The sequence below is a fragment of the Danio aesculapii genome, chromosome 9 (assembly GCF_903798145.1).
Source record: "Danio aesculapii chromosome 9, fDanAes4.1, whole genome shotgun sequence".
In the NCBI taxonomy this organism is placed as follows: Eukaryota; Metazoa; Chordata; class Actinopteri; order Cypriniformes; family Danionidae; genus Danio; species Danio aesculapii.
This window is the reverse complement of record NC_079443.1, coordinates 15,120,954-15,193,042: the sequence shown is the minus strand read 5'-3', so window position 1 is coordinate 15,193,042 and position 72,089 is coordinate 15,120,954. Positions and strand designations below refer to the sequence as shown.

The 72,089-nt window shown below is 38.1% G+C and overlaps 1 protein-coding gene across 1 annotated transcript; it reads right to left on the bottom strand.

The window, feature by feature from the left end:
* Window positions 1-43,028: 43,028 nt before the first annotated feature.
* On the bottom strand, window positions 43,029-66,398 carry tnfsf11 (TNF superfamily member 11). The gene is made up of 4 exons (XM_056464885.1): window positions 66,184-66,398; window positions 61,610-61,645; window positions 48,347-48,470; window positions 43,029-45,788 (listed from the first exon to the last, which is right to left on the bottom strand). Exons 1-4 carry the CDS (start codon window positions 66,367-66,369, stop codon window positions 45,367-45,369), a joined length of 768 nt encoding a protein of 255 aa, XP_056320860.1. The 5' UTR covers window positions 66,370-66,398; the 3' UTR covers window positions 43,029-45,366.
* Between the last annotated feature and the right edge of the window lie 5,691 nt (window positions 66,399-72,089).

The window sequence follows — 72,089 nt, the reverse complement described above, 5'->3', positions numbered from 1 at the left end:
TAATAACATTATACAAATGCAAATTGTCATGAATACATTTTTAAAAAGCACCCCGGGGAGAGGCATGGAGGCAGTGGTTTTTATATTTAGGTAGAAAATAATGATTTTTGTAATATTTTAATCCTTTTTTCTGCTGAAGATAGTAAGATAGTGAGGCATGGAGGCAGTGGTTTTTATATTTAGGTAGAAAATAATGATTTTTGTAATATTTTAATCCTTTTTTCTGCTGAAGATAGTAAGATCTTATACTATAAATATCTTATATACTATCTAGTAAAATATAAGTAAAGATATGTGTGTATTGCTGTACATCCTGTGTGTATTAAGCAATGTGTAAGCGTTTGGACCTGCATAGGCATGGACATACCTGCATGGACTTTGGTAATTGGTCATCGCTCTATTTCAATTCCTCAAATTAGCAATGCGCCAACAATACGCCTTAACACACCTCCTTTTTAGACTGGAACACCCATGAGTCCACAATGTGGCGCAAATAGATTTGCTATTTAAACAACATGGCGCAAAATATGAAATTACTGTTGCGCTAGTCAGAAAATAGCAACAAATCGCACCATACACGTCTTGCCCCTTATTGCGCCGGGTGTATAATAGGGCCCTAAAAGTTCAACTGTTTTCTGACATACTTTACAAAACTTACATTTTTTACAGTGTAGTGTACAAATGCAGGGCTTACACTCACACCATGGTAATTAGAATTGTTTTAGCAAAGAACTCTGGCAACTTTCTGGGCAGTTTTCATGTTTTTTTACTTAATTAGACAAAACAACTGCATTGTAAAACGTGTTAACCAATGTCCACTGAAGCCTGAATGTTTGAATGGTGCACAAATGTTGTTTATCAATAGAGAAGCAATCTGTGTAATCAATGTTTTGAACAATGTTTATTAGGCGATGGAAATGCTGTTTTAATATGCATACGGTCTTGTAAAACAACAAGATATTCCCAGGGGAAATTATATAATTACGTCCACACTCAGTGGTCAAAAAGACTAATTCCTGCCCTGACGTTCCATAATAAACAAGCTGCTGGGAGGAGAGGGATGTTCATTACGCATACACAGATGTTTTACTTTAATTCATAAAACATTCATTATTCATCTGTTGTGCTGAAGAGCTGTCTGGTATTTAGACGTCTGCTTAATGACAGTGTAACATGTCTGTAAACAGTCCCATAACATCTGAATTACAGCTGTCTATCACTCATTTTGAATTATAGGCAGAAGAGCATTCAGTTAACCTGAGACTTAAGAGAGCCAATCACTCCCACAGTGGAAAGAATGACGGCTGGGTTGAAAGACACATGGTTAAATGAATACCTCCTTCAAGCGTGAGTGTGTGTGTGTGTCTGAGCATTAGTGGATGTGGGTGGAGGTGGTTTGATAGGTGGAATTATGAACATTCCCATGACCTTACCGTTCCGAGCATCCTGTAGAGTTTGCTCTAGGATTTCAAGGGCTGTGCTGTGGGCTGCGTGTGTAAAATCCCTGAGGAAACTTGGCAGGCTTTGAAGTGGCTTTGCTATACTTCCTCTGTTTGATGTCAGGTGAGAAAATGCTAATTAGCTGTCATAAATTGCATTTGCAATACCTGCAGATGTTCTCTGGCATGTTTCATGTTGATTACTGGACATATTTTTTAGTACGAACTGCCCTTGAGACAAAGTGAATGGCATGGGTCTAGAAGTATCTGCCATCTGCTTTTCCATTTTGAAAGGGAGGGTTTAAAATGTGTTTCATTGTTATATTAGTTTTGCGATTCCTTTTTGTTCGGTGAGTGGCTCAGAAATTACACACTTCATATCTTTGATCCAGGAAAGTTTGATGTTTTATGTGATATGCCCTACTTTCACCTATATCATGCATTATTTTCTCACCACATTTAAACTGCAACCTTTCTCATTTGGGATTGTGTGATTTTGCATCAATGTATAGACCAGTTCACTGCATATACACTCACCAGCCACTTTATTAGGTAAACCTGTTGTAACTACTTGTTAATGCAAATTTCTAATTAGCCTTCTATAGGCATGTAGATGTGGTTAAGACGATCTGCTGCAGTTCAAACCGAACATCAGAATGGGAAAGAAAGATGATTTACCGGACTTTAATTGTGGCATGGTTGTTGGTGCCAGACGGGCTGGTCTGAGTATTTCAGCAACTGCTGATCTACAGAAATTTACATGCACAACCATCACTAGGGTGTACAGAGAATTGTCCAAAAAACAGAAAATATCCAGTGAGCGGCAGGTCTGTGGACACAAATACCTTGTTGATTCCAGAGGTCAGAGAAGAATGGCCAGACTGGTTCCAGCTGATAGAAAGGTAACAGTAACTCAAATAACCACGTGTTAAAACTGAGGGATGCAGAAGAGCATCTCTGAACAAACAACATGTTGAACCTTGAGGCGGATGGGCTACAGCAGCAGAAGACCACACCGGGGCCACTCCTGTCAGCTAAGAACAGGAAACTGAGGCTTGATTTCTGCTGTGACATTCAGATGGTAGGGTCAGAATTTGGCATCATCAACATGAAAGCATGGATCCATCCTGCCTTGTATCAACGGTTCAGGCTGGTAGTGGTGGTGTAATGGTGTGGGAGATATTTTCTTGGCACACTTTGGGACCATTAGTACCAACTGAACATTGTGTCAACGCCACAGCCTACCTGAGTATTGTTGTTGACCTCGTTGATGCCCTTATGACCACAGCGTAGCCACTTCTGATGGCTACTTCCAGCAGGATAACGCGCAATAAATCGTAAAGTAAAGTAAAGTAAAGTAAAACTTTCGTGGAAGTCTCTCACTTAACCAACTACTCTGACAATGCACTCTGCCTATTAAAATATGCGAGCCTACAAAGTGTAGTCATTCAGGCATGCTCCTAGGTAGAATTTTGCAGCATTTGTGGACTGGGTGCTGGTGAACAACAAATCTCCATTTACAGTCAGACCAGCTAAAAACACCAGTCCCACTCCAGACCCAAAGATCTTACCGCCAGCATCCTGCTGTGTGGAGAATTAACCTGTGCCTATCACAGATGGAGCCACCAGCTACAATGAAATAGCCATCACCATCACTAGTGACAGAACAGATCATGGTAGGAGCTCTATCAGACCAGGTGCATGAGCCAGCAAAGATAATTGTAGAGGGAGTTTTAGAGATGATTAAGGTATTTACTGGAGGCCCTGCCCACTTTTTTGAAGTTGAGCGTGAGCTTACAATGGACTCTGAGGGCTCATTTAATATTTTGGACTCTGTGAGTGAGGAGAATTATTGATTTCTCCCATGCCTGCTGGTTCCATCCAATTCAGACTCTCCATTGCATCTACTAGTTCCATCCAGCTCAAACTCACTTTCTGCTTTGGAGTTAACAATTGTAGAAAGGTCGTTTAAGTCGTTAAAGTGCTCTTGTACTATGGGATTTATATACTGAAGATCTTCGCCACCTCCCAAGAGTTTAGCCTTGAGGACCATTTCTTCAGGAGATGCAGACCACATTTTCTACTAATACCATCCAAAAAAGCATGAAGGTGAAGGCTCTTGCAGGAAAATCTTGCAATTTAAAGGTTTTCATCGACACTAGACTGGCAGAGCTCACTATGAATTCACTAACCTTATCTTTGAAGATCAGAATCCAGCTCATTTTACAAGAGTGAAAACCTCAAAGGAGCTTGTTCAGCACAACAGATATGGTCAAGGGCCTCCATTATTGCTTTTCTTACCAGAGTGCTGGCCAGCAAATCCCACCGCCCATCCAGAGCCATTTTTTTTAGAATTGATGCAAACTGTATAAAACATTTCAGAATTCAAAGATTAGATGTTTACTAAGATACTTCTATTATCTATTGAAATCCACAACCAGGTTACATTTGAATAGGAATATTTAAATATAAATATGAATGCCGCTTTCATGTCACTACGAAACCTGTGTATTTCTTATTCCATTGGCTGAGGCTGGACAGTACATTTTTGATCAGGATTAACTACATAGGGACTAGATTAGTGTGGTAATTTTGAGGTTAATGGGTTCAAAAGTCTGAAAAGTCATTTGTAACTTTAAAGAACATCACTACCAAAACTATTTTATCTGCATTTAAGCAAATTGTTTGGGTGTTATTCCAAAAAATATATATTTTGGTACAGCTGTTTAAAATTTGTTTGAATAGTATAATTTTCAAAAGTAAATTGTCACTGTGGTGAATTGTTTCGGTGTTGACAAAAGTGTACATTTAATTATTTATTTGGGGAGACTAGGAGTGTTGTGCAATATATATTGTGTGCAATATTATAATTGTTGTTTTAGTGATATTGTTGAGAAGTTTTGGGTCCCTAAGCTGCAACCTCAAGGTAATGTCACAGCCCTGCTCAGTTTATTGTTCACTTCAATCTCCGCCCACTCAATCTCAGGCTAATCAGCACTGCCTCAGAGGCTTTATTGATGGCACCTGTGCCCACAGCTTGCCTTTTCTCACTACACACTGCTGAGATATGCAGAGGACTGTATGGTTCCTTTTGTTGTTTTTAATGCAATTAAGGCAATACTCTAATTAAGAGTTAACCATGTAAACAGTGATTTTTGATTAATTTAATCAGATTAAGGTCACAATCGAATTTAAGAGAAATCAAATTAAGACATGTGGAGTATGACGATTTTACTTGCATTATTGAAGTGCAGTACAGGCATGTAAACACCTTAATGTAATTATTACCGTCATGTAGGACTTTTTGCTGGGTTTTTTGAAAGGATAGTCCACACACACGCGGCTGTTTGACACTCTTAGCACCTACCCAGTCAGTGCAGACCACAGACACCTGCATCGTGAACTGCAGAGGTTTTTTTTCTTCCATTCAGCATGCAGTATGAGCTTCCATTAAAACAACTCTTCCAGCAGTTCATAGTTGCATCCAGTATCTCGTTTGTCATGGAGGGCGTGCATGAATTATTTGTGAATGAAAGTGAAAGTGCCAAACTACCGTTAAAGTCGAAAAATTAAAAATGAAACACCCGAAATTTCGTGAAACTCTGGAGAAAATGCAGATGTGCTGCAATGACGTTCATCGAATTATGTGCTAAAACATGTAAAACTGGATCATGAAAGTAACACTCAAAAAGCAACTCATGTAAACACCTTAGTCTTATTATTCTCTTAATTAAATTAAAGCAAATAATTCAATTACTGATGTCCAGATAAACGTAGTCACTGAGGTACTGGAGGTACCTGACCAGTACCTTTAACAACCTGTCACACACCCCCACATCATCGCAGAAGGTTCCCAACACAAAGGGCAGACCGCATTTCTGTACCCACGTGACTCGCCTGAGTGCACGTTTCTTATTTTCGAGCAAATTAAACTCAGTTTAAAGTTTGCATCTCGCATATTTGCATCACAAACTTCACACAAATGACAAAGGGCTTAAAAGACTTCATCTTTCAAGCATCAAAGAAAGATCACAACACCAGAAAGAAAAACGCACTAAATACAAGTATAGTCATGTGTTTTACGCTGTGCCCTTTTAAGATGTTCACATACTTGGTGGTTCTTAATAGTTGTGTGGGACTGAACTAGATTTCCCTTTGTTTTATCAATTTTTTTTATTTCCTCGCTTTCTTTTCTGTGTTTTTGTTGTTTGTTTTTTATGTTTGTTTGTTTGTTAAATGTTAGACTAGTCAATACATCACGCTATAACCATGTTGGATTGTCTTTGTCTGCCTCACAGAAAAAGTCACTTAAACGTTGAAGATTCTTGCTTCATGCTTATTAAAGTTTGATAAAACTTCTAAACTATTCATCTACTTCACAAGAAGTAGATTCCCTTGCTAAATAAATAAATAATTACAGTCCGCTCAAAGTCATTGTTATATTTATTTTGTTAAATTAACTTTGTTGATTCTGAACATTCATAATTAATAATAACTTACTATAATTAATAATTAATATTCATAAATTTAGCAAATTTTGCTACATCAGTCTGATGACCCCGTAGAGCTGCGTAAGTCCAGTTTCTATGGTGCTGTATCTCTCAGTCCATACCCCTCTGTCCCTGACCCCAATCAATTTGCCCCTTTCCAAGACCTCCTTGATTGCACAGCTACCTCTCTTCAGAGGGCAGCAAATCCTGCATAAGCAGAAAACTACCGTGATGCAGAGACTGCCATCCTGAGACAAGACCAGATGGAATTATTTAAGGATAATTTGGCCTGCCTTCAAAACCATAAGCCCCTTCTAGCTGTTTACTCTCTTTTGCCCCAGAGTTAGATCCTACATTAGAACTTATTTGAGTAGGCAGAAGGCTAAGTCAGAGAAGTGATCTACTTCCTGATGGCATTCACCCAATTGTCCTGAATCCTGCACAACCTATTACAAAACTTATAATTAAAGATTATGATGACCACCTACACCATCCTTGGGCAGAGAGACATTTTGCTGAATTAAGGAGAAGGTTCTGGATTTTGAGGGGTCGTGAGATGGTCCAAAAACTTCAACTTAAGTGCCTTAAATGCCAGCAGTTCCATGCTCATCCTATTATTCCTAGAATGGCTGATCTCCCTCCAGTCGACCTATGCCATTGCAAACATCCATTTCATTCCACTTGAGTAGATTGCTTTGGGCCTTACACAGTAAAAATTGGCAGGCGAGCTGAGAAAAGGAGAGGAATCATTTTCAAATGCCTGACAACTACATGTATACACCTTGATCTACTGTCACATGAACACAGATTCCTTCTTGAGGGCACTCAGGCGCTTTGTTGCTCGTAGAGGGAAACTAGCCAAGCTGCTTTCTCACAGTGGAACAAACTTTATTGGAGGCAGTAAAGAGTTATTGAAAGCCTACCATCTGTAACCACTGACCTTCAGGCAGCCCTGGCCAAACAGAGAATTAACCTCAAATTCAATCCTCCACATGCACCCTACTTTGCTGCAGAGCTACTTGGGCTCCAATGTGGGGGAGCTTGAGCTCCAGCTCCTCCTCCAACAAACTGTTTAATGCGTACACCTACCTCGCCCCTAACCCCAACCCCCAGTGACATCGCTCCTGCAGCAAGAAGGAGCTGGAGCTCAAGCTCCCTCTTGCTGGAGCTCTGCTCTGCCCAAGTGGCTCTGCAGTGAGTACCACTTGACTTTGGTGGAACTTGGGTGTATGAAATACACTCCATCAAAATTGCCCTGGAAACCTACCTAGGTGCTCAAAGAGGTATTATGCACAGTCAACTATTATGCCCTTAGCTTATGTGTCATCTGACATTACTGATCCTGACCCTGTGACCCCCTAATTTGCTCCTGATGAGACAGCACGATGCTTCCCTTCCTCTCGTAACACACCTAGACTCTAACACACCTAGACTGTGCAGTCGCCTTCAGTGGCATCTTTGTCAAATCCTTTCTGATTATTTTTGGACCCCTTTCCTCAGGAATTACCTCCCCTCTCTTCAGTCCAGACAGAAGGGGCACACAGACAATCCTAACTTACAACGTAGCACTGTTGCTAAAGTTTTGTGTCCCTAAGCTGCAACCTCAAGGTAGCTCATTGTTCACTCACTTTCATCCGCGCACTCAAGCTCAGGCTAATCAGGACTGCCTCAGAGGCTTTATTAACGACACCTGTGTTTATTAATGACCCACAGTTTGCCTTTTCTAACTGCACACTGCTGAGCTGTGCAGAGGACTGTATCTGGTTCCTTTTGTTGTTTTCCTGTGGGTGCGTATCTGACCATGTAAGTGTCTTTTTTATTTTTTAAATTGACTTGAAGTGCTCATATGTTTCATGTTTGCCATGTTTTCTGTTTAGTTGTGTGCTTTGTTTGTTGGTGGACTAAAGCATTGTATTTCTGTTATTTCCTTGCTGAAACCACACACGCAGATGTACACACCTTTCCTACTGAGCAAAATCTTGTTGACTGTTAATAAATACAACTAAACGGAGTGACTAGATTGGACCTCTGTTGAAAAAACCAGTCACCGGTTCATCAGTTCAAAAAACATAGTAGACTGGATATGGAAATGCTTTGGAATTCCCTTTTACAGAATAAAATGTGTGTAACAATCAGGAAGAATCAGGAACTGGTGTGTGAGTGCAAAGACTTCTAGGAGTTATATTTAATTTAGTGGCAGTTCTCCGGCAATCTGCACAGGCTAGATCACTTGTGGTGATAGGTGATTTTTCAAGCCCACTCGTCTATATGGAGTAAACTAGGACTACACAATATATGCCCAGGGTGTGTGCAATGTGCATAAATGTCCAAGAGTGGGCCTATATGCCCTTATGCACTTTCTGGCTTTGATTTGGCACTGTTTGTTAGATTGAGTGCAGGTCAGAGAGCTTGTTGTGGATGGTGTACACAACTGACAGCACAACCCTCTGTAGGACTCATCTGTCCTACATGGTGCTGTTTCCAAACCAGGTTAGGATGTTTCCCATCAGGATGCTCTCTATATTACAGTAGTAAAGATGCTAAGCACCCTGAGGGGCAGAGACGCTGTTGGGCCTTTTACACCACAGTTTTGATGTAACAGGACCATGACAGGTCCTGCTTGATGTGAACACCCAGGTATCGAAAGCTGTCCACTCTTTTCACTGGGTTCTTATTGATGACGGACGGGGGCCTGGTAGATTTTCTCCTGCTTCCAACTGAAATCCACTATCAACTCTTAAGGCGCCGTTCACACTGATGCATAAAACGGCGTTTTAGAATGAAAACGATCAGCGTCCACACTAGCATTTCACCCAGCGTTTCTAAACATCTCTCCGTCTACACCAAACCACTGAAAACGCACATCACGTGACCATAAACACACACACACTCTGGCATGCACTACAGCATATCTAGCCAGATGAGAGCTGTGCTCGTCGGACTGTTCATCAGGGATTTACCGCTATATCCAATCTCTCAATATTAGTTAAGCGTATTATTTAATTCATCTTGTTGTCTATATCTAACAACATAGTCCCCGACTTTGGTCTTTTGAATCTATTACTTGTTCTCAGGTAAGGTGTTTTGGCTGAGCGCAAATATAAGTTAATAATTAATGTAACCACGTACATTCTGTATATTGACTGATTGTTTGCCTTTATTTTCTTTATTATATAAACTTATTGTATGTTATACTGTTATATTGATTATTACAACTGATATTCAGCAAAAGAGAGGGTATGTTTCGTATTTTCAATGAAAATGAAGGAAGGAGGCAGTAATGTACGCTCGAAAACTCCGGCGTAGTGTGGACGGATGGCGTAACCGTAGCAAAACGCATTAGTGTAAACGGGGCCTTAGTCTTAGGTTGTTTTTTGACACCATTCAGATTTCCAATCTTCTCCAGATAGGTTGTTCTGATTCTTGATCCCCAACTTCCCCGATCTCAGTGGCAAGTGGGAAAGGTCATCTTTCTCCATCCCAGCAAGGATGGTCATTATAGGATTGCTAATGTCCAGGTAAAGGACAGGATCTACACAAGGTCCATTGCCCACCTGGTTCCTCTCCCAGCCTTACCTTATCCACCATAAACAGTCAAATTTGCATTACAAATTTGGGGGTGGCTTGGTTGTTGAGAAATTTTGTGTCCCTTAGCTGCAACCTCAAGGTAGTTCATCGTTTACTCCAATCTCTGCCCACTAAATCTCAGGTTAATCAGCACTGCCTTGGTGTGGATGGCCAAGAAGCGATGATGACCAGCTGCTTAAAGCAATTTATCAATATTGAAGTCAGGGCTACAGAGTGACAGTCATTGGGGGAAGCAGGATAGGGTTTGTTTGAGATTAGAACATTGATGGATTGTTTAAAGCATGTAGGGATTACCGACTGTGATAAGGAGAGGTTGAAATCTGTGAACACAAGAGCTAGTGATGTTTTGGTAAAAGTTGGTTGCTGTGCATTTGAGGTTGGTGCTATTAAAGTCCACCACAACAATAAGTACAGCATCTGGATGTTGTGTTTGGTGCTTTGTAAGAGCCTCATGCAGTTCGCAAAAGACAGTGTCAGTGTCCACCTAATATGGACTATAAACGGCACTGATTATGACCTATGTTGAATTGCCACTGTGTATGAAATGTGCTATATAAATAAACTTGCCTTGCCTTGCCTTGCCTTGCCTATGTAAACTCCGAAGGGAAGATAAAAAGGATGGAATTTTATGGCTAGTAACTCTAAATTAGGTGTGCAGGAGCATGTGAGAGGAACAATGCTCATGCTATTAAACTATTTTCTGTTCACCATCAAACACACACCACCTCCCTTTGACTTGCCCAAATTCTGTGTCCTGTTCATGCAGTGGACTGAGAAGAACTTGGCCGGCTGTATGGCATGGTCTGGCACTGTTGGGTTTAGCCATGTCTCAGCAGAGGAGATTGCAGTCTTGAATATCTCTCTGAACCTTTACCCTGGCTCTGAGGTCATCAAACTTGTTTTCCAGTGACTGGATGTTGGTGAGTAGGATGCTAGGCAGAGATGTGTAGTGTGCACATGCTCACAGCCTGTTCCTGACACTAGCTCATTTCCCTCGGGCTGCTTTTTACCTGGAAAACCTTTTTACCCTCGGGACTCAATTTTAATGTGTTTGCCAGATTTAGGTTGCTGTAAATTAACTTTTAAAAAACACATAAAAAGAAGTCGGAGCAGTCATGATGGCAGCCAACCTAGTGCTATTTTCGATTGAACTCTAGTCTGATTCAGTTGTGGCACACTAAGACCTGATACCAATTCTACAACTTCGACTTGCCCTTACCCCTCAGTTCACACATTCACATGAAGAGGTAGAGGTGAGGGATCCCCAACCATTTTAACCCATAATGCCATTCTTACAAAGGAAGCTTGAAAACCAGTAATGGCATTTTGTAGCAGATAAACATGAGATAAATACATGCAGAAATACATGAGAGAAATACACGCAGGGCCTGGAACTGACCCTCAGTGTTAAGACTCGACTTCTTCGTTGACATCATAGGTGAGTCACTTTTTCTCCATCGATGGTTGAAGAGGGTGCCACTTATTCCTATCACACTCCATCACCTACCTTCATCACGTCAAGGAAAGTGTTGTCTTGGAGTCTGTCTTGCCAAGTCAAGTCAAGTTGGCTTTTATTGTCATTTCAACAATATACAGTGCAGTATACAGTGAAACGAAACAATGTTCCTTCAGGACCAAGGTGCTACATCAAACAGCATAAATTGACAACATGACACGGGACTGTGTGCTACTATAAAAAATCTAGAGAATGAAATAAAACAAGATAAGATAAACAAAAATAAAAATAAATAAAATAAGTACAACACTGCGCAAAGTGCAGTTTTTGCAACATTTAGTGCAAATAAGACAGGACAGACAGGACAGGACAATCCAGTTTCTTCATGTGAGAAGAACTGCTTCTGTATCTATATGGAAGAGCGACTCCATTGATCTTCTCAGCCATCCTCACTATCCGCAATAATGTCTTGCGATCCAATACGGTGCAGTTCCCAAACCAGAAAGTGATGCAGCTGCTCAAGATTCTCTTGATGGTTCCTCTGTAGAAGGTTGTAAGGATGTGTGGTGAAAGATGTGCTTTTCTCAGCTTCCTCAGAAAGTAGAGACGCTGCTGGGCCTTCTTTGTTATAGAGCCAGTGTTGAGGGATCAAGTGAGGTTCTCCGCCAGGTAAACACCAAGGAATTTAGTGCTCTCCACAATCTCTACTGAAGCACCAATGAAGTTCAGTGGAGAGCGGTGGTGATGTTTCCTTCTGAAGTCAACAACCATCTCTTTTATTTTGTCAACATTCAGATACAGGTTGTTTTCTTTACACCAGTTCATCAACTTTTCCACATCCTCTCTGTTTCCTGTCTCATCGTTCCTTCTTATGAGACCCACCACAGCCGTGTCGTCAGCGAATTTGATGATGTGGTTCGAGCTGTGTATTGCTACACAGTCGTGGGTCAGCAGGGTGAACAGCAGGAGACTAAGCACACAGTCCTGAGGAGCCCCAGTGCTCAGTGTGATGTTGTTGGAGGTGCTGTTTGTGATCCGAGCCTTCTGAGGTCTTCCAGTCAAAAAGTACAGGATCCAGTTGGAGGTACAGAGGGAGGTGTTCAGGCCCAACTTGATAAGCTTCCCAATCAGGTGATGTGGAATGATGGTGTTGAATGCTGAACTAAAGTCCAGCCTCTTAAAGCACTTCATGATGATAGGAGTGAGTGCAATGGGGTGGTAGTCATTTAGTCTTGAAGCACCTTGGGATGACAGTGGTGCTCAGAGAGATGTTGAAGATGTTGGTGAAAACATCTGCCAGTTAGTCTGCACATCCTCTGAGCACTCTGCCAGAAATATTGTCTGGTCCTGCAGCTTTTAGTAGGTTGACTCTGCTTAGAGCTTTCCTCACGTCAGTTGTGGTGAGACAAAGTACCTGGTCATTGGAAGGAGGTGTGACAAATGTGGCTATGATATTCACCCTGAGAATCTGACATTTCTGTATTTGATAGGGCTGTCTTGGTTAACATGCCTCTAAAACATTGCATGGAGGTCGGGGACAGTGCCTCTGGACTGGGCAACAAGGGTGTTTTTCCCATTTTTAAGTTTATGCCAGGGTACTAGAGAGGAGCCAATATTAAAACCTAGGATTCAGGAGAAACAATGTGGTTTATTTCCAAGCCATGGAACACTGGATTAGCTCTATACCCTCTCTAAAGTACTCAAGGGACAGGAGTTTCACATTGTCGACAATAAGTCAGACTTATTTGCAATGCTGACTCAGCCTTGGCCCAGATGGGGTCTGGTATCAGGGACCACAGGATTTCATCTGTGCTATTTAGAGATGATGTTGTCCTGTTGGCTCCATTGGACCTTGACCTTCAGCGTGCATTAAGATGGTTTGCTGCCACATCTGACATGGCAGGGATGAAAATCTGCACCACAAACCAAGGCCATGGTGTTTAACCTGAAAAAGGTGGCTTGCCAACTCAAGGTTGGAGGAAAGTGCTTGCCCCAGGTGGAAGAACCAAGTATCTTGAGGTTTTGTTCACAAGTAAGAGAAAGGTGGAATGTGAGATTGACCGATGCATTTGTTCAGCAGCAACAGCAATGCAGTCAATGTACAAGTCTGTTGTGGTGATGAAGGAACTGAGACAAAGCATTTACCAGTCACCCATGATCATGAGCTTTGGTTCGTGACCAAAGAATAAGAATAAGAATCTTTCACTTGGGAGAATGTTGGAGTAGAGCAACTGCGTCTTTGCATCAAGAGAAGCCGGGTGAGGTGGCTTGGGCACCAGTTTAGGGTGGCTCCTGAATCTTGTGAGGTGTTCCGGACTTGTCCCACTGGAAGAAGACCCATGAGAAAACTCAGGACATGCTAGAGCAGGGGTGGGCAAACTCGGTCCTGGAGGGCCGATGTCCTGCATAGTTTAGCTCCAACTCTAATCAAAAACACCTGAACATGCCAATCAGTGTCTTCAAGATCACTAGAAATCTATGAGCAAGAGTGTTTGATTAGAGTTGGAGCTAAACTGTGCAGGACACCGACCCTCCAGGACCGAGTTTGCCCACCCTTGTGCTAGAGGGACTATGTCTCTCTGCTTGACTCGGAAAGCCTATGGATCCCCTCAGAGTAGCTGGGGGAAGTGTCTGGGAAGAGGAAAGTCTGGGGTTCTCTCCTGAGACTGTTGCCCCCACAACCCAGCCCTAGATGATTTGAAGAAAATGGATGGGTGGATGGATGGAAATATACATGAACATATTCACTTACTGTCGAAATGATTCATAATATCTGGATGAGCCAATGTCATTTGATTAATTGGTTGTTATTGGGGGATAGTATACCTTAAAATGTCTTAAATGACCAATCAATTATTCCAAAGATCCCTGTAATAATAAGGTTAAAAGCATATAATAGCAACTATCCCACAGGCAAAATGGCTTTTATGGTGACTGTGCTATGGAACATGCCATGGGTGTTATTCATCTTGTGCTAGGGCTTTTTAAATGAGGGTCAGATAATTCATGTAAATAACACAATAATGTTCAGACATGGATTGTTATTTCAAGTTCCCTACTGTAACTTTAAAGAACTTACATTTTGCTATTGTTCTTGAAGTTTTTGAAATTATAATTGTATTACATTGTTGTTTTAAAATAGAAAATAATTTATTTAAAACATTAAAATTAGTCATGCCTAATTCGGTTATTTGTAATATATTAAAATATATAATACTTGTAGTAACGTTGTCAGAGTACTACATTTATAGATTAACTACTATAACTCTCAAGAAGCTTATTATTGCCCAATGGTATAATGTTTATATAGTTTGAGTTTCATGTGTTTTATAACTATGTATTCTCTTTCTCTTCTCTTCTCTTTATACTCTTTAAAAACAGTATCGGTATTTTATGTCTCTTTGTTTGCAAATAACCTTGATACAAGAACTTCGAATCACCCGGTCATGTTTTTTATTTATTAATGACCATCTGGCTGTACACTATTATCTTTTCAAAATGTAAAATCTGAGTTGAAGTTGCACACATAGGATGGTCTCTCCATTAGATTATCAACTCAACACTAATATTAATACGTCAGACCAGCAAAAGTGAAGTGAAGACAAAACATTGAGCGGAAACCGATCAACTATCAGGATGACCCTCATACAACATGAATGAAGTATTGCGTCTTGTGGTTTAGTTGAACGAAAAACTCAAAACAAGTCATAATATCTCCAAAACAATAACCCTCCCATTACATCATGACTTCATTACCATCAAACCCAAACCTAATTTTCAATCCTTCCTGCTTGAACTCATAAGTTCCATTTTCATAGAGAAGTACATTTACATTCACATTGCCATGAAGTGTTACAACACCACACGTTGTGCAAATTGAGTGAGTGGGCAGCCCGAGTGTTTGCATGTTTGGATCTTGCATGAGTACGGCTTCTGTCATGGAGTTCATTATCCAATCTGAGTAATGACAAACAGATGCTTCTGTTCGTTGCTTTGTTGCATGCATTATAATGATACCAAATCAATATTACTCCAGCTAACCACAGAGACATATTCCCAACTTCCTCTCAGAGACTTGAATTCTCCTGTTGCAATGTCTGCAGGCAAACTCATCTGGTGCAAGATTGTTTTAATAGCACAATAAACCTGAGTTCATTTAAAGATTTTACCAAGAACTCTTCTGACATATTTTTCCAGAGTTTCGAATATATGCTGCCTCTCACTTATACACAAACATGTCTGTGTTTTTTTTAAAAGGAAATATTTATATGTGGTCCAGCTGAATGCTCATCATTTGCGAGTTTAACCACTATGATGAGGGAAAATGTTAGGGGAAGTTGTTTTTCCCAGTTTTTCCCCTGTTCATGAACAGTTTACCAAAACGAATATTTTATTTTGCAGCCAAGTGTCTATAAACAAATTTTGACTTACTGTGATTTTAGCATTGTAAATATGAATATAAGTTTTGGATTGAATCTCCTCAGATCATTCCACACTATGAAAATTTAAACATCAAGATTCAGATATAAAAGCTGACTCTAACATATGGTTATGGGACACAACTACTGTAAACCCTTGAAGGGAAAGAGGATAAGTATCGTTTTCCTTCACTGGAGCAAAGAATTATTCTATTGTTTAGAACATATTGAATTAATCTGCCACTTAGACTAAAAAACATGTTCTCTGAGATGGATGACAGTTTTACAGTCATCACTCTGCTGTTTTCTGTGCATTTGAACACTGAGAAGAGCAACTCTCTGAGAAAAAAAAACTGTACATAAGTAGGTCTACTTATTCTGTATTGAATGGTTACTGCCAATACCATTGTGGCATCATCAGGTTTCCCCTCCCATAGTATTGCTTTTTGGAAATGTTTTATTTTCTCTTTCATGATCCTACATTGGTGATTTTACAAGTTACATGTTTCTTACACAGTGTCCTAACTACATGTGACACTGTGTCCTAACTACACACAACATTATGTTGCAGCACACAATAAAAGTAGTTTTTGGAAGGAGATTTTGTCCTAACCATCTTTGATGGCAATGCACAAAATTTCTGTTTTAGAAATGTTATAGGAGAACTTCAGTAAGAACTTTCAATGACAACGATCACCTAAGGTTTTGATTTTGTGCTATGTTTAGTCATAAATGCTACTCTTATGAGGTTAAACACTATTTGATGTGACATTTAATGCCATACTGAAAGCGGCAGCATATTTACATCAGATCTTAAAAATAAAATAACCAGTAAACTAATATGGTTTAAAAAAAAGAAAGTGATTAAAACCAATAAAACCAACAACATCAGTCACATAGTAGCCTATGTACTTTTAATAATGTTAAACAGATATAAAATGTATTAATGTTATTATTGCCCTTACAATTTCTTTGAGAGTGCAGTGGATGGTGTTTAAACGAATGGCTGGTATGTCTTTTTAAAAAATAATTATGTCATGTCGTGTTGCATTTAGTGCAAACAGTCAAATTCCTTGCCGTTGAAATTGTATTGCATTGCATTAAGTTTGGAAACGGTGTGACACTGCAATGCAACATAATAAAAGATATCCATGATCGCAAAGTTTCAGATTGGGAACTCCAACACCGTGTCGAAACGACACTTCAAGAGTTCACACTTAGCTGATGATTAATTATAAGCTTGTTTGGCATGCTGTCCCGGGAGAGAGCCCTGAGCTCATAAGATCCTCGAGCCCGGGGCTCCCTCCCGTTGCAAGGCGAGAAGGGAGTTTGAGCTCAGGTAGATCTCGAGAACTCCCCCGCTGTAATAACCAATGAACAGCCAGTGATTGCTCTTGAGAGATAACCATTTACTAGGAGCATGTCTATAGTGCCGGTTTGGATTAGTCAATTAACTTATGTTGCATGTTTTTTGGACGGTGGGAGGACACCGGGAAACCCGGGGGAAACCCACGTGAGCACGGGGAGAAAATGCAAACTCCGCACAGAAATGTCTGCTGGTTTGGTAAAGCCTAGAACCAGAGACATTCTTGCTGTGAGGCAACAGTGCTAAGCACTGGGCCACCGTGTCACCCATCTAGGAAGAAGGAGGAGTAGGGGTGGATGGGGGGATTCTTCAAAACGAAGATAGCGGTGGTACGTAACCCAGGGTATTTGTAGTAGCTTAGGAGTCGTCTGATTGGTGCATTGAGAATTGGATAATGCGGATCCAGCCGCTAGCAATCATAAGCACGTGATCCTCTCGAAACTTGTTTATAACTAAACTTCACTTCAAGAGTTCACACTTAGCTGATGATTAATTATAAGCTTGTTTGGCATGCTGTCCCGGGAGAGAGCCCTGAGCTCATAAGATCCTCGAGCCCGGGGCTCCCTCCCATTGCAAGGCGAGAAGGGAGTTTGAGCTCAGGTAGATCTCGAGAACTCCCCAAAATGCCATATATAGCTCGGGACAGCAGCCGCGTATTTAAGAACCCCCCAAAATGCAGATGTAACAATGCCATATCCGGCTGCTGGATATATTGATATTTTAGGAAGAGAGGCTCCTGCGGGAGCAGAGGAAAGTAGACTCCTGCGTGAGTCCAAGCGGAGGCGTGGGAAGGGCTGGATTGACTCCTGAGGGAGTCAAACTTGGATACACTCCTGCGGGAGTGAGAGCTGGGGTGGGCAGGCTCCTGCGGGAGTGGGGAAAGGTATTGGGCGGTGAAGACTCCTGCATGAGATGGTGTGTGGTGGGCCAGGGGGGGCATGAACTCCAGCGGGAGTTGAAGCTCGTTTTAGTCACTCCTGCGGGAGTTAGAGCTGGGGATTGAGGACCTAAGCGGAAGTAAAAAGTAGCGGAATCAATGCTGAAAGAAAACAGTTAGCGGAGAAAATTTGCCGCAGGAAGGAGGAAATTATTGGGGGAATTGACAGATAAGGAGATAAGGGAGGAGATAAAAGAAGCGGTAGAAAGGTAGCAAAAGCACTCAACGCTGTAAGGAAGTAGAGAAAGGGCAAATAATTGCCAGGCGGAGGATCTCGACGCCGGAAAGAAGAAAAGGAGAGTATAAATGTAAAATATATATACATATACATATATATATATATATATAAAAATCGATAAGTAAGGGCCAGGGAGGGGCAGTGAATGACTCCTGCGGGAGTCGAAGCTCGGGGCGACCCCTGCGGGGGTCAGAGCTGATGTGGGCATTTCTCCTGCTGTAGTCTAGGGAGGGAGGGGGCGGTGGAGACTACTGTAGGAGGTGGCCGGGGCGAGACTCCTGCGGGAGTCGAAGCTCGTTTTAGTGACTCCTGCGGGAGTTAGAGCTGAGGATTGAGGGCCTATGGGAAGAGAAAGAGTAGCGAAGTAATTCGCTGAAAAGAGATGGATAAAAAGAGGGTGGCGGAGGATCTCGACGCCGGAAGGAAGCAAAGGAGAAGGGATATACCTGCATGCGTGCACATGCACGCACACACATTCGCACACACACACGCACGCAAATGCACACACATATACCTGCTCGTACGTGTGTGCATACCATTCCTAAAGGCTGGGGGGCGGTGATGACTCCTGCGGGAGTCGAAGCTCGGAGCAACCCCTGCGGGGGTTAGAGCCATAGGGGGGGTGGGGTTCCAGTAAGAGTGGGGAGAAAGGAGGGGGCAGGGATGCTCCTACTGGAGGTGTGACTGTGAAGGGGTGGCCAGGGATGGGCTTGAAGTGACTCCTGCGGGAGTCGAAGCTCGGGTTAGACCCCTGCGGGGGTCAGAGCTGTTGGGTGGGATGGCAAAGCATAGCAAAGCTTGGAAACAGAAAGGTAGGTATGTACATACAGGTACATATGCACATGCACATCACATGCATGCGTGCATACACGACACACACAAATGCACATGCACATGCGTGCATACCGTGCATACATGACACACACATGCACATACACAAGTACGCGCATGAATACACGCATACATAACACATACATACACATACGCAAACCCATACATGTATACATAAGCACACACACACACGTACACATATATATGTACGCACATATGCATGCATATACATATATACACACGCGTACATACACATATATACATACATACCCACACGCACATACACATAGATCCATGTACACACATACGCACGCATACAGAGGGTCATGCTCGAGCCCTTGTTCTGGAGTATTGTGTTAGCTGGTTAGGGCCAGCTGGGTTTCCTTGAGGTGTGAGCTCAGGCAGAGCGTCACTGCTGCGGCAGTGGAGCAGAGGGAAAAAGAAGTTCAGCGGGGCTTCTCTGCTGTTGCAGAGGTGCAGTGGAAGTCGGTATTGGAAGGCAAGTACTCTTCCGTGGAGACAATTTAAGTGCTGTGGCAGTGCTGGGGAGTGTGTCAGTAGTGGTATGTTAGATGCAGGTGTATGTGAGCTCAGGCAGAGCGTCACTGCTGCGGCAGTGGTGAGGAGGGGAAAGGAAGCTCTGCGGAGCTTCTCTGCTGTTGCAAATGTGTCGTGGAAGTCAAAATTGGAAGGCAAGTGCACTTCCACAGAGGCGTTTTAACTGATGTTGTAGCGCTGGGGAGTGTATTGGTAGTGAATGGCTAAATGGAGATGTGTGTGAGCTCAGGTGGAGCGTCACTGCTGCAACAGTGGTGGAGAAGGAGAATAAGGCTCGGCAGAGCGTCTCCTCTGTTGCGGGGGTGCAGTGGTATTCAATATTGAAGTGTTATGAGTGCTCCTGCAGGAATGTTAAATGCTGTCAATAGTGATGTGTACAGATGAGAGTAAATAGGGGTTCAGCTAGAGCTAGAGTGTAGCTCAGCGGGGTGCCTCTGCGGTTGCAGAGGTGCAGTGGTGGCCAGTATTGGAGTTAGGAGTGTTCCTACTGGAATGTAAATACTGTCCGTAGTGATATGCAGAGATGAAGGAAAATAAGGGCTTAGCTAGAGCTTCACTACAGTTGCGGTGGTGCTATGGGTAAGTGCAGCTCGGCAGAGCATCTATGCTACTGAAGAGGTGCAGTGGGTCAATATGGAGGTAATGTGCGCACCCGTAGAAGCATTGCTGCTGTATGAGTACGTGGGAGTGTCACGATAGTGGTATTGGAAATTAAGGTGTATGTGAGCTTGTTTAGAGCGTCTCTGCTGCAGCAATTGAAACTCTGGGTGCTCCCAAAATGGGTGTGAGCTGTGGTGAATGGGAGTGAATAGGAGTATGGAATAGCTCAAGTTTGGAGGGAAAGTTAAAGGAAGTAAAAAGTGGGAAGGGCAGTGAAGGAGCGCCTATGTTAGTAGGAGGGAATAGGGGGAAAAGGCATAGTCGTGCTTATACCTAGAAATGCGTGTGGGTGGAAATCGGCTGGAGAGGATCAGCTGGGCTTCCCTGAGGGGGTATTGCTCTACTGTTGTGTAAGAATGCTTGGAGGGTTTGGAATGGGTGTGTGGGGGAGGGGATATCGAGGAAGTATCCAGAACGTCCTTTATGAAATTGAGCTATTTGCTTTGCTTAAAGAAACATGGAGTTTCTTCTTCCAGCAAAGTTAGATCAGATGTGGTGAGGTGGATTTTGGGATTGACATTTGATGTTAGTTCAGAACATCTTAAAACTAAAAGGGGCAAGTGGGAATATGGCATCATGGTGTGGGCTGGGTTAGTGAAAATGTATCCTTTGCATGGAATGTGAATGTATTTGGAATGGATGTGGATTGTAATAGGTTGGATGAGGGTCAGCTTCTAGGGCCGGCAGTCATGATCTCTGAAACGAGAAACCAAAGAGAATCAGAAATGAAATCTTTACAACATGATACATGTACGTCAGACATAATAATTTGTTTTAGCTGATATCCATGCGAGGCATCTTAATAAGGGGCATGGGTAACTGTGAATTCAAGCGCCTTTGTTAATGCATGGTATGATAGCCTCGTTGACATGAAGTGCAAGGACGGTAGGGGTGGTCATTCGTCCCCCCACGGGATGGCAGATGGATGGAGAGCTGAGGGTATGGGGTGTGGCTTGTCTGGTGGTCCTAGAAGTACTTCTTGAAGACAGATACCTCTTGAAGATCTACTGTCAGAAATATCCTCCTCCTACTTATTAAGCATGGAGTTGTTCCTTTGCCATTTCAGATTCAACTGAATTGTTATTATGACCTTGCATGTCACTTTGTGTATGGACCATAGACTGTAAAATATATGGACGTAGCATCCGTGACGTCACCCATAGGTTTCTGAAGAGCGCAAAAGAAGCTACAAGTGGGTGCGGCCAACCGTCGCCATTTGTTTGTGCGTCATCGCACCCACGGCGGGATACCAAACAAGGGCAAAGAGGCGGAGAGTGAGCGGAGCTACAGACACCTGCTGGCACTTTGCTTAGACCTGGCAGACAGACTTTACTTTGGGAGAAACACTTAATACTTTATTACCTGCAACTCGTTGTGTTCTGACCGCATGTGCTTGGCTGTACACTATATCAGTAAAGTGTTTAGACATTTAAAAACACTGTTGTAATACATTGAGCCACGAAGCATTGTTCTTATGATGTTTTCTACAGGAGGAAAATGCGAATTACTTCCAAACACTTCAGATATAGTGTGTGTTAGTAAATGCAAGACTATTGATGAACTCCAGCATAACACTGTATGATAACGCTTCAGAGGACTGATCTAGAGCCTACAGCTAATCCATCTGTCACATTCTGGAGTGCTTTACAGCTCTAAAGAACATTATAAATGATAAATGAACTTAAATAAAACACACACATTTATAGAGATGGTGTATAAGTATATAACTTTACTCACATGGGAAACTGAGGCCACATTAATGGTTTGTGAGCACAATTAAGTGCACACAGCATCCCATATCATCTGATAATTGTAAGAATAAGTCCAAAAGGCAGCTGACTGTGTAAAGCCACATAAAACAAAACAAAAATACGATGAATATGCTGAGATCAGTGGCTAATCTGCCGGATTCAGCTGAGGTGAAGTGACAGCGACCAGCGAGACCTAGCTGTCACTCAAGTGGCCATGCCCTTAATTATGCAAACTTAATATAAAGGAAATGGATGAGTTATAAAAAAATTCACCCCCCCTCACAGTTGTCATGGAGGGTAATAATAGCCAAAATCGTTCTTTGTACCAGGCTGCAAAAATTATTATTATTATTTATTATTTTTTTTTTTGTAAAGTTGGCCATTCTAACAGTGGGCTCAACTGCAATTTGCTCTATTATGGAGCCGGGACTAGCGGAATTTTGATGAACTGCAGTTTTAGTTACTTCCGTATTGGCTTCCCGAGGGAGAGCGGGAGGTTGCCGCTTGGTATGGACATATGAATCACATTATGATTTAACTTCTGTGCTAGATGTGTTGAATTTAAATGGTTGGGTAAAAATTTTATTTATTAATTAATTTTTTTTTTTTTTTTTTTTTTTTTTTTTTTTTTAATATAAATATAATCAACTGCCAACATCAAACTCTAAACTATAAAGTCACCACTTAGAAGAAACTGTGAATGGAATGTGGTTATAGGCTTTACTTTAATCCATTAACCTTGTTTGGAATCTCAATGCTATTAAATCACGAGCCTATAATTCACAAGGTCTTGTAGCCGAGTACATTCATAAATTGTCAGAGAGGGCAGGACCATCTCGAGTTGGGAGCTTATTGGATGGTGACAAGTCTTCTTTTAGCTATTGGCTCAATGGGGTGTCAATCAAAAGATCGGCGGCCATTTTGTTGACCAGAATACTAGTGTTAATGTGTAGGAGCTGCGCTCCGTGACTAGATTGGATGATGACAGCGCATTCTGTCATGTTTCTTTACGCACGAACATGCCGCGGACCAAAGCTTAGGGACTAGATTGTCTGGATCTTTGCAGTCGAATTACTCGGAATGTTATGGATCAGTGGATGGGCAGGAGGCTGGAAAGGTGAGTTATTGGTTGAAATTTCTCTAGTCACGCGAATCTTGTCTTTCAAAAGCTTTATAGATGTTTAGTCTTGTTGGGAAGTGGTTATTTTTGCGAGGCTTCCCCTTAAAGCATGCGATATACGTTACTGCAGGTGCACCGCTAGGAGAGCAGTGAGTTATTTATTGCCATGGCGTAATCGCTGGCGTCTTGAGAGTTGAGCAGAGTTCATGGACGGTGATCAAGTTTGACTGTGATCTTGCTGGAGAATTAGTTTGAAGACACAGCGGATGCGTTGTGTGAGGCACTTGAAGTGGAAGGTTTTGATGTTGTTGTTGGAGTATAGTTGGAGATGTAGTCGTTTTGAAGTAGTTGTTGTTGTAGCCAGTAGCAGTAGCCGTAGCCGTAGCCGTTGCAGTTGCAGTTGCAGTTGAAGTTGAAGTTGAAGTTGAAGTTGAAGTTGAAGTTGATTCGGAGCAGAGCTGTCTTCAAAACGAAGATAGCGGTGGTACGTAACCCAGGGTATTTGTAGTAGCTTAGGAGTCGTCTGATTGGTGCATTGAGAATTGGATAATGCGGATCCAGCCGCTAGCAATCATAAGCACGTGATCCTCTCGAAACTTGTTTATAACTAAACTTCACTTAGGGGGAATTTCTAGATGACTAGTATTTCTGAAGAGTAAGAAAATGGGCCTATGAATGCCTATGAATAGGGAGAGCGCAGCTCATAACAGGTGCAGATGATTACAATCAGCTAAGTATAAAACTAGATTTGAGTGAAGCCTCACGCGACTGAAGAGACAACATCTGCTGAGCTGAATCCAGAGAGATCATGCTTTGTGTAACCAGTGCAGGTGATTACGCAGACAGCAGCGGTCGAGCTTGGCATGTCCCTTGGCATTTCACTGGGTACTTCTAAAAGAGCAGTCCAAAAAAGAGCAGATCGGTCAGGCAACACGTGTTTTTCAAGATGCTGTTCCGACTGTGCATTTCTAGATGCAGTGATTCCTAGCTCTGGATGATGGGCACGTGTACTGCTTCACATTTCTGGGGATCCAGCGTATAGGTGCAGTGCTCACGGACAGCTCTGCTGCACAGCTGAGATTGTGGTTTGCACTTGCACTTGTGCGGCAACAGAGGATAAGCTGTCATGTTCAGATGACAAACCAGGCCTGCTACCACCCTCCGGGGCAGGCCCGGATTGGCTAATCGGGAGGACCGGGAGAATTCCCCGTGGGACGGTCCTTTTTTGGCCGCAAGGTCCGGGGTCCCTAGCTGCTTGCACTCTCACTTTTTATTCTTTGTTTTACCGCAACTCCGCTCTTTTTATTTATTTTCTCACAGCCCGTGAGCAAATATAATGTTATTGGTTGTTGCGGACGAAAGTGGAGAGGGTTGGGGAGTCGTGGAAGTGAAAGTGAACAGCGTACGGGGGAGTAGGGCGGTTGAGGAGGGGAATCGGTAAAATGAGGTGCCGGACAGATTTCAGGGGTACTGGATCAGGCGTGTTCCGGCACAAATTAAGCCCTGAATTAATGGATATTACACCTGCTCAATGAAAATCAGATGATTCACTTCATTAAGAAATCTGACTAACTTGATCAGAAAAAGATTAAGCCATCAATAGAAAGTGTGGTTAAAAGAATGTAAAACAGTGCAATACTTGTTTTATTCTTTATTCCACACACTAACATAACAGCGCCATTGTGGACCAGTGGTCAGCACATTGTGTTATGACGCTGCCGACCAGGGTTTAAATCTTACCTGAGTAGTTTTTTTTTTGTGTGTGTTAAGACATATAATACTGTTTGGGTTACTTATAGATCGGTGTACATATTTTATTTTTATTTTTTGTGTGACCACCGTTACAAGGGACTGGATAGCTATAAAGAAGTTTGCACAGAATATATTCAGATATTGCAGAAAAAAGGACGTTGTGATGTTTTAAAGAATAGATGTTGGAGATTTAGCTACCCTTTAGTGTTCTCATATTTTTGAAAAATATTTGAAGTTCTAAAGCAGCTGTGTCCTTGAAAAGGATGTGATAGTGTCACTAGAAACTGAATTGGAAATGTTGTTATTTTAATATAGTCAGTCGTGAACTGAGGTGGGCCGGTCTAAGGCCTGAAACTCCAGGGCTGAAAAGGAGTCCCACTCCGGCCCTGCTCCAGGTTACAAAGCATGATCACAATCTAAGCAGAATCAGGAGGCGGGCATGACAGCTCTGCTTTCTGGGCTGCTTTGGCTGTGAGTACGGAGGTGTCATCACCCCAGTCCAGTCACCAGACCAATTACAGGGGTGTGACGCTGGGTTTATATGAGAGGTAATTCCTCCCTGCCACTCGTCCCCTTCATCTTGGGGTGCACAGTGAGATCATGCAGGTATGGATGGTGCTTTTCTCTACCCAATTCTTGTGCACTTTTGCCTTGACTTCCCTCTGTGGATGGGTGACCAACAGGTATGAGGCTATTCCTTAGATGGTAGGCACTGTCTCAGCAAGGGATAAGCTGAGACACCGATCCAAGGTGTGTGGGTTATCTGTGTCTCTCACGGCCAGAGCCCACACTGCCATGGTCCATGCTGATCCCGCCCTCCACCACGGTACCCACACAAGCCAGGGTGTCATCTGTATGGTCATACTCGTTTATGTGTCCGTCCCTAGGATTGGTTGCAGCTATACACCTGAAGGATGCTCACTTCCGTGTCTCAATTCTCTCTCTCCACAAACCATTTTGCACCCGCTGTCACATCGCTCAGGTTATTCAAATGAGACCACTTAAGCTCTGGCTGCACAATCAGTTCCCCAGATGGGCACGGGCCAGGGTGCCCTAAGAACATGTGTCCAGACATGCTGTGACAGATTTTTCCAGCACAGGCTAGGGTAGGGCATGCCTTCAGCTGTTGATTCATGGACTGAGCCCCAATTGTATTGGCATATGCTGGTTAAGATGGACAACATGGCTGCAGAAGTGTTTATCAAACATATAGGTGGCATGCACTCCAGCCACATGTCTCAGCTTGCTCGTCATCTACTCTGCTGGAGTCACACACGGTTGTAATTGCCGCATTCCATTCACATCCCAAATTATTAGCTCTTCCATGCACCCAATGGCTCTCACGGCAGCTTACGTTTCCATGAGAATGTGGGGTCCAGCTGATATGGGAGCACTCCAGAGAAGCCCAGATCCCTCTGTTGCTTCTCCCAGAACTGCCCATTGCCAGAATTATCCCTGCCTTAAGACTGATTTATACTTCTGCGTCAAGTGCATGGCGCTGCCTACATGTGGTTGCATAGCCCTTGCCGTGGTTGTTGGTGATGGTAATGTGCTTCTCTCAAAAAATTTAACTACACGTCGCAACGACACGTAACGCAAGCTCTATGATTGGTCGGCTTGGTAGCGCTGATGAGTGTGGGCGGAGTGTGGCCACGCGAGCGTGATGCAGCAAGTGTTTACAAGTGTGGAGTCCCATGAAAGAGCTCCGGATGGAGACTGATATTTTGTGTTTACCTTATGATTAAATTTTTTGCACGTCCGCCGATTCCAGCCTCAAAATGAGCGAGTTTGACACACGTGTACATTAAGGTAGCATTCAGAAAAAACAAAACACCAGCGAAGAAACTCGACACAGAGGAGCATAAACACCTACTGCCAGCTAGCGTTTTGGAAGTGTTATTGCAGAACAACACACTGCAGAAGAACCCTAAACATGGCAGATCAGTGTTATGTTATCCTCCCTTCAGGATAAGCTAAAGCAGAGACTGTCACCCTCCACACTGAAGGATGTATGTTACTGCCATCTCCGCTTACCATGACACAACGAAATGGCAGCGTGCTGGGAAAGCATAACCTAATTATCCGGTTCCTTGGAGGCTTGAGGTGCAAGGTGGTTAAATCCATCCACCTTTCTCATATGCCCTCTTGGGATCTCTCAGTAGCCCCATTGGGTCTGCAGTGAGGTCCATTTGAGCTACTCAATTCATTATCTTTAAGATTTCTGTCCATGAAGAAAGCTTTGTTACTCTTCAGAATGAATGGTCATCTAGCGATTCCCCAAAAGTGCCATTTTGACACAACATTTCCGTTCCCTCCTTCGGGTAACATGGGTTACGTTAGTAACCAGGACGTTTTACACAATGTCTTAACTACATGCGACATGACAAGATTCCAGTGATGACAAAAGCATTTAAATATCAGCCATTCAGAATTGCACAATAGTGTACTGCTCTCCCAATGACCAAGACAGGTACTAAATAATGTTAATGAGGTTTAATATGTATTGATAACATTATCAACCTGTCATCCTGTTAAGATAGCAATACACATCTGCTCTTATGAATGTCTGTGGTATTAAAATGTTTCTGTTATGTTGTGAATTGTTGTCAATTGTCTCTTCTCTCTGCCATGAAGCTTTATGAGACCAGAAAACAATTATGTTTTCCATAGAATACTATGAATTAAAGTTGCTTTAGTCAGTAAACAAATTTTTTTAACCAGGTTTCTTGCTCCTCAGCAAAGTGTTTATTATTTGTTCTGTGGATGAAAGTTTGGTCACTGCAGGGCTTTTAGTCCAAATTTTCTTAAACGTCATGCAAAGTCAGTGAAAACTGCAAAGTTTGCTTGTCAGTAATTATACAAAGAAAATTTTGTAAAATTACCACCAGGTACCAGATTAACAAAAATAACTAGGAGATATTTTCTGTAATTTTGATCAGTGCTCTTTGTTTTTTATATATATATATATATATATATATATATATATATATATATATATATATATATATATATATATATATATATATATGCGTGCCTAAACATCGCAGCGTATCCCTCAAAAATGTTTAGAATTAAATGTTTAGATTAATTGCAGAAAAAAAAATGTGACTGATTAGTTATTTTTTTTAATCGATTGACAGCACTTATATATAGCTTCGGAATTATTATATAAAAACATTTTTTACTAATGCTCAGCTTCTTAGACTTTTATAGTTCTTATATGCTCTTATAGTTGTGTAAACTGCTTCCTTGTCCTCATTTGTAAGTCGCTTTGGATAAAAGTGTCTGCTAAATGACTAAATGTAAATGTAAATGTAATATAATGAAGCTTCCTTCATTAAATAAATTAATTAAACAAAAAATAATAATACAAATTCAAATAGGACTGAGCAGTGACTTTCAAATTTAGGAATTTGTAGGTTGTTCTCTACTTTGTTCTCCACTATGCTTGTTTACATTTATCTTATCTTTGAAGAGTACTAGTACTAAAGTATTGTGCTAGTTTATATGTTTGTTCTTTTTTTCCCTAAGTGCAAAAAAGAAAACCTCCGCAATCAACATCTACTGTTTCCTTTTTGAGCAGCGTATTTACATATTTGATCCTGAGCTACAAGTGTGGTTTATTACTTCTTCTACAAGTCTTACTGTGACTGCCTTACTTTTGTAAGAGTGAAACTCAAAAGTGTGTCTCAGTGTATACAGCATCTTATCATACACAGGTTTCAAGATGCTGGTCTGACATTTAGGAAGATAATATCAGCCTGAGTCATAAAATGTACTGTGCCCTACTTGAATTTAAAAAAAGGTTGTAACTGGTGGCGGAGAAAAAGAAAGAAAGTGTAAAGTAAAAATGCAATTAAATAAACGCATAATTAGGAAGTAATTTATAAAAAATAAAAGATTAAAACAATACTTTCATTAAAATAAACATGTAAATAAACAAGTAAACAAAATATTTGTAACGAAATAAACAAAACACAAATTACAATCAATTTAAAATAACTAATACAAAAATTATTGAATAAAATTTGTTTAATAGAATTTGACTGGATTAATCAATTTCTTCATATTTTCCATATGCAAAAATCTGTTCTTACAAAAACAATATTGTCTTATAATCTGTTTCTTTGATTGTTAACATAAACATACTTTTCTTAATATGTAATTTAAAACACAATTTTAAATATACACATCAGTATGCAGACTCACACTCACCGTTTTAGTCCACTTAATATCTTTAATCTAGCAATTACTTTAAAGTTTATTAAAATAAATTAATAAGATGAAATTACAACAACCAAATAAATAAAAATCACCTAAAATGAAGTATTTTTTTCATTAAGACATAGACTTTAAAGTGTAAAAAGGTTCCTCAGAATGTAAACATTTTGGATAATGTAAATGCTCACCAACAAAATATAGAACATTATTTATGTGGTTGGGGATTTTTATGCAAAAGTCATGCATAATATACCTTTAATACAGAGCTGTGTGTAGCATAGGTGCAGACCTGACCAATATTGATTACTATAAACTTAGTTTATTCATCCCTTAGGGAATTTGATTTGCACATGTGACACAGTTGTCTCACACATAATATTTCAAAAACATAATACACGACATAATGAGTACTAAAAAGGGTCAAGGTAAATTAAAATACAGATCTATCCTTCAAATTCATTCATATGGCCTTATCACCCTGCAGCCCAAGACTGGTATGTACCATGTAAGTGATAACCCTTGTGGGTCACCAGATTAATGGCATATTGAGCTGCTAAAATAGTCAAAAATCCTATTATTCTTATCGGTCACACTTTATTTTGATGGTCTGTTTGTTGAATTTAAGTTACATGCCAACTAATTCTCATTAGATTATATATATAGACTGTTAGGTTGGGGTTGGGGTAGGGTTTAGTGTAAGTTGACATGTACTTGCAAAGTTTCTTATAGTCAGTTAAATGTCTGTTGAATGTCTGTTGTCTGTTGAACAGATATTAAGCAGACAGTCTACTAATACCCAAATGGACCATCAATATAAAGTGTTACCATATTATCTATCAAAGTGTCTGCATTCTGAGTTTTTTATCACAAATTTGAGAGAGTGCTTTTCTACTGTTATTGAATTTTACTCTACCAAAAAATTAATTATTTAAGGATTACTGCTCATGATCATCTTAGGTTGTTTTATGTAGTACAATAGCATCTTTTATGCATTAAGAAAACTGTAAAGATATTTTAAAGCACCTATTTTACCCCCTTTTCAAGTGTCTTTAGAATGTGTCTATAATGTTTCAGCCTAAAATACGCATTAAATTATTAATTATACCTTTGTGTGTACTGGAAGTTTGAGCTGTTTTGACTTTGTAGCTGTTTTGGTGCCTGTGCCTTTAATGCAAATTAGCTGCTTCTGCCCGCCTACCGTTCCCATGTGAGTGTCAGAGCCAAAGAAATCTCTCACAATTGCTATGATGGGTGTAGCTTCTCCTGCTGCATCTTACGCATAAGCAGCACAGTATCGGAAAAGAATGAAGCAGATCTCCCTTACTACCGAAATAACTTTACCAACAGGTAATTGATGTATTTGTTGTGGAGTAAATTCAAGCCTTTCTACAACAACAAGTCACACACAATGTCAGTATAAAGTTACACGCTCACTCGCTCAGACACACGCACGCATGTTTATTTTTGCACTGTTTTTACATGACAAATGTGACAGGGTACATGTTAATATTCACTGCTGTATGGATATCTGTTATGTTAATGTGCAAAATAAACCTGATATAACATCCACAAAGGGGATTGAAGCATCTTCTTTTATAATTGTACTGACATGTCGTGAGAAGTTACAGCAATTTTACTGTCTTTATTACAAACATGCACTGTTTTAGAAACGTTTCAAACTTGTAAAACTCATTCTCGAGGTGCAGATGATCACAGACCGTTTAATCCCAGTTGCTTTTTGCATGTTTTGTCTTGTGGATATGATTATACACGTCACTACGGAGACATGTTAATACGCGGCTGTCAATCAATTCAATGGGCGGGGAAAACCGCACTTCTACGTCAAGTTACGGTTGGCCTCAAAATGGGAGGGATTTGGATTCTATTTTTAACGTCAGAAATAAAATTAAAAAAAAGAGACTTATTGTGTTTACATCACTCCAGTATGACTGTGGACACACTATACCTACACACAGTTCTCTCCAAACAGCTTACAAAAGAGGATTTTCATCATAGGTGTCCTTTAAGAGAGCACTACTTTGATTATAGTTAATTATTGTGGTCTTATGTTTTATATCTAATATATCTATGTTATTATTCATTTTTATTTATCATATTTTTTGCAATTACTTGCGCATTTTGCAGTGTTTACATTTTTATTACTGCATTAAATTTATTAAAATACTTTCATTTAATAAAGAATAAGCTCGGTTTGAATGCACCTACATTTAGGGATTTTTTTTTCAGTTAAATAAAAGACTACTTTTAAATGATTTTTTTTTTTTTAAGATTTCTTTAGTCTAATAATCTCATCTTGTTCTTGTCAACCCAGTCTTCTCTATGTGATTTACCACAACCCTAATTTATTTATTTATTTATACAAATGAGATTGCATTCAGACAACACTTATGAAAAACAAAACAAAAAAAACTTTTAATTTGCTCTATTTGATTTAGTCATGATGAATAATATTTCTGAAGAAAAAACAGCAACCATTTAACCAAACCTAACATTTTTAGAATAACTGACAGAATCATTGTTTACAATGTGGCTGTCCAGTGTCTGTGTGTATGTGCATGAATGACTGATGGTATACTGGTAATGTATGTGTGTGTGGTCAGCGCACTAGTTGTCCACTCTGTATCTGTATAAGTGGATGAGGAAGACAGAGTAAACCTTTAACCAGTACATAGCCAAAGTTTGTGGTGAACTTCTACGTAAGCAAGTAACCAAAAGGGTTTGTGCCGCTGGCATGTTTCTGCAGCTGAGCGTCCCATCATTCCCTCCTGTCCTCTTCGGATGGTAGTGGGGAGAGAAATCAGGACCATATGAATGACATTCCACCTCGTCTTCAGTCTGGGTGTGTTGCCGGTGGTTTGGGAAGTCTGGAGACTTTACCGTTTTAAGTCTATATTTCATGTCCTGGTTCAACCCTGCCTGAGTCATTTTGTTTAAAAAAAAAAGAGAGACAGGAGTTGATGAATTGGAAAATAAATTACGCAAACGTACCCAACACTCAAAGAAAAATAAGAGCATAAACAATGTAACACTGTGAGGTCTGCTACTCGTGTATCATCTTAATATTTGCACATAGACATGTAGTGGACATAGGGGAGGACACACAAGCTCACAGGTGTGTTTTGGAATATGAGGTCATTTGGACATACAGTAAGTGATTTTATATGCTTATTCATCATGGGAGGCTAGATTTGTCTAGTGTTCAGGCATGTCTATCTTTGTCTATCTTCAGGCATGTTTTTGTATGTATAATTATATATATAATATATTAATATATATATAATATAATATATTAATTACATAAAATGGCGTCGCGGTGGTGCAAGAAGGTCGCTGGTTCGAGCCTCGGCTGGGTCAGTTGGCGTTTCTGCGTGTTGAGTTTGCATGTTCTCTCTGTGCTAGCGTGGGTTTCCTCCATGTGCTCCAGTTTCCTCCACAAGTCCAAAGACATGCGGTACAGGTGAATTGGGTGAGTGTGTATGGAAGTTTCCCAGAGATGGGTTACAGCTGGAAGGACATCCGCTGCGTAAAACATATGCTGGGTAAGTTGGCAGTTCATTCTGCTGTGGTGACCCCAGATTAATAAAGGGCTAAGCCGAAAAGAAAATGAATGAATGAATAATTACATAAAACATTATTTATTTACTTTTTATTTAACTAGTTATTTTGCAAGACAATAGTAAATAGTATTCAGCTTAAAATGTCATTTAAAGGCTTAACTAATTAGATTAAGCAAGTTAGGTTAATTAGGCAAGTCATTTTACGTGTGTGTGTGTGTGTGTGTGTGTGTGTGTGTATACCTCACAAAAGTCTTGTCGTCAATCCCAGTTGTAAGAGCAACAAATAATAACTTTTAGTTGATCATTTGGAAAAGTGGCAGAAGGTAGATTTTTCTGATGAATCATCTGTTGAGCTGCATCCCAATCATCACAGATACTGCAGAAGACCTATTGGAACCCGTATGGACTCATGATTCTCACAGAAATCACAGACAAGTTTGGTGAAGGAAAAGTCATGGTTTGGGTTACATTCAGTATGTGGGCGTGCAAGAGATCTGCAGAGTGGATGGCAACATCAACAGCCTGAGGTATCAAGACATTTGTGCTGCCCATTATGTTACAAACCACAGGAGAGGGCAAATTCTTCAGCAGGAGAGCACTCCTTCTCATACTTCAGCCTCCACATCAAAGTTCCTGAAAGCAAAGAAAGTCAAGGTGCTCCAGGATTGGCCAGCCCAGTGACCAGATATGAACATTATTGAGCATGTCTCGGGTAAAATGGAGGAGGCATTAAATTTGAATCTACAAAATCTTGATGAACTCTGGAAGTCCTACAAGAACACTTTGTCATTCCAGATGACTTTATTAATAAGTTATTTGAGTCATTGCAGAGATGTATGGATGCAGTCCTCCAAGCTCATAGGAGTCATACACAATATTAAATCTTTTTCCACTGCACCATGACTTTATATTCTATACTGTACATTATTTCAGTTAAGTGACAAGACTTTTGTCTAGGCAAAGTCAGGCCTTACTGTCCTGTAATCTAGAGGCCTTTGCCTTTCATATAAGCCTCGTCTGATACTAAATGATCAACTCGAAGTCCATATTATTTGTTTACACCCTAAACTTGGATAGGCAACAAGACTTTTGTCAGGTAATGTGTATACATATACCTATATATATATAAACAGCTAGATGTATATAAAGAATGAGATTTCTGGTGTTCGCCCTTCACTTCTATTAAAACCAAGTTTTGAACTTTTTAAGAATGTAGAGTAAATTAAAATAAAAGGCTACATATTATAGAAAACTACTATTATGAGATGAAAATGGTTGCTATGGAGTAATTCCAGCTGTTACAGGTGTTCAAGAATGCTGATTTTAGCCTGTTATCTGAACAAACAAGCACATATCAGATCCAGAGAAATGGCTGACTAAAGACATATTTCAGTCTATATGTAATCTGGTGACCTCAGTGACTCAAACATGCTTTTTATATATATAAATCCAGAAGATGTGTAATCTCAGTAAAGGGTTAAGATGACTGCATGCAGTATGAGTAAGCAGGGTATTCCCTTTTCTAAACCACAAGTCTTCCTGTTTGGTGCTCAAATTGTGTTTTTCCATCTGATAACAGAGGTCAGAACAGCTCAGTCTTTTTTCTAGTAATATCTGGATGACATCTTTGCTTTTCTAGGGTTTTTTATGTAGCAAAGGTTTGTAAACTGTTTGTAAACAAAAAGTCTGGGAGAAATCAAAATGTACATTGTCATTCTTTAGGTGGAAAAATAGTCTGTGCAAGTTAATAAACTATAAAAAAAAAAAAAATGGAGTGGTGGTCCTTTGCTGATGTCAGTTTGATGACTGACAAAATTCTTAACCACACCCCTTTTACCTTTAGTTTGCTAATAGGGAAAGATGTGCAGAAAGAAAGCCTTTTCCTCATTCAATATTCAGTTTCAATTGGAAGTACATCAACACCGAAATAAAAGTCTCAGCAACTTCTGGTTCATGCGGACTTTAAATAAACTAGGTATTTTTAATTTCCCATGTGCATATTTTATTCCTTTCTGTAGGGTATTTTTATTTTGGTGGGGATTTTTTACTACAAACCGTCATTACTTAATTTCCAGCCATTGTTTATAAGGATACTATGTTAATATTTGCTAAACTATTGCTATGGTTAAGATGCTTTGACACAATCTACATCGCTATAAAAATAAAGATGAATTAAACTGACTTGAATTGAATTACTAATCTGAAGAATTAACACCACTGACTCTAAACAGGAAGATTTACTCTAGGTGCACACTTATGCACTATGCTATGCCATTTTAAAATATAAATAGTGTAAGTAGTGCATTCACACAAATAATTCTAAAGAATAAGTGCACTTTAAATACACAAATGATGCATTTATTCAGCCAGTAAAAACAGGTGAGGAATGTTGGACACTTCATGCACTCAGTGGTCGCATCTTAGCTCACATACACAAAGGGGATGAACTACCAGCCACTGAAGTTGGATTCCTTTTTTGGGGAGGATTGTGCAAGCAAAATGCTCCTACATTAGTGATTAATGCTGCCTCTCAATGGTGAATACAGTTGTACTAATAACAGGTACTACTGGGTTGTCATTTATTTCAACCATTAAACTTTGACTGACAAACAATTTGAGTTATCCCCTCAGCATATTTCAATTGTGGTCTGCTATTTGCAGAATGTGTTTGTATTTGCCTGTTTGGTAAAACATTGCATGCATTTTCTCAATTTTCAGCACGTTTGAGCTTTATCAATCACCATGAGGTTTAAGTGTGATTGTAGTTCTAATCGAATTCACACTCAATGTGCAGTTTAACGTGCAACTATGCTCACTTAAACGTACTACAATTTGAGACACACAATTTTTTTTGATTACCATTTAGGATGAAAAGTGGAGTCAAATTAAGATCTTGAAATAATCTGTGTTTTTATTTTACAATAATTCATGTAAACTAACTGTATGACAGTACGGCCTCACGAGAAAACGTAATTATTTTACGTTTTGTCAGTTTAGTGGCTAACTCATACAAGTTTAACTGTACAAAACTGTACAATTTAAAAAAAGAATGATGGCACCCAACCCTGCCCCTAAACCCAACCGTCATTGGGGAATAAGCAAATCGTACTAAATTGTACAAATTAATTCACATAAATTAGCCACTAAATCAAAAAGTTATGAATTACCATGAGATTGTGTGGACAGTAACAAAACAAAACTGGGAAATTTGGGAATGTTTATAGAGGCATTTTAACAACACAGGCCCATTGGGAAAATGTGCCCAGGGATCAATTTCTCAGAACCTAGAAATATATATTTTGTTCGTAAAACTAATGTACGGAGTGATACCGCTGACTGCTTAATTCTGTATGGATGGCTTTTCCAGCATGACTGGTTTGCTCTGATCACTGCGAATGGCGTCAGACTTCGGGAGGTGGATCGGATCAGGGTTCGAGCTGTTTCAGAAACAAGGTAAAATGAACAGTGTTTGGGAAATTTACTTTTAAAAGTAATGCATTACATCATTGAGTTACTCTACCCAAAAAGAAACTAATTGTGTTACTTTTTATGCAAAGTAATGTGTTGCGTTATTTTTGAGTTACTTTTGCCTCACTTTTCCTCACCTGGCTGAGGTTTGATCTTGTTCAGCAGGTGTTTTTCACCTTTTTTTATCAAGAAGCTCTGCATTTTACATCTTAATTTTTCTTTAAAAAAATTGAAAGATCAAATTAAATCTCTAGAACGTTCTGTGCCTAGAGTTACACATGCTGTGTATATATATATATAGATTAATGAAAGCATGTAAAGTGATGTATTTGCTACTTTTGAATGTTTTGTGTTATTAGTTAATAATTAAAGTAAATTCACTGTCCATTGAGATAAAAATTGCAATAAAGCCTAAGAGAACTAACCTGAAATAATTTAGATTAAGGCAAAACTGATTTTAAACCTTTAAAATGTTCAATAACAAAGTCAACAGTTAAACGATAAAAAGCATCCCTAAATCTAAATAAATCTTTGAGCTTTATACATTGAATAAATTGCTTCACGGGGCCTTAACAAATGTGTAAGTCATTTCCCAATAGAGAAAAAATCATACGATATTACAAAACAGTAGTCACTTCTACAACAGACAGTGGCTGTATCTTCTCAACAATAAAAGCTATAACCATTTGTTTAATTTCGTTAATTTAAATTTTTAATTAAACACAATTTTCAATTTTAATTTTTACCTGGAGAGCATGAACTGATGTCAGTCATATGTTGTTTAGCTGGAGGTATTCGATGTCGTGTTTCTTGCAAGTGACAAGAGTTTTACTTACACATAATCTACACTTAACCACAATCCACTTCTTTGCTCCAGTCTCCAGCCTGCCATTGTTTCTGTTTCTGACTGTCTGTTGTGATGGATCGTTTTTCTAATGAATCATTTGTTTTAACCGGATCTTCTAAGTGAACTGGTCAAACCAGTTCACCAAATTGAACTGAATTGTCGTGAAACGGTTTGCGTCTTCAGTAGGCTAAGTACTTTATTACTTACTTTTTAACATGCCAGATACCTTCTTCTGACTCGAAATAAACCAATATCCTGAGTTATTCAGTTACTAGAACAGTACACTGACTCATCTGCTGTGAAAAAAGAGATTTGATGCTAATGAGTGCGAGCCGACTGTCTGCTCTCTCACAGCGCTCTCTCTCATTGAGTGTGTGATTCAGCCTGACTAAGGTCATTTTTATTCCACAATACATTTTTTAAAAAGACAACTAAACAAGGTTAAAAAGTAACTCGCGTTACATTTTTCTAATCATAACTCAAATAATATTAATTATTTTTAGAAAAGTAATATTATTACGTAATGTGCGTTACTTAAAACGCGTTACCCCCAACACTGAAAATGAAACCCCCAAAAAAGAACAGTGTGATGTAATAACAGAAACATGTGGCAGTGATTGCTTTTCTCTTCTAGTTTGCATTTGAAAACACTATTGGTTGGATTTAGGGAAGGTCGTGGATTGAGTCAGTCAATATCAAGCTGATATATTATTAGGGTTGGGTATCGATTGGGGTTGTTTTAAAACGATACTGGTGCCAAAACGGTGCCTGAACCAATACTTTTGAGCCACAAAATTATAGTGGATGACTCTAGAAAAATCTTTTATTTGACAAAATGTTTTAAAAAATAATTTTAAGTTTAAAGTAAACATCAATTCATATTTTACATTAATATATTTACTTTGATCATTTGTTGGTTAGCATGAATTTAAGATTTGCATTATGAAATTACATTAGCTTACTACAAACCTGTGGAAAGGCAGTCATTAAAATACTGAACTCCTTTTTTCTTGGGTTGGGGCTTGTGACTGTGTTTACATGGTTATCAGTAATCTAATGATTTGCCTTAATCTGAATAAGACAATAATATGATCAAGGTGTTTGCATGAGTTGATTTTTGAATGTTCCTTTCATGATCCTGTATTACATGTTATAGTCAACGGTGGCTCTAGACCAGAGAATCTGGTGAGGGGTGGGGGGGTTGGGGGGTAAATGTTATATATAGAACTAGTAAAATTGACTGACTGGCACCATGGGGAAGATAAAAAAGGAGATATTGGAAATTAGTTAGCTAAACTATTATGTTTAAAAATGTGTTGTAAAAAAATCATGTGCTGAAGACGCAAATTAAAAATGAATGAAGGTAAAACTAAGGTAACATATGACTTACATGTGCGGGACTGAAAACCACATTTGATCAATGTGTTACATCTGTTCTTTGGTACTTGCAGACTGTTTGTAAATTCAATACTGCATTTCCTAACTATGTACACTAGATTTCTGTATAGCCGGGGACTTCCTATATTAAAAGTGTTAAAATCGCTATTACCTGTGTCATTTGGGCGTCAACCTCTGACGAATGCGGGAAACTAGGCTAATGCACGCAGCACCGTAATGACAGAGAGAGAAAGTGCTCAAGAAAGCAAAGGGAGCTAGTGCCCGAGAGAGTGAGTGCACATGACACCTAGAACACGCAGAGAGAGACCTCAGTCATATCTCTGCAGTCTGCCACCGACGGCTGATCTCGCTTCTTCATGGCGTTAATTGCAAAGAAAAAAACTCTGCATTTCGCGACGCAGGTGTCTGTGGTCCTTTTAAGGTTATCAAAAATCATTGTTTACATGATAGTCTAGACTCTAAATCAGAGTATTGTCTAAATCATATAAAAATCGGAGCATTGGTGTCCATGTACACACTCATTGAAAGTGCCAGATTATGTCAGAGACAGTGCATTCCTTTGCCTTTGAGCCCTCAAATGTGTCATTAAGTTTGACGTGTTTCCCCTTACACGCAGCTTTTGTAAATAATTTGCTTCAAGTTGCAGTATCAGAATCATTGCTTGTAAAATACGCTTTAAAATGCTTAGTTTAAGCAAATTTGATGAATGCAATCATGCGTGTTGATCTGAAGAGTCGCTCTCGCTCACCGAATGCGCTGTACTGCGTGCGTCTGTTCCCTAAGCAACAAGAACAAACGCCTGACATCGCCTGTCCATATTCCTCAAAGTTGTTTAGAATTAAAGGTTTATAGATGGTGTGACAACACGTACCTGTATGTGCCTTTGATGCACCCCTTGATGCTTCTTACGTCCTTGTCGCAGCACCGGTGGCACCAAAATGAGGCACCGAAATTCATACGCTGATTTGATCCTGTACATACCGGTTACAAAGGTACCGGTGCTATAATGGCACTGGGTATCGGTACCCAACCCTATATATTATGGACAATGACAAGCTCACCGATCTCTCTCACAGACGCACATCAGAAGGACGTTAACACTGCCAGGAACGTACAAAGTAGCCTCTAGTGGATTTACGAGAAACGAAACAATGTGCCCCAGTAGCATATTTGAGATTGTCAAAAGTGTACAATGTGCCTGAATTTGTGAAATAAATAAAATGTACCCAGAATCAAACATAGTACGGGGTACATATTTCTCGGTTCTCAAAAATGTGTCCCTTGGCACATATTTTAAATGAGCCTTGGTTACAGTTTTAAAATCAGCATACCCTGTGATTGATTGATTGATTGATTGATTGATTGATTGATTGATTGATTGATTGATTGATTGATTGATTGATTGATTGATTGGTTTTATTCATGTTTTGGCTGTAATGTTTAACCAAAATATCATTTAATCTCAATCCCCCAATGAAATGACAGTCTTTTTCTCTGATGACGTACGCAAATCTTCTCCTATCCCTCAATTACATTAAAAAACACCCACATCTCTAGAGCTGATGAAGTCTCGCCTATGTTCCTATAGATTTTTGTTTTGAATTAGCTTTGATGTGACGTACCATATATAGAAGAAAAATCGGTTATTCCTTCTAGATGATTCTTGTTCTTATAGGTTTTACTTTGGTCAAAATTTCACCATGCGATTAGGGTCATCTGCAGTATCCACTGTCTCATCTGATAAAGTTGGACATTGATTGGATTTGTGCTGTCCAAGGTCCTGAACTATGTGGAAATACAAGCAGGTTTGTTTGTATTTGTGTGTATTTGAGTAGTATATTTTCCTTGTGTATATACGTATATTATTACTATTATATATTTTCGTAGTAGGTTGCATTGCATTTAGTACTTTTGATTGGTAATATTAAGTACCAAAGTCGAAAAAGCAACTATCACATATCTTAGTTCACCAAAGGAGTGTAATATCAGCATAGCTGTGTCTTGTTAGCATGTTGAAGATGTTAACAGTCAGCCAGAGAGCCGTGTAGATCATGCTGCCCAGTAAAAACAACCGGCGAAGCTTAGTCAGCAAAGGAAGAATGCGTGAGCGTGCAAATTGCTAAGCAACTTTAATGTGAATAACAAAGCTCCCAGCTGCTCCATAAATCTAACCTTCAAGCTATTTCCCGCTCACCACAGAAACCCATTAAAAGAGGCACTCGCAGTTAGCTAATCTAATAATGTATCAATGCCCATGATATATGCTAACAAAAGCACAATTTGGTCACAAAAGATTTGGTTCTACATCAAGACCATTACCATTTTCACACCAGGAAGCAAACATCTGATGACCACAGAAATGGTGAAGTATGTGCCGTATAGACTTAGCAGTAAATGGAGCGACACTCGCACATATGGGTAGATACTGGATAGACTGTCTTGAAACGCAACTTTAAACAATCAGTTGAGCTGCAACGCTATGTTTTTGGCATTGAAAACCGGTAACCCGAAACCTTTATTTTTACACATGCAAACAATAAAGTCTGTAAAGAAAAAAAAGAAAGGACAAAACAAAACAAAAGTCAGGTCCAGTGAATCAGAGGCAAGGCTACATTATATAGGGGACATAAAGGCAGTGTGTGTGTGCACTGCTGGCAAGCTTCCTGACAATTTTATGGTGCCCCATGCATGCCAAGTATTGAGAAATGGTATTGCTCTAAAAAAAATTTAACTTTGAGAAGTTTGTTGTGTTGGCATTCAAAATTAAAGAGGGTCTGTATTGAAAGTGGAAGCCAAAAAATGAAATACTTTGTGTTTTTTTAATTGTTCTATAAAATATTAAATAAATAAATAAAGTTTTAAAATATACAATATAAATATAAAGGTATATGTTAACCCTTATGTGCTGTTGGGGATGTTTTCATCCACTCTGGGGCGAAATTGAGTCTTAATTTGGCCCTAACATATTCTGTGATTTTTGGTGACAAATCTTATTTTGACAAAATTTTGAAAAAAATACTTTGAATTTTTTACTCAAAAATACTCTCTGGGCAAATACTACTTTTTTATGTTAGGGATGAAAACATCCACTGAATTAAACTGCTGTAAAAATGTATTTTTCCCCCCGCATAAATCTGTTATTCAACCTCAGTCCTGATCAAAACTACTAAATTGTTTAGAAAATTACAGTATTTTAACTATTTAATTGTCAAATTCATAAATGATGTCACTGATTTGGTGAAAAAAAAACAACACAAAATGACATATTTTCAATAAAAAAAGTAATTGTGGACTGGATTTGTCTTTACCTTTTATCAAAGTTTTGGACATGTGATACAACATTGCCTTTAATTCATTGTTTTTGATAAATTTTCATTTTTTACTACCCAATTTACTGTTGTTGGCTGTTTTTGCCCCATTGACTTCCATTTTAACCACTTTTTTATCGCATGCAGTTTTGATTGTTGGTGGTTTTCCCTGATGGGAAGATAAAATTTGTCACTTTTACTGTTTTTATTCATCAGTTGGCACCATTTAGATAGGCCTGTGCAAAAAAACGTAGTTTCTGGATTTTATATAACAGCAAATTAAAGTGTGTGTATGTGTGTCTGTGAGTGTGTGAAAATAAACTTTACGCACTTACCTTGATGTGTCTGAGAAAATCTAAATATGCATCTCAGCTCTCAGAACTACATGGAGTAAACAAAAACAAAGACTGTGTATTTATGCACCATCAAATGTGCTCATAAGGTAAATAAGGCAAAAACAGCCACCAACAGTAAATTAGAGAGAAACAATGAAAATCTAACAATGCAGCAAAGCCAATGTTGTTACTAATCGTTCACATGTCTAAGACTGTGATAAAAGGGGAAAAAATCCAGTCAACAACTATTTCCTATTGAAAATACATCATTTTGTGTGTTTTTCCCACCCAATCAGTGACATCATTGTGAACTTGTTCACAGAGTTCAAAGAGTTAAAATCCTGTAACTTTCTAAACAATTTAGTAGTTTTTATCAGGTAAATCAGTTCCAATTGAGCATTGTGTCAACGCCACAGCCTGTGTATTGAGTATTGTTGCTGACCATGTCCATGCCTTTATGACCACAGTGTGGCTACTTCCAGTAGGATAATGCACCATGTCATAAAGCACTAATCATCTCAGACTGATTTATTTAACATCAATTCACTGTTCACTGATTTCAATTTGTGTTTATAGTTTCAACAGTTTTTAAATTCACAACAACTTGACCTTTCTCTATACACTCTATACAGGCATGGTTTTTTATGTCATGCTTTTGTTCATAAAACAATTTCTGAGGTCTAGTTTTATATGAACTTTCAAAGACCACAGTGTTTTAAATGGTTGGCTATGCTGAGTGATTAGAGCTAGCACTGAGTGTTCCTCTTAAATGAATTTGTTCATTTAGACTTGAGAAATACACAAAGGGAAACTACATTGTTTTGGTTCTCCTACGTCTGTTCTCTCAGCAGTTCTGTCCAAGTAAAACTGTGCTGCGAATATCTTGCAGTGAATAAGAGGCTAAAACAACTGTCACTAACGGGTGGATATTATTTTAAGGATGACCATGTTCCCACCCCACAGCTAGAGTAATTCACCCGTTTGCCTGACAATACCACAAAGAAAGGAAAGGCCAAACATTTACTTTAACTGTCACATTCAGAGAGGAGCCAGTTAACGCTGGGAACTGCCTGTACTTTTTCTTCGTCGAGGCGATATGAAAATATACTCAACGCATATGTAAACTATGAATGCCTCTGGAGGTGGAAAACATTGTTCTGCATGGAAAACATGGTAAATATGAACAGTGCTTAGCACTTCACACCCTCAATTGAAGTACTTGCATGAACAACGTTTTATTTAGAAAAGTATCTTTATTAGAAAGAATAATATAAATAGACAAAATAAAACGTAACATTTGCTAACAATGTTTGGTTTTTGTAAGTTGGCAAAACCTCTTAGGTTTGCTTTGGGTTTAGAACGATTTATTCTGCTGTCCACAAGTGTTTGCACACAGAATTGTCAAATGAATTATACTTAAATACAAAGTTTCTTAGTGAGAAACCAATCCATTTAAGCTTTAAACAGGAGCTCTGTGCCTGGGACAAAAGCGCATGTATAACCGACCTAAAGTCAATGCACGGCATCCAAAACTTCTTCTGGATTGGATGGAATAAGGGCAATTATACAGTTATATACAATGTACAACAGACAGAACATTTAACAAACATCCTATCAGCATAGAAAATAAATAAATATGCTTAGTGCATTAAAAAAATAATTTTAAATTAAAGAGCATACCAAACTCAGTTTGGTCCTACACATTGCTTTTCAAAGTCAAAGACAGTCCAGCTGCCTTGATTGTTGTTGACGGTTTGGATATGCTTTGCTCAACAGTTTTATTTCAACACAGTTTTAATCAGCATTTCAAGGGAAGCTCTAAACGTATAAAAAGTGAACATTCAAATCCAGTTGGCACGATCCAAAATTCTGCATGGATATTTCATTTGTTAAAAACATTTCAGACTGGTTTGTTTTGCTTTACATTGGGATTTAATCAACTAGGTCAAACTTTTCATGAAAAATTTCGTAAACTAGTGACGCACTTATAATTCATTTTAATTTTTCTATTAAAATCCAGCTCACACTGTGTGACTTTGACCTGAGACACATTTTTGAAATCCTAAAAAATTCCAGTCATGCTAGGCTGAAATCTGTGGTCACTGATTATTGGTTTCACATGTTCACCGACAGCCAATTAATGGTTTGTGTAATCAAAATTTTGGCTAGCCTGATCCCATGAGGAAACATAACTATTTCAAATGTTGTCAGTTTAGTGGCTAATTAGTAGTAATTCATACAATTTCAGTCATACGAACAATTTTTGGTGACAACCAAATGTCACCACTAAACAGAACCATCATTAAGGGATGAGCAAATTGTACTAAAATGTAAGACTGAGATCGTACAAATTCATCCGAATTAGCCATCAAATTGAAAGTTACCAATTGTCGTGATATAGCATTGTTTTGGCAATGTCAGAAGATTTGATACTTAGGACGAGCGTCAATCCAAGAACCAATCGATAGACAATGCCACGTCAGGTAACGTGTCACAGCATCAATACACTGCTTCAATCTTTCGCTTTCAAGCTTGTACTTAGTAATTTTAGTTAAAACCTCAGATACTGTTGGTTGGTTACTGTTGGTTGTGCACCTTTTTTACCAACCAAGTTTTTCGACGCCATTATAATGACACAGATCACTCTGCCTATTCATGCCAGAATCCCGCTGAAAAAGTAATTGACAGGTGGTAATTTGTGTGTAACTTTATTTCTGATTTGTTTATGGGTAAAACAAAGACTATACGCGGGTCAGGTAGTTAAAACGGTGGGCTACAAATAATTAATTAGTCATGAATTAATTAATTATTTATAAATAATTTATTGACCGCCGCCTATGACGGCGATGCTATCGTCCATCACAATGTTTCACATTAGACATCATACAATGCCAAATTGGTCAACCTCGCCCAACCCTACTTCAAGCCATCTTGTGAAAATTTCAAACTTAAATTAAAATGAACACTGCAGATTGTTTATGTTTTCTCTAGGTTATAATTTAAGAGCAAAGGTTATTGAGCTTGTGATGGATTTATGACATCCAACTCCAAGTGAGTTATGCAAGTGTCTGTGTTTGGCATGTCTTGATTGTCAATTAGTTCAAGATAATATCAGCTGATTGTACAAGCTACAATCATGAAGGATCATTAAAATTTGCACAGTGTGAGCCAGTCTTAAGGGCACTTTATCGCAGCAAATGCAATATTGCTTTCATATTGAACATCACAATTCCAACCAAATTTAGTTTGTACATTTTCCTCTGTTGTTTTAAGACTCCTCCAATTTGCCATACTTTGCTGGTACTGTCCAAAAACACTCCACCGTTGTGATTCACGACAGTGTTTTTGAGAATACTTTTGCCAGTTTCGGCCTTAAAAACACACAAATGAGGCCTGAGTCCATTCTAAATCTTCTAGTGCTAGTACTTAAGAGCTTCGATGGCATGATTAGGAAGTCATAATGTGCTCTTAAACGTCATGAATATTGAACAAAATCCAAAAGTCAGTGATTCAAAACAAGTGCTCAGTGGTTCATTGTCACTTTGAAAAAGTTCGTATGGATGAAAAAATGTGCACAAACGTTTCAGTAGCAAAAAAAAAGTCAAAGTCAATCACTTATTTTAAAAGAACCAAAATACGTCTCTTCGACTGCCGGGTCCAGCAGCCGTGCGTTGGATACTTTGACGTAAATTCTATCGTCTTTCTCCAGCCGGACACCTCTGCCCTGCTCCATGCAGTACTTGTTATACTTTTCAGTGTTCCACTTCGGCGTCCCGCTGCTTTTTGCAAGGAGAGTAGGAGGTTCAGGTCGTGAGTTGTTTTCATGGTAAATGTACTGACCCAGCTCTATTTTGCTGATGTCCTCTCTCTCCAAGTTGTGAATCTCATGATATCGAAAACAGGTCTTGGCATATACATAGTAGTACCCAGGGTCATCCACTATAATTCGGTTTTCACTATATTTCATCCTCTTCAGATTCTGCACTTGCGTGTCATCCCAGGCTATCTGGGTTAAACCGTTTTGATCTTCTGCAAAAGCATAAGCAAATGGGTCAGTATAAACATGACTGTCCTAAATATGGGTATATTACATTCAGGGGTGTGACAGTACACCTACTGTAAACTATTTTTATAGCCTATAGATTTAAATGCATTGTTGTTTTAACCATTGCACTTGTGAAACTTGAGCTTAAGTATCTAAATAAAAAAAAATGTATTAAAAACATGCAAATTTTTGGTGATAGTTCCACTGGGGTGACCCCTGAGGATACACTAAAAACAGAGCTGAAATAAGAAACTGTTCTCAGGTACAGTAAATATAATGTAAATATGTTTATTTATTTACCTCCTAGTAACATCCACATCTTTTCATTCATTCATTTTCCTTCGGCTTAGTCACTACTGTATATTCATCAGGGGTCACCACAGCAGAATGAACCATCAGCTTATACAGAATATGTTTTACACAGCCGATGCCCTTCCAGTTGCAACCCAGTACTTGTAAACACCCATGCACAACGGCCAATTTATTTTCTTCAATTCACCTATACCGCATGTTTCAGGACACACAATCCAGCATACATGATCTAGGCAGGGGCAGAAACATACCTGGTTACGACGGATATTAATGTTATTAACGTCTTCTCAGACCTTGTCTTCTATATATATATATATATATATATAGCTATTATTAGCTATATATATATAGCTAATAAATTGTGTATAAAAGCACACAACTGAGGCCTGAGTCCATTCTATAGACAATAGACAATATGATGATCGAGACGGGCAAATGGGGAACATTGTTTCCGATCACCATTCATTATAATAGACAGTTTTGTATCAGTCAATATAGATGATCAGTCATTAAATTGTGGTAAATTGTGGAAATTATAGTTGCAACAAATAATAAATTAAAAATAAATTGTTAATAATTAATTTATTTTTTATATATATATATATATATATATATATATATATATATATATATATATATATATATATATATATATATATATATATATATATATATGTATATATATGTAAATTGTCGTCAAGTTAGTCGTCACAGAAGACTGACCCATCATTAACCATATATGGTTCGCCCCAGCCTAGATTGCGTGCGTGTGCTGGATTGTGTGTCCTGAAACTTGTGTGGGTCTGCGGGTCTGCAGCTAGATACAGTGAATCCAGAAAGTTTTCATAGACCTTCACTTTTTCCAAATTTTTTATGTTACAGCCTTATTTCAAAAAGAATTAAACTAATTTCTTTTCTCAAGATTCTACATGCAATACCCCATAATGACAATGAAAACAGATTTTTTTTTAAATTGTTGCAAATTTATTAAAATTCAAACACCTGAAAAAAATCACATGTACATAAGTATTCACAGCCTTTGGCGTGAAGCTCTAAATTGAGCTCAGGTACATTCTGTTTCCACTGATCATGCTTGTGATGTTTCAGCAGCTTAACTGGAGTTCACCTGTGGTCAATTCAGTTGATTGGACATGATTTGAAAAGGCATACACCTGTCTATATAAGGTCCTAGAGTTGACAGTGCATGTCAAAGCACAAACAAAGCATGAAGACAAAGAAATTGTCTATAGACCTCCGAGACTTACAGAATTACAGACTTACAGGTTACAGAAAAGTTTCTGCTGCTCTGAAAGTTCCAATGAGCACAGTGGCCTCCATCTTCCGTAAGTGGTAGATGTTTGGAACAACCAGGACTCTTCCTAGTTCCTAGTTTCTAGCCGGCCATCTAAGCTGAGTGATTAGGAGGAAGGGCCTTAGTCAGAGAGGTGATTAGTAACTCGATGGTCACTCTGTCTGAGCTCCAGCGTTCTTTTGTGGAGAGTGGAGAAGCAATGTACATCCTGAATGAAAAGACATCCTGAGACATCCTGAATGAAAACCTGCTTCAGAGTGCTCTTGATCTCAAACTGGGGCGACGATTTATCTTCCAGCTGGACAATGACCCAAAGCACACTGCCAAAATATCAATGGAGTGGTTTCACAACAACTCGGTGTCCTTGAGTATCCCAGCCAGAGCCCAGACCTAAATCCTATTGAACATCTCTGGATAGATCTGAAAATGGCTGTACATCGTCGCTTCCCATCCAACCTGATAGAGCTTGAGAGGTACTGCAAAGAGTAATGGGCAAAAATTTCCCAAAAACAGATGTGCCAAGCTTGTGGCATCATATTCAAAAAGACTTGAGGCGGTAATTGCTGCCAAAGGTGCATCAACAAAGTATTGAGCAAAGGCTGTGAATACTTCTGTAAATGAGATTTTTTTAAGCTTTTTTATTTTTAATAAGTTTGCAACCATTTCAAAAAAATATTTTTTCAGATTGTCATTATAGGGTATTGTGTAGAGAATTTTGAAGAAATAAATGAATTTAATCCATTTTAAATAAGGCTGTAACATAAAAAAATGTGGCAAAAGCAAAGCACTAGGAATACTTTCCGGATGCACTGTATATCTGTATATCTTAAAAAGCATTTCAGGAAATGTTTACAACAACCATGTCATGTGATTTAAAAATGTAATGTGAATAAAAATGTGAAAACAGCATTTACTTACTGAGTAATAAGATTATGGGCGCCTTGATTGGAAGGTGAGCTGATGGCATGACTTTTTTTGTCCGACATCTTTCCTTCTTTAAACTTTTGAGTTGGTCACCTATTAAAGTTTCACTGTGCATTTCCTGAGGAGGGAAAAATACAAAGCAAATTACTGAGTGACTCTTCATTGAATCCTTTATTCACAGTGTTGATTCTTATGGCCACACAGACAATAACAAAACAAATATGTATTGTAATGCTATGAGGAATGAGTCTTTTGGACTGATGGCATTTCCCAGCAGTTACAGTATGTCACCCCAGATTGTAGCAGAAATGAAAACCAGCCGAGCATGTGCCGAGTAAAGGTAATGGTAACACTTTATTTGAAAGGTGATAAAAATGATACAAAAACAATAATGTTTAAGGGTTAGTATGTCATATTAGATTTTTCTAGATATTACCTTGGTAACTTGGTACTTGAACAGGTGTTCATAAGATTGTCATTAAATCTTTAATTCATGTCATGAATGTGAATGAGACTTTATGTATGCTTATGACAACTGTAATTGAGTGTCATTCACTCAGTTATGACCCTTTAAATGCAAAGATGACTTTGTTTGTTATGACAACTTGGCATAAATACATCACAACCTGTTTTTGTCTTTGTCATGAGAACGTGATATTACTAAGACAACAAAACTTGTCACAAATCTGTCATAAACATGATTGTCAAGAAGCCATCATAAATATGTCATGAATTTTATAACACCGTCATTATTATTTTTTTATGGCCTGAGTGGTACAAGCTAAAATTGTAATTAAATATTAATGACACTGTAAAAATGATTTGACAGAGTAATGATGCTTTTAATGAGACATTTTAATGACAAATACAGATTGTTCCACTGAAAACATGATCAGAAAAATATTCATGACACAATTATAATGCTTCGAGACAATCATGTTTATGACAGATTTATGACAAGTTATTTTATCTTGGTAATGTCAAATTGTCATAAAGACAAAAACAGGTTATGTTGTTCAGTATTTGTTTATTTCAATTTGTCATAACAAACAATGCCATCTTTGCATATAAATGACACAACTAAGCAAATGACACTAAGGGCTCTGTTTTAACGATCTAGGCGCAAAGTCCAAAGCGATTGGCGCCAAAGCATTAAGGGCCTGTCCGAATCCACTTTAGTTTTTTTTTAAGAATGGAAAAATATGCTCTGCGCCCTGGCACATGGTCTAACAGGGTTGTGCTTATTTTCTTAATGAGTTATGGGTGTGTTTTGAGCATAACGTGCATTAAACCAATCTGCCATTCTCTTAAAGAGTCATTTGCATTGCATCATGGTGCATTTGCTATTTACATGGCAGACTTCGTAAGCGGAAAAACTGAATGCGTTACTAGTGAGAAGACAGTTAAACAGACCATCTGCAGCGCAAGGATAAAGAACGAGCCTCCTCCATTCAGCCTCTTTACTTAACTTTTACTCTGCATTTTACTCCTTTACTTTTGTGAATAAGGAAACGGTGTTGTACGCACTCCACTAAAGACATACATTAGCCTACATAATTAATTTTGTTTGTTAAGCGCAAAGATTTGTTTCAAAACTATTTCTAAATTCAGTTCTAATTTCCAGCAAACGAATAAATGAACAATAATAATGAAGTGTGGTCAAAAAACTGAGTTACATCCAAACACACGTCCTATTCCTATGCCCCATATGGTGATGGTCTCCAAAACCTGACAGGTGGACAAATCTAAACTTGTTTTTTTTTTTAAACAAATATAAATACGCATATAATAAATAATACTGCTAATAATAATAATAATAATAATAATAATAATAATAATAATAATAATAATAATAATAATAATAATAATAAACAACAACAACAACAACATACAAATACAAATTGTCATGAATAAACTGAAAAAAGCTCCCCGAGGTGAAGTCATGGAGGCAGTGGTTTTTATATTTATGTAGAAAATAATGATTTTTGTAACATTATAATCTATAATTTTTTTCATTTGTAAAAAGATTTGTGTATTGCTGTACATCTTGTGTGTATTAAGTAGTGCTGGGCTGTTAACGCGTTAACGCGAGACTCATCGCGCGATTAAAAAAATATTGCCGTTAATCTATTCTCAAAGTTGGGTTGGGAGCTGGATCTATTCTACGCAAGCTATGATGACTTTTACCTTGATATTTTAGTGCGGATGTATACCTGACCGGTGAGCCGTGTGACAAAAAAGTGCCCTTCTGAATCAAATCAGCAGGATGCCTAACTGCAGTTCGGCAGTTTCACTTTAACTCATGAATATTTCACTCATGCCGTCGTGTCAAACTGCGGTATTAGACGCAAATAAGGAGCAAGGACTGGTGTTATAGAATGTAATAATGCTTTTTTCACACATGCTGATTATTGGTTGCAGCGTAGTAGAACTTGATCTTACAGCTAAAGATAGAATGACAGCATGTGCTTTGTTACCTGAAAAGAATTTCCGTAAAGGCATAACATTACACTGTTTTCCCCATACTAACTCTAATGCTTCTGTTTGATCTTGAATGATTTCACAAAAAAGCACAAAGTTCACTCCAAATGGAGTTGTTCTCTAAATCTGCAAGCACCATAGACGTAGATTTGCTTTTGGGAATGTCCATCTCACAATATACATTCATTCGTTTTCCTTCGGCTTAGTCCCTTTATTAATCTGAGGTCGCTTCAGTGGAATGAAGCACCAACATATCCAGCATATGTTTTACACAGCGGATGGCCATCCAGTTGCAACCCTGTACTGGGAAATACTCTTACACCCTCATTCACGCTCATACACTACCCCCATCTCACAATTTTGCAAAGTTTAATGATTCTTGCCCAGTGGTGCTCGTGATCCACCGCTTTGCATATTTTGCATGTCTCACTTGTTAACACACCTGATTTAGACAACCAGTTTTTTTGAAGAGAGCTTCAAGAAGTCTTTCAGTTGACATATTCCCTACATAGTGTACACTACTGTCTACCCTATGGCTCCTGCACATGGGAAATCATGCTTTGAGATGGATTGAGAACCGCTGCCCAAAAAGATGACGTCTGGGTGAGTTGCATGAATAGTGTATTCACACGTCACAGTCCAAGAGACTCTTGTACAAATGTGATTTCTCACCCAACTGTTTACATTGATTTTTGTTTCAACATTGTTTTTTTTTTTTTCATTTGATGTAACCTTTTGTGTATTTGACAGTTAACATGAATGAGGGCTTAGTTTAATATCCACATGCCTCGTTGGCTGACAGACGAGTTATTGTAAGCTTCATTTCATGTCAAGGGTTTAATCTACTTTTTAAAAGCCTCTTCATTCCACTGTTGAAACGTGAATCTTAATTATTTCATTTGGAGCCATAGTCTGTACAGCAGTGATCTACAAAGTCCCGCTCAACTGACACCAGCTTACAGTCATGACACAACAACCCATTTTCGTATACAATCTGATAACTAACTGAAAGCTAAATTATTAAAAAACCAAACACAGACCTAAATCAGCATGATAGAACTTCCTAAAGCTGCCATTTCTATAATCTAACAAACAACAAGCCACAGACCAGCAGTAATTTATTGTCAATGTAAAAAAAAAAAACAATAATACTTCAGCAGTTGAGTTTTTGATGAAGAAGAAAGCTGTCGTCTTTACAGCGCTGACAAGGAGCATTCATCAAGATCGACTAGAAGGTGTATTCTTAAAAATATGCAAGGTTTATAGAATTAACACAAAATGAACAAAGAACTTCATGAGACAACTCGTTATTCTTCACGTTTCAAATGAAAGTAGTTCAAATTAAACGAATCATTCATGAACAACCCATCCCTAACTAACGTTTTAAAAGATGGCATGCCCACCATTGTGTAGCTATATGTAACGGAATTAATTTAAATGCTAGGAGTTATGTTGGCATTATATATATATATATATATATATATATATATATATATATAAATAAAACATACATAACATACATACAAAAACATACATACAGTTGAAGTCAGAAATATTAGTCCCCTTTTGATTTTTTTTTTATCTAAATGATGTTTAACAGAGCAATGAAATTTTCACAGTATGTCTGATAATATTTTTTCATCTGGAGAAAGTCTTATTTGTTTTTATTTTGGCTAGAATTAAAGCAGTTTTTCATTTTTTAAAAACCATTTTAAGGTCAAAATTATTAGCTCCTTTAAGCTATATTTTTTCTATAGTCTACAGAACAAACATCATTATACAATAACTTGCCTAATTACCCTATCCTGCCTAGTTAACCTAATTAACCTAGTTAAGCCTTTAAATGTCACTTTAATCTGTATAGAAGTGTCTTGATAAATATCTAGTCAAATATTATTTACTGTCATTATGGCAAAGATAAAATAAATCGGTATTTAGAAATGAGTTATTAAAACTATTATGTTTAGAAATGTGTTGAAAAAAATCTGCTCTCCTTTAAACAGAAATTGGGGGAAAAAAAATAAACAGGGTGACTAATAATTCTGACTTTAACTGTATAAAGAACAAATATATTCATACATTCATTATATTCACCATAATCTAATCTATGGGCAAAAAGCAACAATTATTAAAGCAATAGTTGAGCCAAAATAAAAAACTCTTATCATTTACTGACCCTCCACTTGTTCAAAACCTATTTGAGTTTCATGTGTTGAACACAAAGATATTTTGAAGAAAGCTGGAAACCTGTAACCATTGACTTCCATAGTACTCTATTAGTTTTCCTACTATATAAGCCAATGGCTACCGGTATCCAACATTTTTGAAAATATCTTCTATTGTGTTCAATGGAAGAAAAAAAAAGTCATGAAGGATTGGAACCACAACCCATTTATTTGGTTGACCTCTGACTGACACTGCAATACAACAGAAATATTTTGTAGGAACTGTCTATAGCCGCTTTTCCATTATTGGGCTACTATTTTGCAATTTTCCACTTAACTTTGACTTTTCATTCAGTGGGTGGTCTCATTCTGTTTATAACACTGTATTCATGTTCTTGTTTTTACTACTAAGACGCTGCTTTTGCGTGAAAGTTATGTAAACAGTTTAACATTATGGCTGTGTCTGAAATCGCCTACTACTCGAGTAGGTACTACATTTAAATTTGAATTTACTACATGACTGTTAGAAAAAGTACGCTCTATATAGTACGAATGTGAGTAGTATGAATGGAACTCAGACACACTATGGATGCGCACCTATCGCCAGAAGTGGTAGGTCATTTCGGTAGTTCTCACCTGTTTTTTGAATTTGGGCATACAGTTGAGGTCAGAATTATTAGCCCCCCCTTTGAATTCTTTGTCCTTATTTAAATATTTCCCAAATGATGTTTAACAGACAAAGGAAAATTTCACATTATGTCTGATAATATTTTCTTCTGGAGAAAGTCTTTTATTTGTTTTATTTCGGCCAGGATAATAGCAGTTTTAAATTTTTTAAACACCATTTATGATCAAAATTATTAGCCCCTTTAAGCTATACATTCGATAGTCTATAGAACAAACCATCATTATACAATAACTTGCCTAATTAACCTAACCTGCCTAGTTAACTTAACCTAGTTAAGCCTTTAAATGTCACTTTAAGCTGTATAGAAGTGTCTTGAAAAATATCTAGTCAAATATTATTTACTGTCATCATGGCAAAGATAAAATAAATCAGTTATTAGAGATGAGTTATTGAAACTATTATGTTTAGAATTGTGTTGAAAAAAATCTTCCCTCCGTAAAACAGAAATTGGGGGAAAAAAAAAAACCAGGGGTCGAATAATTCAGGGGGCTAATAATTCTGACTTCAACTATTTGGCTCACATACTGTTCTAACATAGTAGGGAATATAGGATTTCAGACGCAGCCTACTGTGGGTCTCCCGGGAAAAACTGTGATGTAAACAAATGACTAACCATCCATAACTAATCATTCATGAATGCGTGTGTGACTTGTTATTAAATTGAAATATGTACTCCATTTTTAGTAAGCATGTTTATAAATTTAGCAAATTCATTCTCTATAAGCTTTCCAATGAAAAAACACAAACAAACAAAAACTATAAATCACTGCTTGAGGCTTCAACTCTTAGAATGATTGTCAAGATTACGATTGTTCTATTTGTTTTAATCTGTTTGTAAACTTGGACTTGATCAACAGATAGCCTTTCAGTGTGCCGTCAACCTGCTGCTTGTTAACAGGTTGCAAATATTGATATAGACTACGAACTGACCATTCTGAAATACTATAGTTGGCGATTTTCGAATGAATGGTGGTCAGTAACTCTGAAGGCTGCATTTACACTGCACTGTTCAAGTGACTCAATTCTGATTTTTTTTCCCATGTGGCACAGAACGGATATGGCTCATGTACGTGTAAGCAGGAACAAATCACATGGATTCCGATTTACTCAAATCAGATTCAGGCCTTGTTCATATGTGGAAATTTGTCCGATATGAATCGGATCTGTGCCCTCATGTCTACAGTGTTAGCAAGGTAGATCGGATTTTCAGCGATCTAACGTCTAACGATGGCGAATAAAATCAAGTCTGACATTTTCTTTTCAGAACAGACTTCAGCAGAGTCCCAAACCTTAAATCTCACACACAAGGACTTAAACTGCTTTTATATTGTCATATAGCACAGGTATTTAAGCATGTTAACGAGAGCGAGAGAGTGGAATGTCCGCATGTTCTGCAAGTTTTCTTATTTAAATAGAGGAGCTCTGCATTTAATGACACACTGTGTAACCTACACATTTACCTTAAAATAATAATAATATTAATAATAATGTTACCTTCTGAGAACTTCCTGACACCATTCATGCCATGTATACAGATTAAGAAAAGTTAAAAGCAATGCGTTTGCTACTTTTGTATTTTGTTTTGTCTTATTAGTTCAGTAAAATCATGGCACATTGAGACAATTCCCTTTTCCTCCATGCGTTCAGAATAATGAGAATACTTTTAATCACAGATATATCATTCAATGTGATTACACTTATTTTAATTCAGCTATTTTTTACAAGCTTATTAATTAAACAAAAAAGTAACTTAAGCTATATATTTTTAAAAAGTAACTCAAATATTATTACATTATTTTTTTAAGCAATTTTACTTAGAAAAATAATATTATTACGTAACTCACATTATTTGCAATGTATTACCTTCAACACTGGTTGTCAGTGGTTACAGTTTTTCAGCTTTCTACAAAATGTCTTCTATTGTGTTGAATCAAAGAACAAAACTCAAAGGTTGGAAGCACTTGAGGGTGAATAAATAGTGAGAGTATTTTTGGGGTGAATTTGGGTACAACCCTTTAAGTAAACAAAACATTTTACAATGATTTTGGAAAAACATTTGACATTTAAACTCATGAATCAGCCATCTTTTTTTGGTAAAAGATGTTTTCAGTTTTAAGTAGTTATTTAATGAATGATTTTAAGCATCACATGTTTTATATATTTTTCTCTGTAACATTTGTCAGTAATATATGTTAAATGAGCTATCCATCTTTTCTCATTTCATGTATAGCCAGCTTTCTATAGTTGATATTTACCTCAATAGGTTTTAAAACACACACAGATGTTGTGTTTGTTTTTGCCACAAATGTTTTTGTTTTTTTAGGTAAATGCATGCTGAATCCCAATTCCCATACTAACCATCCTAAATAGTATTCGATCTGATCACATCCTTACAAACACATGAGAACATTTCATTACCATTTCAAGACTTATAAATGGAAGATTATCATGCTACTTGATCTACAATATGGCAGGAGATCAATTATAAAAGAAATGTGACAAGATGACTGACAGGGCAGTTTAGACAATGATAGAAGAGAACGGTTCATTAAATGACAAACTACTGTGTCTTAAAGCTACAAAGGTACTAATGCAGCTGCCAGAGTTCTTACTAGGTCAAAAAAAATATGACCCTATCAGCCCCAATTTTATCCTCCTTACACTGTCTGCCTGTTAAGTTCCGTATTAATTCTACAAAATATCTCTTCTTCCCTATAAAGCTTTAAATTATTATAGCTTCTGTTTATCTAACAAACCTTTTGTCTTGCTACAATCCAACTCGCTTTTTAAGATCTTAAAACTTAGAGCTAGTACTCAGAATAGCAAAGTCTACTAAATGAGGTCAAGCCTTCTCATTTATGGCTCCTAAACTCTGGAATAGCTTTCCTGATAATGTCTGGGGCTCAGACAAACTCTCAGAGTTCAAAACTAGACTAAAGACCTATCTTTTTTTTAGTAAAGCATACACACAATTTATTAAATAACTATATGATGCACAAGTGTGATCCATGCAGGTGAGTGGGCTTGACAACCTCGTGTTGTACACACTCCTCCTGTCTTAATTCCCCAGACATTTTGTTAGAAATACTTATGGGCCTTAATGACTTTTAATATATACATTATGAACAGCAGCTACGCTAAATATTTTCTTTGCTCTCTATTTCCCTCTGGGGATGCCATCCCGAGGCCTCTAGAGACTGTGCAGTGGCATTGATGGGATCCGAGAGCTATGAAGAGATGATGTCTATCGAGGACAACACACTGAATATACTTCACTAAACATGTACACATAGACATCACCTATATGTTATGAAATTGCTGGTTAATAATGTCTGTATATAATAACTTATATTTGATCATAACTTTAACTTAATTTGATTGTAATGTAATAATGTGCACCTTTTGTAAAGCTGTTTTGAAACAATAATTATTGTAAAAATTGGTATACAAATAAACTTGAGTTGAATTTAAACATAATAAAATGACTTTTTAAACCAGCTCTTCATAGAGGAATACCATGTATGATAGGGGAAAGTAAGACCAAGAAAAAAATGCATGATATGCAGACATGTCATTGTTACTGAAATCTTAACAGGCCTAAAAATGCTGTGCCATTTCCTCTCTGCAGCTTCACCTGCTCAGGTATGACTAGAATGTTCCCAATGCCTCGAGCGTTTTCAGAAGAAATAGAAAATAGAAAGCAATAAATGACTGCTAATGTTTTGCGATTGAAAGTTGTCTTTAAAAATGGAGCCAACAAATGCAGAAAGTCCTGCAAATCAAGAACCGAAAACTCACTCCCTTCAACTGTGAAATCTAATCTGATTTGCGGGTGTATGTGTCATCATTTTATGCCTTACACCACAAAGAGATTTATACAAGTGGTTGTAGATTAAGGCCTAAGTGAAAGCTATAGTTATGAAATAAACTAAAGGTTATAATATTAGGCCTTAGATCCTATACAGGCATCAAGTAGCAAATAAACATAATAATTGTGTCCTTCAACTTCTGGATGTCGTTCGATGCTCTGACCTTCTTGAGAATTTTGGTATACCACAAACAAACTAGGCCAGCACATGCAAGCTTGATTGTATTTGAGCGACATAAAAAAAAAAAAGCCATGACATAACATATATTTAAACAATTCTTTTCAGGTTTACATTTCCTCTGAAATAAGTTGTCCCGGGGTAATGATAAAAACAGTTCACTACTCATGGTCTGGCAAGGCAAGCTGTCAAAATGCTTCATAAAGCCCAGAATTTTTATTTAGCATAATATAACAACAAGCCCTCAAAACCCAAAGCTAAGCTTAAATTAAATTAAACACACTACTGTACATTTCTCTTCTGATCTATCTTTACAGATTCTGATTAATTATGATGAATATTTTTCTAAACCAGAGCCAAATGTCTTTCCAAACCCTATAATTAGCTTCTTCTATATGAGGAAAACACACTCACAGCATCCCTACGGACCATATATAGATGTTTATGCAGGTCATTTGTAATTATTGAGTCAGTAGCCATGCAACATGGTTAAATATCCAAACTGAGCCCCTGACAAAGAACAGTTGCAGAGACATTAGCCTGACCTTTTCACAAGCGACTGCACCGTCATGGTTAAGGAAATGTTTTACAGCAGCACTGGTATGTTTGCCTTCATTTTTAAACATAATAATGTCAAAATATCAATGCAGACCATGTTTTAATGATTGAAGATTGGTAATATTAACATAGAAAGAAGATTCACACTGTCCAATAAAGCTGACTTTTTTAGGGAAAACAATAAATGAAAACGCTAAAAAGTTTGCAAGTTTTACAAACACTTTCAGAAATAAAAGGTCCAAAAAGCTGTCACTGGGGCTGTACCTTTTCAAATTGTACACTTCTGGATTTTTTAGGAACTATAATACCCTTTAGATACCAATAAAATACCAATATGAACTGTTTAGATACAATCGTGTTTAGATTTTGGTCACTTAGAGTTTAACAGTTGAGTTTTACCATTTTTGAATCCATTCAGTCAATCTCCAGATCTGGTGGGAACACTTTCAGCTTAGCATAAATCATTGAATCAGATTAGACCGTTAGCATCTCTTTTTAAAAAATGATGATTTTCCTATTTAATCCTATTTAAGCAATGATATTACACAGTGCCAGTTAAGAGCCTACATCCAAAAAAATGGAGTAATAAGGGACCACAGTGGTGACTCTTGTACTTAGTCCTGTCACGATAGGGAATTTTTGTTGTGTGAAATATCATCACAGAAATTGTTGCAATAAGCGATATTATTGTCATTTTGAGATCATTTTACACCACTGATTATATAATGATTATGTAACAGGCATAATAATGCAAATAAAAACTTGCTTAAGAAATGCTTATTATTCTTAAGGTTGTTTAGACTTTATAACGATGTTAAAAAGTAAATGTCCTATTATATATACACTATTAAATGTTCTATTAGGTAAATGTCCAATTATAAACTTTGACACCGGTGAGGTAATGTAAATGTCATTGTAAAATGGCGTTAACTTTATTTGTGCATTTGTAAATATATATCGCAACAGCAAAAATTATTGAGGTCCTCATTAAGTTTTCCACAATAAGTCGATTGATTGTCAATATTGATTATTGTGACAGGCATATTTGGACTAATATTTCTGACAGTATATGATAATAATAAACATGGCCAAGTTTCTCATTGAGAGATTTATTTTTGAAGGAATAATTATTAGATTAAGCTGTTCTCCCCGTGTTAGCGTGGGTCTCCTCCGGGTGCTCCAGTTTCCCCCACAATCCAAAGACATGCGCTATAGGTTAATTGAACAAGCTAAATTGGTCCTAGTGAATGTGAGAGTGTATGGGTGTTTCCCAGTACTAGGTTGCAGCTGGAAGGGCATCTGCTGTGTAAAACATATGCTGGATAAGTTGGCGGTTCATTCTGCTGTGGCAAACCCTAAATAATAAAGGGACTAAGCCGAAAAGAAAATGAATGAATGAATGAATGAAACTAGCCCAAGTGTATGTGTGTGAATGTGAGAGTGTATGGGTATTTCCCAGTACTAGGTTGAAGCAGGAAGGGCATCAGCTGCGTATAACAGGTTAAGTTGGCGGTTCATTCCGCTGTGGCGAACCCTGATTAATAAAAGGACTAAGCCGAAAAGAAAATGAATTAATGAATGAAACGAGCCCTGGTGCGTGTGTGTGAATGTGAGAGTGTATGGGTGTTTCCCAGTACTAGGTTGCAACTAGAAGGCGATGCGCTACGTAAAACATATGCTGGATAAGTTGGCGGTTCATTCTGCTGTGGCGACCCCTCATAAATAAAGGGACTAAGCGCAGATTACATATAGTTGTAGGTAAATTTTGAATGTTGACTTCTCACTTGTCAATATGCTTTTATGATGCAAAATTAATTTACATTGCCAGTTAATTAATAACCTGCTCTGAAAGAAAAATAAAATTTTTTGTTTATAATAAATTGAAATTTGCAAAGGCTATTTTAAAAGCAAAAAATTTTGAAAAGTAATTGTAATGAATTGCTTCTTTTACTAAAGCTTGTGTCATTTTACTGTCATCTCAGTTGGATATTAATCAGATGATGTTATTACATGGCTGTGTTGTCGCTAAACTGTTGATCACATTTAAGCTGTGGTCACACTTGACTTTTCTCCCCATAGACTTCCATTCATATGCACGTGAATGCGTCCCACCGGAAACGCAGGGTCATGCGTTAAGTTTCGCAGTTCGCTGCGGTGTAAAGTTCAAGCTTGATGAACTCTGACCTGCGAAATCACATCACTTGACTGCGTGAGACCAATCAAGGTTTAAAACACGACCTACCTGGACAGAAAATTTAAATATGGAGCAATCGCTGGCTTTTTTAAATGTCTAATCATCTCGTTTAATCCCGCCCCTTTTCGCAGCGCCATACAAAAGAATTTCGCATGCTCAAACTCTAGTGTGACCGCAGCTTTACTAGGATCTATCGATTCTTTTTAATGCATAATAGGGGCTCTTTAAACTGCATATGAGGGGGGGGGGGGGGGTTTGCAGTTAAATGGCCAAATTCTGGCATGGCATCCCAAATATACAATTTTCTTTTTGGTCAATTTGTGTAAAAAGGGGATCATTGTTACAATGTTGACATCTGAAAGCAAAACTTTTTGTAAAAATTACAAAAATAATAATAATAATTAATAAATTATTTAGCACAGGTACCACTAGTGTATAGCAATAAACCCTGAGATCATTTCTCACAATTCTGAATCAGAACTGAGAACTATTCATTCATTCATTCATTTTCCTTTGGCAATTTCAGAGGTTTCCACAGCGGAATGAACCACCAACTATTTAGGCATATGTTTTTCACAGCAGATGCCCTTCCAGCTGCAACCCAGTACTGAGAAACACCCCTACTAGAGCACTCAGAGGAAACCCCACGCCAGCACGGGGACAACATGCAAACTCCACACAGAGATGCCAACTGGCCCAGCCAGGACTCGAACCGGCGACCTTCTTGCTGTGAGGCGACAGTGCTAACCACTGAGCCATCATGCCGCCAATTGAGAACCATAAACTTTCTATTTTGAGAAGAAAAATCTAAGTATAAGACTCACAACTAGATTAAGAATAAAAAATAATAATAATAATAATAATAATAATAATAATAATAATAATATATTAAATAACTATTTAACATTTTCAATTCCATGAAGGAAACAACCGCTCTTGCTAGGAATGATAAATGTCAAATTTCCCCTAATTTACATTTTTAAAGTCACATTATAATCGTACCATGTTGTGCAGTGTAAAATGAGGAAAAGGATGTTTCTGTAAACTGATGTTGTTTCTGATTCTGAGCCAAAGATCACAAACATGGAAAAAAGCAGACTCATCTTTTGAAGTTTATTAGCTCACCTCATTAGGACTCTGCTGTGGTGAGGCAAGATCAACCTGTAAAGAAACAACAGAAAAAACAAACAAAGTTCAGTTACACAACTACATCCAGCTGGAACGCTATTCGCTAACAGGTACCCCCACACACTGCATGCTTTAATGAACTAACGGGAAAGCAGAATTATTAGCATTAAGTCCTTTAAAGGGATAGTTCACCCAAAAACGAAATCTGCCATTATTCACTCACCCTTTACTTGTTCAAAGCTTATTTGAGTTTATATCTTCTCTTAACCCTTTGACTGCCGCTCTACCAAACGATTGACCAAGTTTTTACTTTTTTAAATGTTGACTATTAAAGTAATTTAAAGAATGACTGTTTTGATTCAGTTGATCATTTAGAGGTTGATCATTTAGAAATTATGCATTGAGTGTGTTGACTAGCGACATTTCGAGTTAAGAAACGCAATCCAGAAATGTTTTTCCTGGTGGGGTAGTTTAAGGGTTAAACATAAAATAAGATTTTGACATTGACTTCCATAGTATTTTCCCTACATGTGTCCAACATGTTTCAGAACATCTTCGTTTGTGCTCAACATTATTAGGGAGAACTATCCTTCTACCTGGATTTACAAGCTCAAAGAAAGGGTGAATTTAGGTAGAGCATTGTTTTAAGTAAAACTGAATAAAATCATCACCCAGGGTTTAAATGAGCTGTGGATTATTTATTCATTCATTTTCCTTTGGCTGAGTCCCTTATTTATCAGGGATTGCCACAGTGGAATGAACCACCAACTTATCTAGAATATGTTTTACACAGTGGATTTGTGTAAAAAGAGGATGATCATTTTCACAATTTTGACATCTGAAAGCAAACTTTTCCAAAAATAAAAAAAAATACATTCAATAAATTAGACAAAATTGTGTAATTAGACAAAATTGTTTTAAATGTATCACTAATTTACAGTATATAAATGAATCCTGGGTTAATTTCTCACAATTTATAATCAGAATTGAGAAAAATTCAATCATTCATTTTTTTCTTCGACTTAGTCTCTATTTCAGAGGTTGCCACAGTGGAATGAACCGCCAACTATTCCAGTATATGTTTTACGCAGCGGATGCCTATGGAAGTATGCGGTTTCAGATGCAGTCTATGAGTATAGACTGCATCTGAAACCGCATACTTCCATAGTCCATACTATATAGTACGCTAAAATCAGTATGCAAGCAGAGTAGTATGTCAGAATTCATAGAATTCCAAAATCAGTATGTGAGAAGTACCCGGAAGACCTACTACTTCTGGCGAGATTCTGAAGTGCGCATCCCATACAGGCTGCTCTATGCCATGATGCTCCGTGAGAGAGTTCATGAATGGGAGTAAAGTGACACAGAAAGGTCATGTGACCATGACAAAATGGCAGATGTAGTACGTCTGAATTCCATTTTTATTGCTCACATTCATACTGTATAGAATGTACTTTTCTAAATGGCAGAGTAGTACGTTTAAATTTAAATGCAGTACCTACTAAGTAGTAGGCAGTTTCGGACGCAGCCATACACTATGGCCAATTTAGTTAATCCAATTCCCGTATAGCGCATGTCTTTGGACTGTGGGGGAAACCGGAGCACCCTGAGAAAACCCACGCCAACACGGGGAGAACATGCAAACTCCACACAGAAATGCCAACTGACCAGCCAGGACTCAAACCAGCAAGCTTCTTTCTGTGAGGCAACAGTGCTAACCACTGAGTCACTGTGCTACCCTAGATACATATAAATAATTACACCTACAGATGGATAAGCAGCAGGCCCACATTCGGAAACTGCAGCAAATCTTTACTTTCATTTTTGTTTTGTCATGTTTTGATTTGTCAACAAGACTTTCAGAAATCCTACAAAGTAAAATCTCCACAAAATCAAGCAGATCATGTCACAGTGCAAAGATAAAGAAATAAATAGAGTCTAATGAAAAAGCCACTCAAATAGTTGTATCTAACGCATAAGTCACATTTCTGGAAGTGAAATAATCTGTTCTCACAGATCTTGGGTTTCGATCACCATTTAAACGAGTAAAACACGAGTGTCTTAAACTATGAGAGTGCTGGTGCTCGGTTACAATGTAAAATGAGACAGCACACACAAATCTGAAACTGTCTTTATCTGTAAGTAACAACAGATGGAATGCAGTCTGTGATGTTATTCTTTTCTTATGTGTGCCGCATTTTGAAATGCATGCTCTATGAAAGGGATAAGAAGAAGCTTCTTGCTAAATCTTTTCATTATCATATATGGTTCGTCCCTGCATTCATTTCTGAGGAACGACATGAATCAGGCGCCAAACACAACTGACATTCATCTTCTTCATTTCTCGCATCTGTTTCTTTGGCTCTGCACCAGCACACAAGAAGCCTCCGACATACACCGCTGCGTTTGGGCCAAAGCCTCACAAAACAAGATGTCATAATATTCTCCACAGCATTCAAAAGAGAGAGAGAGAGAGAGAGAGAGAGAGAGAGAGAGAGAGAGAGAGAGAGAGAGAGAGAGAGAGAGAGAGAGAGAGAGACAGATTGGGGAATGGCAGCATGTGTGAGAGATGTTTCTCAACATCCCATTCGCTGCAGCTCTGAGAGACATTCAAAGCTGTAACCATTGACTTATGTAGTAAAGAAAACAAATCCTATGGAAGTCAATGGTTACAAGGTTCCAACAATTTTCTACCAAACATTTAAAGGGACAGTTCTTCCAAAACATCGAATTTACCCATTATTTATTCACCCTCAGGTGGTTATAAACTTTGTATTATTTTTTCCAAAATGATATTTGAAGAAAGCTGTAACCATTGACTTATATAGTAAGGAAAACAAATCCTATGAAAGTCAATGGTTACAGGTTTTCAACAATTATCTTCCAAACATTTAAAGGGACAGTTCCCCACCAAATTTTAATTAACTCATTATTTATCCACCCTCAGGTGGTTATAAACTTTGTATTTTTTATTTCAAAATCATATTTTGAAGAAAGCTGTAACCATTGACCCATACAGTAAGGAAAACAAATCATGTGGAAGTAAATGATTACAGGTTTTTTTAACATTTTTCAAAATATCTTCTTTTGTGTTCCACAGAAGAACGAAACTTTGAAACAAGTAAAGACAGAATTTTCATTTTTGGGTGAACTATCTCTAAGTATGAGGAAAAAACATGATCAAATAAAGCCATTAGTAATGTTTCAGAGAATTGAAGTGAAAGGGAAAACTTGACATGACCAGCAAACAACCTTTCCACATAACATTATCAGTCCTAAGTTTGGAGATGCCAATTTTTGAATGCCTGTTAAAAACATCCCAATGTGCTGTTCACGAAGCTGGTTAAATAAGTGTTTAGAACCTCAACTTGTTTTGTTAAATTTAATTCTCATACACTTGTCTCATTTTATAGTCCCGCTGTCTTTAATACTTGAACGAGCAGACAAATTTATCATTTAGACTGGCATTATATGACTTTGCATCACTTGTGGGAGACCCTCAACAACATTTGGTCAATGTCTGTTTTCTCCAGATTTCTGGAAAATGCGGGGAAAGGAAACCAGTGTTGGAGCAACAACGCATTCATGAAGATCAACATTGCCAAAAACCAACATTTCCTGCGTCAGCAATTGGATTCAGACTGATACAGTTAATCCCACAACAAACCTAGAGCACAAAATAAACTACTGTATTTAAACATTTAATAACCAACACACTGAACGTCAGTAAAGTCAGATCATGCACAATATACACATAAAGAACAAGTCCTTATCTCATGTTATGATTCATATGTAGGCTATACAGTAGTCAACATTTGAAGTGGATAAAAAAATCGAATTGTTATAAGACAATAATTGGTGTTGCTCAACAGTTTTATGACAACTTTGATTAAAGGAAAGGTTCTGATCCGCTTCAAATGTGGACTACTGCATAGTAAGGTGTTATCAGTAACGCTTATAACACTTCTACGTGTATTCTGGAATGTTTCGTTCAATGACACTAATATTAAAATACAGAAATATAAAGAAATATTACTAATAATAAGCCAGAATAAAAATAGTAAACTTTAGGTGTCTGATCACTTTTAATGATAGCATCAAAAAGTACAAAACCCATGAGTTTGATCAGCTCAAAGACTTCAAAACAAATGATGTTATGAAGGAATACAATACGATTAACCTTTAAAGAAAATGAAAACCCTTTCACATATATCATTTGTGCAGCTTGTATGGTGTTTTGTAAGTTACAAACAAAACCCGCTTTCCGCAAAAAAGAAAAACTGAGTAGGCAGAAGACGCTTCTGCAGGCGCGCGCTCTCCAGAAGTTCAAACGCGCTTGAACATCATCAGCAGCAGCAGCTGCGCGCCTCTTACACACACACTCTCTCAACAATCCTTGACATTCAGATTTCACAACAGGTTAAAATAAGTTTCATACTTTAAAAAAGTAAACCCTTAAGCTCGACGCCATTAAATAAAAAAACGACAGTGAAAGTGTTCTTTGGAAATGCTACATTTAAGCCCCCCTGGGTGCTTTCCGCCTGCTTTGCTTCCTTGCAAGAGTTTCTTACCTCTCGGAGATAACCGGTTAAGTGCAACAAAATCGCCACACTTGACGCGACCTGCAGCAGTGCCATAACAGCGAGCGTGCCGAAAATGAGCGCCCTGTGCGTGGAGCCCGTGTGTGGAGCGCGCGCCGGAGCCTCTTCCATATCGATATGATTCCGCAGGTAAGCGCGATAATCATTAGCTGCCATGAGCGCCCGATCGCGGCACAGATCCTGTCTCTCAGTGGGAGGACTCAACAAATGATCAACGACTCATATAAACATGTGGGTGGGCAATGTAGCTTGCTTCGAAGACAGCCAATCAGATAATAGACACGGATGATCTCGCTTTTTCAGGCTTCCCTTTTTTCTTCTTTCGTCTTCTTTCTCTCTTTTTGCATAAGTTGAGTCAAGAGCAGGTTGCTGGAGATAGCTGATAAGATTTCAATCTGAGGACTGCAGTAACTTTCAAAATCAAAGTAGCTATTATGGGATTAAGTTTCGTTCTACTCGAAATGTAATGCGATTAAACCGATAGTTTCCAACACCAAGAAAGATTTACAAGTCATAAAAATATACACCTTTTATACTTTAAACCTCCTCTAATGCTTATGATAACTATTACTTCCTGAAGTGATGTAATGTTAGTTAATATTACAAATTAGGCTCTGTCAGAACAACAATTCTGGACACCTTACAAACACATGTTTCAGACAATCTACACTGTACAAATATGATAGTAAAATGGTGGAATAACAAAAATATTTAAGTTGAACGCAATCTTTCTTGGGCTTCTTCAAAAAGACAATACAGTCAGTCTGGGTAAAAATGTAATTCTTTAAAAAAAATTAAATGATTTTATGGAGCCAGATCTGTCTCAAAAATAATACATTTCATCATCATTTTCTACCGCTTTTCTGGGGCCGGGTCACGGGACAGCAGTCGTATAAGAGAACCCCAGACTTCCCTCTCCCCAGACATTTCTTCCAGCTCCTCTGGAGGGATCCTGAGGCTTTCCCAGGCCAGCCGAGAGACATAGCCCCTCCAGCCTGTCCTGGGTCTTCCCCGAGGCCTCCTCCCGGTGGGACATGCCTGGAACACCTCCCTAGGTAGGCGTCCAAGAGGCATCCGAAACAGATGCCTGAGCCACCTCAGCTGACTTCTCTCGATGTGGAGGAGCAGTGGTTCTACTCCGAGCTCCTCCCTGGTGTCAGAGCTCCTCACCCTATCCATAAGGGTGAGCTCTGCCACCCTGGGAAGGAAACTCATCCCTCCACTTGTATCCGAGATCTTGTCCTTTCGGTCATGACCCAAATCTCATGACCATAGGTGAGAGTAGGAACGTAGATTGACTGGTAAATCGAAAGCTTTGCCTTTCGACTCAGCTCCTTCTTTACCTCAACAGACTGGTACATTGACCGCATTACTGCTGCTGCTACAGAGATGAGATCCTGTAGTACCCAAACCAGAACCCCTCCAGCACAAGGCTGTGCTTTGAAATTCTGTCCATAAAAATTATAAACAGAATTGGTGACAAGGGGCAGCCCTGCTGGAAAATAAAATTCATAATTTCACATACAATTCACATTTACAAAATCCAATTTGTTAGTTCAAAACACGATTCATAAATACAACACACATTTTGTCAATTCACAAAAGTAAAAATTATAAATATTTTTGCCAAATGAATTAGATTTGTGTATTTATGAATTGTGTTCTGAGTTTACGAAACTAATTCATGTATTTTTGAATCGTGTTTGAATTTACAAAATGGAAATGTGTTTTTATGAATTGTGTTCTGAGTTTACGAAATGGATTTGTGTATTTATGAATCGTGTTTTGAATTTATGAATTGCAATTGTGTATTTATGAATCGTGTTTTGAATTTACGAACTGGATTTGTGTATTTATGAATCGTGTTTTGAATTTACAAATTTGATTTGTGTATTTATGAATCGTGTTTTGAATTTACAAATTTGATTTGTGTATTTATGAATCGGGTTTTGAATTTACAAAATGGATTTGTGCATTTACAAATCGGGTTTTAAATTTACGAATTGGATTTGTGTATTTATAAATCAATTTCTAAATGTACGAATTGGATTTGTGTATTTATGAATAGTGTTTTGAACTTACGTAATGGATTTGCGTATTTAAGTGTCATGTTTTGAATTTACAAAATGGATTTGTGTATTTATAAATCGTGTTTTAAATTAAAAAATTGGTTTTGTGTATTTATGTATCGTGTTTTTAACTTAAAAAATGGATTTATGTGTTTCTGAATTGTGTTTTGAACTTATGAATTGGATTGGTGTATTTGTGTATTTACAAATCATGTTTTGAATTTTACTAATTTGATTTGTGTATTTATGAATCAATTTCTAAACTTATGAATTGGATTTGTGTATTTACGAATCATATTTTGAATTTTACAAATTGGATTTGTGTATTTATGAATCCTGTTCTGAGTTTACGAATTTTATTTGTGTATTGATGAATCAATTTCTGAACTTACGAATTGGATTTGTGTATTTATGAATCATATTTTGAATTTTACAAATTATATTTGTGTTTTTATGAATCATGTTTTGAACTTACAAATTGGATTTGGGTATTTATGAATCGTGTTTTGAATTTCCGAATTGGATTTGTGTATTTATGAATTGTGTTTTGAACTTACAAATTGGATTTGGGTATTTATAAATCGTGTTTTAAACATACGAATTGGATTATTGTATTTATGAATCGTGTTTTGAACTTGCAAATTGGATTTGTGTATTTATGAATCAATATTTAAACTTACAAATTTGATTTGTGTATTTTTAATTGTGTTCTGAGTTTACGAATCGTGTTCTGAATTTACAAATTGGATTTGTGTATTTATAAATCATTTACTGCGTTTACAAATTGGATTTTGGAAATGTGAATTGTTCTGTTGATGTATGAATTTTATTTTGTAAATGTATTATTTTTGAAACAGATCTGGCTCTATAAATTATTAGTTATAAACCTACAAAATGGCTAATGTAGACTGAACCAATAATAGCTAATAATATAAAGCATTAAAGTGATAGTTCACCAAAAAGTTATTCTCACACACACAGACACACACACACACACACACACACACACACACACACACACACACACACACACACACACACACACACACTGTGTAAGTGAAAGTGGTTATAAACATTTATAGAATTTTATATTTGTGTTAAACACAAAACAGGATATTATGAAGAATGCCTATAGTAGGAACAAAAAGAGTGTATGATGAGTAAATGATGACACAATTACAATTTTAGGGTGAACAATTCCTATAGGAAAGCATTATAATCTTTTTAAAATTAGAGTTTAGGTCATCAAAATTAAAATAATTCAAGTAATCAAGCTGCAGAACTAGTTACCAATAAACAAATAAATAAATAAATAAAAGAAGCTGTTTGAAATTCTATAGTGTAGTGATTTGGCTAGCATTTATGGATGCCATACCTATTGAATTGCATATAATAATAATAAGAATAAAGGTCTCATAACATATAGGAAAACAAGCACTTTTGGTATGACACAATATATATTAAGATTTTAGTATTTATATTATTTAGGATTCTATTGAAAACAAAATGTACAAATAACTCTCACTTTTCAGATCAGCATCCATAATTTTCTTGAAGAGATTCAATGAGTCACAACTGTTTATCTGAACATATAAACACACTGAAATTCCTCTTGTTATTGCCAAGCTGAAGCAAAGTAAAAACAACAGAGCTTCGTACACGATGATCCTCAAACAATTGCAAAAAACTGCAGAAAAACGTGTTTTAAAGGAGTTATTTCAGGCAGTTGCCACCAAAATGCAAGTTTGCAAAAGAGAATTGATGAATGTCAACAGAGTTCATGTGCTTCGCTTTCCCTCATTCATTCAGCCTCCAGTGCTGAAAGCTTGCAATACTCCATCATTATATCAGCCATTTTTTTCAGAACCACAATTATTACTCTGGTTGCAAATAGCACCACGCTGGAGTTTGTGTGACTTCAGCGTAACTAGTGTCTCGTTGCATTGTTTTGGCAACGTGCATTCCTGCGGAGCATGATCAGTTCACCTGCATTTCCCTTTAGAAATTAGTACAAGGCCAGACAAGCTCCAGCACACTCCGTAACCTTATGAACTTGGCTGCCCTCGCAGGGACCGCCATCCCGCAGCACGCCACGTTCACTCGAGAGTCATTAATATACCGTGAGAACCCTTGTTTTGCTGTGGGTTTCTCGTGCCTTCAGCTATTTTCCACAGAATGCAGGCGCTGCGGCAGGAAGGTTTGGGTGGTATTTATACCCTTTTGTTTTGCCATGTGAGCTGTTCTTGCCCAAGCCAGAAGGTAGTTGAATACGCCGAACCCAGCAGTCCATCAGAGTATGACAGAGGGCCAAAACCAGGCAGTGTTGAGAGCAAAGCAGCCGAAACCACTGGCAGGCACTTTCCTCAGTGCTGAGCAGGCCCCGGGAGCGTATTATTAGCTCTCCTGTAAGCGTGGTACTGTATACACACACACACAGGATGAGCAAGAGCACCAACGCCAGATTCTTTCCCATGTTTCGCAGACTGTGGAGTCACCGTGAGGATGTTTTTTTCTGGCTGCAGACTCCATGTGGCTACGTTCAAGTGTTTCAGCTGACCACTTTCTTTGCATAAGCTTCACAATATTTCAGCACTAAAGGAGAGGCAGGAAGTTCGATCTGAAATATTAGAATCACCGCAGAGCCTCCAGTTCGAATCCCATGGCACTTTTCATTGTCCTGCTACATATTCATCGTCCTTACAGTGCAGAACCGAGCGCTGCGGTCAACGCTTTTATTAATCTGTGATCAAGCTGCATACGCGCAGAATTAAGAAGTCGCCACGTTCCAGACTGCAGAAATGGGACATGAAAGAGTGCAGTGTTGTCCTTTTCCTTCTTCGCCACATCCTGTGTGGTAAGTCATCCCGGAGCACACAAAGCACACCCGCCTCTTCCTCCTCTGTCCTTCCTCACTCTGCTTTTACATTTCATAACAGAAGAGGTCTTGAGAAGGGCACCTAGGAAGCTCTGGTGCTGCTTTTTATACTTGCTTTAATGAAGATTATTGCGTAAGAACTCACATGGTACAAGCTGGCCTGCCCACAAGGAACTTTTGGATGCAACCTTGACACATGGTATGCCCCATTCTGATTGGCCATCTCTGAAAATTAGACACCCGTGCAACTACAATATGAAACAATGTCGTCAACGTTTATAGCATAGGCCTCAAACTCGATTCCTGGAGGGCCACAGCTCTGCACAGTTATGCTCCAACCCTAATCAAAACACAGCTGATCCAAATGATCAAGGTGATAAGTGACTTGAAAAGTGGCATCAGTTGTGTTTAATTAGGGTTGGAGCATAACTGTGCCGAGCTGCAGCCCTCCAGGAATCGAGTTTGAGACCTATGGTTTACAGCCTTTGATAGATACACAAACCAGTTTCTGTTGGAGATTGGTCCCCTCGCATGTCGGTCAGACAACCACTTCCTGTATAAGTGGGCGGTTCCTGGCTATACCAAAGTGCAAACTGAACTAGACTTCATACTGGTAAGAAGTAAATAAATAAAAAATACGGCTACATGAGGACAAGGGGGAGTATGTGGTTTTGACCAAGCACTGATTTGAAAACATAAAAAATAAATCTGCCAAAAATAATCAGGCGTAATGCACATATTCAGTTTCACATCATGAGTAGTTTCTAGCTGGAATACAGTGCAGGCTAATAACATCAATGGTTTGATGGACAAATTCTCATGTCGTGGCAGAAGATTCACGCAATCTAGGACAGGGATGCCCAATCCTATTCCTGGAGATCTACCGTCCTGCAGATTTCAGCTCCAACCCTGAATAAACACAACTAAACCAA

Coding starts and splice junctions, on each gene's coding strand:
- tnfsf11 (XM_056464885.1), bottom strand. CDS start 66,369: ATGGCAGCTAATGATTATCGCGCTTACCTGCGGAATCATATCGATATG. Junction 61,646..66,183: donor TAACCGGTTATCTCCGAGAG/GTAAGAAACTCT, acceptor GTTTCTTTACAG/GTTGATCTTGCCTCACCACA. Junction 45,789..48,346: donor GCCCATAATCTTATTACTCA/GTAAGTAAATGC, acceptor ATGCTTTTGCAG/AAGATCAAAACGGTTTAACC.